The sequence below is a fragment of the Amblyomma americanum genome, chromosome 6 (genome assembly GCF_052857255.1).
Source record: "Amblyomma americanum isolate KBUSLIRL-KWMA chromosome 6, ASM5285725v1, whole genome shotgun sequence".
In the NCBI taxonomy this organism is placed as follows: Eukaryota; Metazoa; Arthropoda; class Arachnida; order Ixodida; family Ixodidae; genus Amblyomma; species Amblyomma americanum.
In genome coordinates this window covers 56,957,880-57,018,827 of record NC_135502.1, presented here as the reverse complement: position 1 = coordinate 57,018,827, position 60,948 = coordinate 56,957,880, and the positions used below count along the sequence as shown (strand labels likewise).

Genomic DNA, 60,948 nt, shown 5'->3' with positions numbered 1-60,948 from the left:
GACGTTAAATCCCGTAAAACCAATCTAAACTCACAAATCTTTCTTTTTTTCTCACAAGCGAAAAAAATCTCCCACGCCGATATTGCAAGGCAACAGACGCACAGCGGTCTTCATGTGCCAGGAGTATTCAGCACTCAAGCCATTACCTCCGCTTTCTTGGAGTGAGAAGTGGCTAGACTACGAATTTTCGCAGGCAGCATACACAGAAACGAGAAGCCCATGGGGCGCGGCCGGAGAATGCGCTAATCACTGCTCTTAAGCATCAAATCTGTGGTGCACGCCAAAGCTCCGCCTGACTCCGGGAAGGTGGTGTTTATTAGCCAAGGAATTACCTCAACGTCATGTCTTTGCCCTGCCCGCTGCCTTCTTTGACTGCATATTCACTGTCACCGCTTTCCTCGTAATCATCCGCGAAGGAATAGTCGGTGCTGGCATCCTCGCCGTCTACATCATCGTGACGCTGTCCAGGTCCGCTGCTGCTGTCCCTCGGTGCGATACCAGCACTGTCGCTTGCTATTCTCGCCTTTAATGGCATACTAGTTCCGTCGGCAGCATGAGTGCCTTCGGCAGTGTTTAACGTGTCGGTGGCTTTGGAGGCCAGCGCGGCATTTGGGGCGCTGATACCTTCTGCGGTGCCATTGGCCACGACGATCTTTGTCAAGCTTGAAGTTGCAATGACTTTCGCGGCCTTCTTTGTGTTCGCGGGCTCGTCTTCGGTAGTACTGGTATCCACGGCAGCATAACCAGACTTGCTTGCGTCCGCAGTTTTCTTGACATCTGTTCCGGCAAGCTGATGTGACTGATGGCGGTTTCCTTCTGTACTTACATCATTTAAATCCGCAACTGTGCTGCCTTCTACTGGAATTTTGTTCTCGGCGTCTGAATGGCCAGTAATCGAAGGAAAATTTGTTTTACCAGTCGCCCAAACATTGGTGGCCATACCTTCGCTTCCAGCATGTTCTGTAGTGTTAAGGAAACTACCGCCCATGTTCCTGCTGGCGCTGTTTGCCAGGACCTGACTTTGTCCTGTAAGCGTTGGAGCATTGTTTGCTCCGAGGAACACCGTGGGGTTGTACTGAAGGGCTGCATGGGGGGTCTTTTCTGGAGTCGCAGATATGTTTATAGAGCGACCAGCCCTAGACATCAGTGATATGTTGCCTTCGTCAACATAAGCACTACTGTTTTCTTTGGTGCCATCGGCATTTTCTCTGGTGTCCATTCTGTGCTCGCCGCCTTGAAGTGTCTCGGGATAACTTTGCGGAGACTCTTTGCTTGGTCCGTCGTCTTTGGCGCGAATTTCTATAGGAGTTTCACTTTCTCTGAACCCTGCACTCGTATTGACAGTTACGTTCGTGGCCACGCCATTGCCTCTGCTGGCAAGAGTGGCATCTCTGCTGTCACTGCGGCTGCTACTCTCGCTTGTACACCCAGCAACGTCCAAGTCCATGCTTACCATAAGAGTCGATCCGTCCAAGTCTGCTTTTGTTCCAGCGATTTCTTTGTGGTGCTGGTCATATTCCCTGTTGTCGGGGCGGTTCACCGCAGCGTCGCTGGTGCGTGAGAGTTTATTGTCTTCAACTTTTCCCATCCCAGATCTCGTGCTGGTGTGGATGCCCCGGTCCTTGAGCCGGCCACTGTAAACCCCGATTTCACCGTAGTCTTCGGATCCATGAATTTCGAGGCTCCCGGACTCCTCCTCGTCCCTGGTTCCGTTTCCTATGCCGCTGAGTGTTCCGTTGCCGTGCATGACTTGGTCATCCAGGATGAACTCCGCGACGTCGCGCTTGAGCCAACGGGTCACCTCGTCGAGGTGAGCATCAACCCAGCGCATGTTCTTCTTGGCTGCCTCTTCGATGCTGTCGAACACTGATGAGTACCGCAACAGAGACCAGCGGTGTCGTCTCAGCAGCATGTTTACCTGGAATTGGAATGCAATGAAGTCAGGTGATTGCGAACGCTTAATCTCCGCGAAGTCATCATTAGTTTAAATGGGGCCGCGTGAATGCACTGTTCTGCAACAAAGACCAAATGCTTCGAAAAAAGCGGATTCCCGAAATTTGCGACTAGATGATGTGGAGACACGTCCTGCTCTGTCCTCTTACGTTTGCTTCCCGGCGATGTGTCCTCCCTAGTTGTCTCAAATAACAGAGGAGGGCGCCTGCGTCGCAGCGACACGAGTGCTACGGACGGCGTGATTGCTGTGCGCGTGGGGGAGACAGCTCTCTCTTCGGGTCGGGAACTCGACGCGTGCTGACGTTTCGACACGGCGCTCCGCTCTCCGCCAGCGAAGCGAGGACTCGTCGGAAAATTTTCCCGCGAGCTCGTCCCGTCCGGCCTCGGAGCTTCTCCCCTGCCTTAGCGTGGGTGAACAGTCGCTCGTAACCTTTCTGGGGAGTCGGACGAACTTGATTCTCTAGCGTAATTTGTTACAAGCTGCCGTTAATGTTGTTGCAGTAATAAATGCAAATTTTGCGTCAGCAAGTGTTCTCCTTTGTTTCCCTCTGAGCAGAGCACGGGGTTGGGGTCCGCCGGTTTGAATTGTCAGCCGCTGTTAAGCGTGGAAAACGTATTTAACCCCCAATTTCAACCCTAGAATGCATAAAGAAAACTAAGCTGGCTTAGCCAGACATCGAGAACATTAGTAGTGAAGTCATAGCTTTCTTCCCTTTGGCCGGACTTACACGATTGATCATCAGAGATTTAGGCACAGCACGGGAGATCAGTGACACCTTGATGTATCGCTTTGAGGCACACACCTGCCAATGCACGACCTCCACCTTAATAGCACTTTAAAAAAGCCAACTCAAGTGGACCGCGCAGAGCTTTTTCAGAGGCGAATGCAAATCACACGGAGTTCGCATAAACACCACACGAAGACCACATGCAGTGTGCTGCTTTTAGTCTCCCTTTTAGTCTCCCTGGATGAGATAGCAGTTTGATCAAGCGCACTGTTACGTACATCTGAAAGCTCGTCATCGCTGGAGATATACTTGAAAACGCAGGTCAAAATATCTTGAAAACGCCGCGGGAACCTGTAGATAAGACAAGAAGCAAGCGGGCAGCTTCGTGTGAGAAAAAATGAAGCACAACTTGCGCTTTAACAAAAAAAAAATATTGATGGCAGTCGCGGTGAAACTGGTGAAATGTGTTTAGGTTGTTTTTCTTGCATAGTTAGCTGAAGCTTCTGGGAAGCCGCGTGCGGCGACAGTACTATAGTGTAGCTTCAAGTGGTAGATTCTGGAAGCTTATTATTCCAGAATACCATTAGTACAGAAATAGCCTGAGCTCCCAGATAGGTTTTAAAATGATTTTTGAAACGCATCGCCGCACGAGTCTAATACACCGCAAGAACCAGGGAGAATCAATAAAATGTGCCCTTTTGAAAAAGGGCATGCAAGAGAAAAGGAGGGAAGCTTGTGCAAAGAGCCCGCTAAATACGCACTTGCACATCCACGTCCCCTCTTGTTGCACAGCAAACATATCTAACTGATTAGAGCACACGATCTTAAGTGGAACCGATGGCTGGCAGAACGTAGTGGTGCGTGCAGCAGCTCATAATGAAGGCGGGCTAAAGGCAGTTAGCAGAAAAAAAATTTACGGGGACACCTAATTCCATTATGTATTGGCAATGCGAAAACATTAGCAGCGGTTAATGCTTTCACCGGAAGTGAAATCGGGTGAAGTCACTTCTCTTCAGCTAATGGGAATGCTCCGAACTGGCGACGTCACTTTTCTCCACCCAATGGGCGAGTTTTATGACCGAAGACTCGTTTAGCATTAAAACATGTTTGTTCCGCACGTCGCATCGACGCCTGAACAAAATGAAGCGTGAGATTCCGAACACCGCGCCTGCACTTCATTTTGATCAGACTGCGCGGAACATGTGGTATGTGCGGCTCAACACAGCATTATAGTAAGAGGGTTGCGAAAATCGCCCAGAGTAGGTGACTGCACGTATCGTATCGCTTTCCTCTTTTTTTTTGTGTGTGTGTGTGGTAGCTGCAGTGTTTAGGTTGTAAGAATCTATCTGGGAGGGAAGGAGCTCCTAACTGCAATGCATACAGTTTATAAGCTAGTTTGTGCAGTCGGAAGGAGTCCCTCACAATTCCTTGATTCTCTCGCATTAAGCACCAATCCGTTTAGTCGATGAACACGCAAAAAAAAAATGGTTTTGAGGAAAGCAAAGGCGCAGTGACTTTCACATACCACCAGAATGCTGTCAGTTAACATCTCAAAGCTACTAAGGGTTGCTCATGAGGCTCTTGAACGTTGGAAACACTGCTGAGGACATGTAGAGGCTGCTGAAATCCTAAGCTCAATTGTACACAGATCACAACGCTTCAACCCGCCGCGGTAGGTCAATGGTTAGGGCGCTCGGCTACTGATCCGGAGTTCCCCGGTTCGAACCCGACCGCGGCGGCTGCGTTTTTATGGAGGAAAAACGCTAAGGCGCCCGTGTGCTGTGCGATGTCAGTGCATGTTAAATATCCCCAGGTGGTCGAAATTATTCCGGAGCCCTCAACTACGGCACCTCTTCCTTTCTTTCTTTTTATTTCTTTCTTATTTCACTTCCTCCTTTATTCTTTCTCTTACGGCGCGGTTCAGGTGTCCGACGATATATGAGACAGATACTGCGCCATTTCCTTTCCCCAAAAACCAAATATTATTACTATTATTCAACTAGAGCGCACAAAATTTAATACGTCTTAAATTTTCCGGGCAGCAGGATGCTTTTAACTACATGCATGTGACTTTCGCATACATACATTTGTGACCATACTTACGTCATCTTGAGTTGCTGCCAGTTGGTCAGAACGTATTCCGCCGCCCTTACCCTCCACAATTTGCCGTGCCTGGCTGCCTCAGCGAATATGAGCGGTACCATGTTGAAGCGAGGCGCAGAAAACTCTTCAAAGTATCTGAAATATATGATCAGAAAGAAGAAGGCCGCTCTAATCCAACAACTCTCCCAGCCGCAGTTAAGCACGGAGATCACGGAGTCTTTTTCGAAATAGACGTCCCAAGTTTGCATCGTGTGTCCGGAAAATTTTAAATGCAATTTTCGCAGCAATACACACATAATTTGCGCCGGGGAAAACATCAACATACCCTGGAAAAGCTGCATAATCGGTTTGTACTAAAAGCAAAAATTGGATGGATATCTCCTTAGTGTACCTTTTACCGTTAGTGAGTAGGAATAACGAGCCTAACATGCCCCTATATTATCAGCGCTTTCCACCAGGGGCGCTGGTCAGTCAAATGATTAGAAGGACTCAGGAGGTAACCTCAATACAACGGCTCCCTGTCAACAGAGTATGTCCTACGACTAGGTATATGAACTCAGAAATCAAAGCGAAATTGCTGAACGTATAGAAAATGCGATAAAGAAAGAGATACACCTAAAATGATCAGATCAAACGAAAACAAAGCAGTAGCTAGGAGCTTACCGGTTCGACAAGGGAGAAATCAGAAAAGGAAATTTCTACTACAATACTCAGGGCAGCATGTTTCTCTTTGCTTTGTGACCCACCAAGGGTGGGAAATATTCGTAGAGAACAGCGCAAATCCCCTAGACCAAAGAGCCGCCGCGGTGGCTGAGTGATTATGGCGCTCGGCTGCTGGCTCGAAGGACGCGGGTTCGATCCCGGCCGCGGCGGTCGAATTTCCATGGAGGCGAAATTCTAGAGGCCCGTGTACTGTGCGATGTCAGTGCACGTTAAAGAACCCCAGGTGGCCGAAATTTCTGGGGTCCTTCACTACGGCGTCTCTCATAGTCTGAGTCGCTTTGGGACGTTAAACCTTCATAAAACCGAAACCAGAACCAGCCCTAGACCAAAGAAGATACACAGAAGGAAACACAGCGCTGACTCCAAACAGTTTATTCAGGGGCAAATCACACTGCTTTTATATGCTCTCAGACCAGCGCAGGCGCAAAACCGTGCAAGTACAGGTACACGTGCTGAAAAATCAGCGCGAAACCCGCAAGAGAAGCATTTTTTCCGCTTTACTCAATGAAATTGAGGCACCGCTAGCACAACATGGCCCAGCATTCTTAATATAGTATGCTTCTATTGTCTCTCGAGTGGTTTGCAACCTGCGTCTGCTCAATATCTTCATTACCTGGAAGTTCGGTGTTCAGCCATTACAAGGTTGGCTAAGAACACCAAGGTTGGCTAAGAACAAAAACCTACAAAATGTGCAGACAGTAGTAAGAAGTGCGTTCAAGTTACGGAAAAGAAGCAGAAAGGATTTGGCGCAGCTTAAGAAAATGCGAAAGAACCAGACCGGTACTCAGTAATAGGAGAGTACGACTTGTTCAAACCCCACAGTGAACGGCGAACAAAACTGGGAATAAGTGAAAGCCAGCAAAAAGAAGGCTGGATTATTGCTCAAGAATAACTCGAGAGACTGTGAGGCGACAGCTTTGGTCACCGTGAGGACACTATAGTGACCGTGGTAAGTAATGAATTTAGAATAATTTGCGTATTTCAACATCATTCTCGGAAAAAGAAGTGACAGAAATGATGCAGCAGAAGGAAATAATTTTAAAACAACAAACGGTGTTAAAGATAAGGTCAATATAAGTTTTTGCTGTTTGCTGTAGTACATACAGCGTAATACACTATTATACGAGCCGGCCATGTTCCAAACCTCTATTTTCTTGTACAACGTAGAATAGAAAAGAACGCTGGCTATACGCCCCTGTTGCCAGCACGGTCTACTCACGTGGCGTACTTGTTAATCGTGAGCCATTTCCGACATGTTGGTTGGTTGGTTTGGTTTGTGGGGTATAACGTCCCAAAGCGACTCAGGCTATGAGGGACGCAGTATGATAGTTCAAGTATTTTAGCTTGATTATATAACGAACTTGATTTTGCCCATGCTCTGCATCAACCCAACTCTACCAGGTCGATTCAAACAGAGGGTTTCGGGTGCAATAGTGTGCCCTGACGTTCAGCTTCATAGTTTAGAACAACGACAAACACGCCATTCTGAACCGCAGGCTCAGTTTTAGGCGCCGCAGTATTATTCCGAAAGGCCGCTATCAGCTGCCAGGCAGAGAAGTTTAACTTCAGGACCACATTTAGAAGTTTTGTGCGCACACTAGAGGTCAACGCATTCCATCTCAAACAAGACAGCGTCCCGTGGCCGAACAATGGCTGTCACCGCCATAAACGGAGATGCTTAGTACCATAGCGTTAACATATCGACACTCGAGCGCTATTGCGGCCGCGCTCCCATGCCCTCCCTCTACACATTCTTGCTAACACCGGTGGCAGCCATTTTGGTAACGCCTCCTGATAGCCAGCCGTGGCTCTGCGGGCCTAATACAGAGAGTGCGGTAGCATAATGGCTGCTACGAACAGCATTTCTGAAATTTTTAGACTTGAGGGCAATAATAAGTAGAAAATTATACCTTTTAAAGAGATTTTAAAGCTTGTCGAAGCAGAGGGACATTGATTTTGCGCATATATCGGTGCAAGCACCCTCGGCAGTGCCATGATGACGTCGCAGAGGGTTAGCACAAACTTCCCTCCGCGCTTTGCTCCCTCGCCTCCTAGGTATACGTTCTCACGAGTGTTTGGTGCCTGGCACACCAAGTAGGGCCGTTCGCCCTCACCTCATGATCGTCTCGTGGCTCTTGGTGCAGCCCAGCGAGAGGATGATGTTCCTGCGCTCGGCGCTGTCTTTGACCCGTGGCAGTCGCAACCGGAGCGCGTCCCACTCGCCCTCGCCACCCTCCTCGACGACGCTGCAGAACACGGTGAACTGGTGCTCCACCAGCATCCTGGAAAGTTCAGCCGAAGCAGCCATGGTTTAGTAAGTTCGAAGTAGAGGGAGCAGATAGCGTCAAAGAAAGGACAGTCAGCTGCTTCTGAGACCAACCGTCCACTACGCCGTGAACGAACAGCTGGCTGGGTGCAGCAAATGAGCTTAACAGGCACGGGGGAAGTCATTATGGGGATAAGGCTAAGTTTCAAGGTGGTAACTGAGTTTTTCTCAAAATTTTCCGAAACCAACAGGCTTGTTGTTGAGCGTACAGGTGGGGCTGTTGAAGCGATTGCACCGGGCGACTTGAAAGCTCCAGAGTGAGGATGGTGAGATCGTTATCTTGCCCTCTACATGCTTGAAGCGCTGGATATTATACACGAGCTATGCTTTAGAAACCTTCAAACCTGTTGGTATGGGGGGCTTTCTAGAGAGACGGTACGTGGAAAATATATCCGCAGGTGGGTCAAAATAATAAAACATTGTGGCCCCAAAAAGTCATAGAAGGTAAACAAACTCGCAGGCACGTACAAGTCAAAATGTGATGAAGATAAGACTGAACAATCGTTCCTCTTGAGAAAGCAGTGAATTTTCCTCGTACAAGTTGTAGTGCCGCTAACGCAAGATTTTATGATCGCCCAACTTAAATGTTTGCCGCAATTCCGCACGCGTGTCCCTTGGGCTTGCTTCTCAAATGCTTGCTTATGTGCGTTGAAGAAACTCGAGTGGAACTGTAGCGCTAGCTTTTGCCCCTCCTGATATATTCAGGGTTTTTCTTTCTCAATGGACACATTTATTAACCACGTATACAGACCAAGCCCGCAACGCTTCTTCGAAGATCAACGAACAGTTTTTCTCCATTTCTTTTCTTAATTCGCGCTAGGTGCATTAACTAGGTCGTTTCCCTGAAGCTTTTCAGGTAGTGTTCACAGATGCAGGAAAGCTGAACATTGGTTCAGTGGCGAACCTCTTCAGCTATGCCGTACCTTCCGAGAACGGATCGCATATAACACTAGTAGTCTAGTGAAAATCATGTTTCATTCGTATCTTATTTTATGCCATCATTTTTTGGCCATTGAGGTAAACCATCATTCAGTACTATAGGGACACTAGGGACAATTCTATACAACTTCAATTCTCGGTAAAAATCGATTCTGTGGGTTTTCCTGGCTATGTTGACATTTGTCTGGTGGAGAAAGACGCATTTATCGCCGTGAAAATTTGATTTAAACATTTCCCCCCCACTCGATTCAAACTCGCGAAGTTAATACTAAAGAGGCCTCCGTGAAAGTGAGTGGACGTTTTTCTTAGCCTCCGGGATTCGCGTCGAAAATTATGTCTCGGCGCACGGCATGTTTGCGAAAACAGTCACACGTGGCGACACCTCTATTTCATTTTTGAACTTATATAAACTCCATTATCAGTGAAAGTAGCGTCTTTGTCATTAGAACGCTGTATTCTTTCGATACGGGTCAGCATTATTCTTCAGTGTGCCTTCAATTGTAGCTCCTGTTTCTTCTCATATTTGATGCAGCAATCACAAAGTAAGATTTTATTACGTCAGTAAATCTGTCAGTAAATACGCACTTTGGTGACATATGTGCGGTACTTGACAGCGATAAAGTAGGAGCACACAGGAGATGATGTAATAAAAATCGACATAAAATAAAGGTAGAAATAATGTAAACAAGTGCGATGTGTGCGAAGCAAAGCGCCTTACGGCTTTGCGGCCGGTTGCGATGACTTGTAGTTCTCGAAGGCATGTCTTGCTTCAATCATGCACGGTGCGTAGCTGTACTTGCAGGCCCACGCGTAGTGTATCGCCCTCAGTTTCCTGCGAGACGATTGCTTTTGTTCACGTTGTTCTTTGGGCGAGATTGGGCGACACCGGCAACTTAGTGGTTAAGGCGTCCTATTACTGAGCACGAGTTTGAGTTCGAATGCCTTCCACAGCGGCCGCATATCGACGCAGGCGAAATGCCTCCATGTTTTATTAAACCACTCGTGCGCCGCAATTACAGTTATTTTCGCACTGTAGTCCGCGACAGGTGTAGTGTTCACTTCGCCTTGAAAACGTTTTTTTTTTTTGTTTACTGGATTGTCCTCAGCTGATAGTCCACAGGGACCCGGCGTACAGACCGGGAATATGTACGAGTGGCAAAACGTAATTAAGTGTTCTTTTGCGCACTCTTTGCTGAGTTTATGTCTCTTATTTTCTGATAACTAGTCTTAGAACCCGTCATTGTCAACACTATCCAGACTGATAGAGCCAATACGGCCTATCATTTTTATATCGACGAAAGTTCGTCTTCGGTGTCTTGTCTCTGATTTTCGTCCTCAGCAGCATACGTCTCTAGAAATGACTGCCATCTTGCTGCCGGCAAGGCAGTCCTATCCCACAGCAGACCATGAGTTGGCGGATTTTGATACTAGCAAAGCTACACGCATGCCTTATAAATCATGCGAATGCTTGTTTGCGAAGCACGCTTTGTTTTCAGTGTGGTTTTTAGAAAGAAGGTAGGTATTCTTCGAAATGAAAACAGCTTATAGCCGCCGCGGTGGCTCAGTGGTTATGACGCTCGGCTGCTGACCCGAAAGACTCGGGTTCGATCCTGACCGCGGCGGTCGCAATTTGATGAAGGCGAAATTCTAGAAGCACGAGTACTGTGCCATGTCAGTGCACGTTAAAGAACTTCCCTGGTGGTCCAAATTTCTGTAACCCTTCACTACGGCGTCTCTCATAACCTGAGTAGCTTTGGGACGTTAAACCCCATGAAACCAAACCGAAAATGCTGCTAGTAGTGACAGTAATCATGTGTAGAACTAGTACACTGCGCGATGGCAAGAAACGTAACCCAAGCGCTAGTGTTACCGTCAACACCTCGTAATAGCAAGAATCGCTTTTGGCATGGCACAGTGTAATAGACCATTTTGAAAACAAAAATACTGTACAGTCCGCTAAGCGTAAAATTTCATTTAAACATGCGTAGTTCGCGGCCTGTATACCAAAAGCCACAATAATCCACAAAACAGTGTGGCGGCGCTGAGTGTTCAAGTGCAGCTTTCACACATAAATATTTCTTAATTATTCTCAAACTTTTAGATTGCACTACACACTCTCGTGACGATCGCACCTTTTCTCTTTGTCCTCTTCGCTGTTGGACCACTTGAAACTGTGGATGTGATGGATCAGTAACCGAATGATGAATAGCTGAAGGAACATAAGACCATACTCGTGAGTGTAAGACGATAATTCACACTTGCAGAGCACAGAAAAAAAAAACGTCTAAATGAACACAATTTAGTATTTCTTCAGGCGCTACTCCATATACAGTAAAACTACCTCATTACTTAGTAAGCAACTATAAGCGCGTTGGATAGGTCACTGTGGTGAACGTGGGAAGCAACTCATCAAGTCGCGCTCATACTGCAGAGAACATCACACCAGCGGGGAACGGCTATATGTTAAGGATCAAGTGAGATGTGAATCCCAGAAGACCAGTCTTTTTTAACTGGACATAAGCTCAGCACTTCATTTCTTTGCCACCGAGAGAACAACTTGAAGTTGGGTGTCGTTTTCCTTTTAGTATTCTTCTATATTCTCCTTAAAAGCCGCAGCGGTGGCTGAGTGGTTACGGTGCTCGGCTGCCGGCCCGAAAGACGCGGGTTCGATCCCGGCCGCGGCGGTCGAATTTCGATGGAGGCTAAATTCTAGAGGCCCGTGTACTGTGCGATGTCAGTGCACGTTAAAGAACCCCAGGTGGTCGAAATTTCCGGAGCCCTTCACTACGGCGTCTCTCATAGCCTGAGTCGCTTTGGGACGTTAAACCCCCATAAACCATAAACCAATATTCTCCTTAAAAGGGACAACAATCGCATTCTTTGCTCCTGCCATGCAGAAAGGATGTGATGCTTGCACTCCTGCGTGAGACACAATCGTGTTGTGTGGTTGTATTGTGTTCCAGGACCATTTCGATCGTTGGATGGGTTTATTACTCGTTTGTAATACGCCGTAAAAAGATATAAGGGTCCTCTTCATGGCTCACCAGATCAAGAAATGATCGCTGGATACTCGTTCATAACGACTCGTTTGTGGTAGCAAACGTTCTCTCGATGACTGGTTGACGTGGAGACTTGTTTGTGGTAACAAAAGAGTCATCAAGAACGTGTCACCAATTTTTGATGACTTATCCCAAAGGAGTCGTACAGTCATCTAACGATAGAAACTGTTCTAGAACACGCTAAAATCGGTATATATTCACTACTCGACGAGTCTTGCGTGGTGGTGCCTTTATGAGCTGTGCATTCTGACTCGTTTGTTTTCGCGAACAAGCCTTCAGGAATGTACGTTGAGGCTCTATCCACACGTGCAAGATGCAAGCAGTGGCTTTGTTCACCGCTGACAGTGCCCGTCATTATTGCTTTTTCGAAGTTTTCTCATGGCTTTTGCAGGCTCAAGTTAGCCGCTGAGGTTAACTTTACAGGCTCACTGTGTTTGCCCTCACTAGCCAGGTCAAGGCGCTTAGAGGCTCACCACACACTCAAAGTGGCGCGTTCGAGGATCAATTTGGCTTACATAAATTATGAAAAGCCATGTTTCCTTGACCAGCCAGGAAGAAACAGAAATAATTTAACAAACGGTTGGAAGTAAGAGCGCATGGCCACCATAACAGCATTCACGCGGCCACAGAGAGATTGGAGCTCCGTGACGTTAACACAAACTGTCCACTTTCTGCGTTCTAGGCGGAACTCTTCGGCTCCCTTCCTTGTATACTGTGAAGAGACCTCTGTGTTTACCTTTTTGTTTTTAACGCAGACCTTTCTTTGCACACACCCTGCACGATAGCACCAAGCTTTCATAATTGCACTTGTCTCTCCTGCATGGCCGCTTTCTCTATGCAGAGTACAGGAAGCCGCATAGCAGTGCTCACCTTCCACTTTTCGAGCACAGTGCCCGTGCCGAGCATGGCCTCGATGTACTCCCACCGCTTGAGCACCGTCGTCCACGGGAGAACCTCCTTCTCCCGGCGCAGGTACTCGGAGGCATGGAGTGCCGTGCCGTACGGGACCAGGTTTATGCTTGGAGACGGCACACCGGAGAGTAAGTCGAGAGGCACGTAAACGACGCGTACCACACAACGCGGTGAGTAGAATTATCGCTATTGGGGAGCGCTGGCATGATCAAGGGTCCCTACTTCCTTAGTCGCACCGTTGCGGAGAAGCTGTCTACAAGACAGCAATAATAAAAGAAAATAAAAGTATCCTGTTATAGTGATTTTCTCTAGTTAAGACCCGTACGAGTAGTAAATGAAGTACCATGACATTAAACAAAGCGTTACACAGAAAGTTGACCCTAAACATCCTCTACGTCAACTTGGCTCTTACTGATGGGAGAACATTGTCACGGTCACTTTTATGATGTCTCTTCGACACCAAAGGGCTTTCGTAATTTCTTCGCTCCGAGATCCCCCTTAATATGAGCCATAGCCATGTAGAGGGAGCCTCAGGATCGGATAACCGTCACATATGAAATTAGGCTGAGGTTAGGCCTAAGTTAAAGCAGTTTTGGCAATGGTGGCTTCAAGACACCGATGCTTTCACATTGGTTTTTCGCTTAGTGGGTACCTCCTGCGTCAGGGAGTGATTCCGAAGAAGATAATTTCTATTAAAAACGGCTGTGCTTCCGAACACGGAAGGGGAATGCGATTGCTACCACACCCGCACTCGTAGAGATTACGCATTATAAGTTAACGTTATAACCTTAAGAGAATACTTAAAGTTCAAATCTTAAATTATAAAAGCAAACCAGGATAAACTGTGGCAACCATTTTCCGTGCGCTGCCTCTAACACACTGTACGACGCGCAAGCAGAATGAGAACAAGCTTGTTCATAAGTCTTACTCGGCCAACTCGAACACGTCATCAATTATCCGGGCCCTGTTGAGCACGTCGATGTTCTGCGCAGAGAGAACAGATGTTGGCTAGGTTTTTGTACTGTGCAATGCTTTCGCACATTCGGTTCGTGATGATCTCAACAAAATCTCAACAAAAATCTCAACAAAAATCTCAACAAAATCTTGTCTAGCTGGTGATCATAAATGAAAACTCTCTTAGTCTCATTCAGTGACTGCGCTTTCACCTTCTTTAGAGAGATTAGTAGGTCGCAAAGCGGGTAAAATGTTATACACATTACTGAACTATGTGCTTTTTCGCTACACAGACAGGCATGACACTGACGACTTCGGGGGGAGTTTCCTATGTCTCGCGTGATATGTCAACATGTTTGGAACTTTGTCTTCGAAATCCAAGCATTTAATCAATAAAAAGCGTGAAGATAAGTTCATAATATGAGCCATTTATCCTCCGACAGCTTTCGTGCTGGTGTATTACACAACACGATTTTTGCGCGAGAATGCAATATACTCAGTTTCAATGTGGGTACGGAAATAAGGAAGGGATCTTTATTACACGCGCGCACGCGCACATGCACACACGCAATATTATATATATATATATATATATATATATATATATATATATATATATATATATATATATATATATATATATATATATATATATATATATATATATATATATATATATATATATATATATGCACACACATACGCAAAAACATTGTAATCACTTATCTGTCAGCTATAAAATAATGACACTATTAATCTGCCACTGATGAACATTACCAATCTAAAAAGAAATTCCCCTACGCATTCTTTGATTTCGTTGACTGTTGGCTTCTTTTATATATCATTTTTAATATCGAAAGTCAAGTGGGCCCGGGGTACACTGATTTCAAAAAAATCTCGCAGCAAGCAAGAGTGAACTTGAAGTTTTACGAATATGGGCGTGTCGGATTTGCTCACATGGCCAGAGACTATTGTGGTAACGGTATCGCGGCGACACAAAGGGGCTGGACTGCTCTCATCAACGGTATTCGCACAGCACGACTATGCTTGAAGTTTTGGCTATCGATCCCTCCTGGCTTTTCCAAGTGCACCCCGATAGGAGCCTTGTTACCGTGTGATATGTGTTGAGCTCCATGGTGACGAGGTTCCAGTTCCGAGGGTCGTAGTTGACTCGGTAGTAGCCAGTCCCGCGCAGATTCGCTATTAGCCAGTCGTCATCCTTGGGCGCACTAGGAAGCTGGGCTGCGACATCAGTAAGAAGCATAACACTACTACGGCGTCCCTCATAGCCCGAGTCGGTTTGGGACGTCAAAGCCCACAAAACCAAAACCATAACTTTTGACGTAGTTTACGTAGTTACACAATAGCATGTGCTGGACGGCAGTGTATTTCTAATTGAAAAGGTCGAATAGCAGTAAATGATTTTTTTCACACATGTGACGGCAAGAGCGCCATAATTGTCTTCCAATATTTAATGACTATTTTAGATATGTGCATATTGTTACAGGTTACAGGCGTAAGCCCGTAACAATACTGAACAACTAAACATTACGGACAAAATTACACGCCTTTCTGATGCACGCGTGTCAGGGCAAGACGGCTAGAAGCTCCACTAGCTGACGAAGTCGTATAAGGTGACATGCCAATCGGAGGGAGAAATGTTCTTTATGTGTAATATATTCAGAATGTGCTACAGGACATCGTAACAGAATGGGTCGAATAATATATTATTAGCTTTGTTGAGTGTGTGGCAAAACGCGACATTTTGCTACTTAGCGCACCCTGACTTTGAGATGAGCTACCGTAATAATTTGGTATTTATGTGCTACGACCCGCCACATGTGCACTAAAATTCAGATAAATGTTGGTCAGATTCAACTCTTGTAAGCAGGGAAAAATGGCCGACGATTTGGCGTGTTTAGGCCATATGCGAATTAGGTGCGTTAGCTCTTCGGTTTCTATTCGGTACTCAGTTTTGAAAGTCAAGCAGGCTTTAGACACAGGTCGGCGAAATCGGACTTAAGCTCCATCAGGTTCCAAGTTCCGAATTTTCGCTCCTCGGATAATTAATATAGAATTATTTTAGCCGCGGGCTATGTAGGGCAAACGCGACGTTGTGACGTTCCGGATGGACTCAGTACAAGTGATGGTTTTATTGCATGCTTTAAACCTCTACATGTGTTTTTCCGCTCGTTATGACAGTCTCTAAGTAGGAAAGGAAAACAATGAATGTGGTGTCCTTCGAAGCGCTTGTGACGTCACATTCGGGCGCTCCGTGTTGTTTTTGGATACACACTGTCGTGCTAATAAACCGTAGTACGTTGGTCGTCACTATGGCACTGCCTCGTCCCTCGCGGCTACAACTATCAATGTCGAGTAGCGCGCAAAAACATGAAGAAAGCTCTGGACAGACGCAAGCAGCGCCAGTGCCATAAAGTGTTTCGTGTTTCCAAAGGCACCCACCTAACAATTGCAAAGAAAGAGAGAAAATATGAAAAGCAGAAACTTTACAAGAATGCTTGCCAATGTCAGCGTCGCGCTCTGTCCAACGGACATGAGCAGCTATTTGTACAACACATTCTGGCAATTCAGCAGGCTCTGTTCGGTCTAACTTAATATCAAATTAAAAACCCGTGTTCACGAGCTGCAAATCGAACCAATCGCATTTTAGTTCAACGCGGCTGAGTGCAACGGCAACAACCCTGACATTAAAAGGAAAAAAAAGTTCCGATGAAGTCAGGAATTTCAGTCACACTGCGTAGTCAGGTAGCACGCAGAGCGCGGAGGTAGAGCTGCTTAGACTGCAGCGGGTCATGGAACAAAACAATGCTGGGTTCGGTTTTAGTAAAGTCTCTGTCAATTGAATAAGCTCGAAAATATTTTCTAAATGCCTGCGGACCCAATTTCGCGTGCATTCACAGCAAGGATGAGTAATATAGTGACTTTGGTGGGACATTTCATTTTGCTCCATGCATCCCCCCTTTTTGTCCCATGAGGTGGGGCAAAATGCGACATTTTCAGGTTTTAAATTTTATTAAATTTTACTGCGTTTACATTCATCTGGTCTTTCTGTATTTGGGAAGCGTAATTATAAGACGGCAGAGATTAATTGGGCAGTATTTATTTTTGTTAGCTCTTAAAAAAAAACATTGACGACGTTTTGTAAATTGGTGTTGCGTTTTGCCTCACTCTGCCCTACTTTCGTTCAACCATACCTTCTTTGGTGTGCAGCCAAAAGATGCTGGCTATGTTGTCGAAGTCCATTTTTGTCCCGTCCGTGTAGGTTATTGGAATGCTCCACAATGTGTTCGACGAACTGCCAGAGGTAACGCGTGAGGAAGATTTAAAAAAAACATGACCAGTAAAGTAAACGGGAGCATAACTGCACACACAAGTGAGTTAAACTAAGCATGTAATGTTTCTTTCTATTCACATCCACTATCAGTGATTTCATACAAAATAAAATGCATTGGTTGGAAAACGAATGCCCTATTAGAAGCATATTAAACTAGCGAATGCTGCTGCGAACTTTACAGTGTCTGCGTCAGTGTTGTCAAGAGTAATTAAGGTAGAGGCATGAAACGCTCAATAATTGTAGGAGCTCACTCAACGTACTGGCTCTGAATTTTTAATAAAAGCGATACGAACAGTGACTGAACATGAATGGCGGGAGCAGAGAACTGACTTAACTACTTTGACTCTTAAGCTTATGAAACAAAGAAAATTCAGTTATTTTACCCATCTTCATGCCCAGCAATTCTTGGTAAAATCATTTTTGAACGGGAAACCATCTATGGACGCAATTGTTTGATGTATTGTAAAATTTCACTATAACAATCAACACATCTGCAGATCATCCAACGGCAGTCTTGGATTTTTTTCTGTTAAAGTTCTTGCTATCGTCAAAAGCGTTCGTTGCCCATTGGTTTTATATGGGAATCCTAACTCTTCAATGCGACCGATGGAAACACTACATAGATTTCCTACACATCAGAAGAATGGACCGTTAATTACCTTCAATATGACCATAAAAAGTCTTACAATTTCCCAATTTTCAAAATTTTTGCCCGAAATTGCTGGACATGTCCTATTCTGGACTTTGCTGCACGTATTAGATTAGAAAAACTAATTAAGAGGGGGAGGAAGTGAAGGCGCACTTGTCTCCGTATCTCTCCTGGCTCACGACCGCGGTCTTCTGGCCGTAGACGCGGCTGATTGTCACCAGCGGGAATCCGGCGCTGTGCGTCCACGCGTGAGCCACGCCGGGTCCCGGAAAGCTCTCGTTGTTGCCCTGCGGGGACAAAGACGAGAGGGCAGCGAGCGTCGAAAGACGGCAGCGAACCTCGGTGGTGCACTCTTGAGAAAGCGAACGCCAACTGTGGACCCATGGTTCGAATAAGAACACCGTTAATTCAATTTCTGGTTTCCGATTGTCTAGTTATTCTTAATTAGAAAAAAAAAACAAGCGCTATAGACGAGGACACAGGAATAGAAGTATGCACAGGACAACTATCGCTGTGTCCTCGTCTTTTCTAGTTAAGAATGTACAACAAACTAGCCCAGCACACAGCTTTGACTCCAGTTATTCGTACGTTATATAATCCGATAAAATCTGTTTAGATGACGTCGCTGTGAAACAGCGTATAGTTCCTCGAAAATCCTACTGTTATCATTGCAGTGTTAGAGCAGACAAGGGAAGGGAATAGAAGAGCTCGTTAAAGACATGCATGACGGAAGCCAGCAGTCACCGAAAGCAAGGAGCATTGGGGATGTCTTTTTCTAAATTTGTGGTTTTCATCAATGGAAGATTTACAGGGCAATTATTTTAAAAATAACTGATTAGAAAGCAGAAGAAACGACACGCCGCCGATGGGATCCGAACCCATGACCTCCAAATTTTGTGTCCGGTGACTGTTGGCTTCCGTCATGCATTGCAATGTTAGGTTGCTTGAGGTCAAAAAAATTTTTATACTTAAGATCTACGCACAGAAACAGTTGGTATTTTTCATAACAAAAGCATTAGGGACGGCTGCATCTACTTACATTAGCCAGTTCCGTCCATAAGTCGTCCTCGGTTATAGTTTGATGCTTTCTTTTTACTAGCAGCTCCTGCAGTAAGCAAGAATAGACGATGTGGCGAAGACTTGGAAGCTAAAAACCTTCTTTTAGATTGCTGTTAAAGGAGCTTGAAAAAAAAAGACATCTCAGATCACCTTCAGAGCGTTTCTTATGCCATCAGGGCCGACAACAGCATCGAACATGTGAAGCAAAAGTTCCCCCTGAAAAGAAGGGGAATAATGTAACACAAAACACAAGAGTACTGAGACACCTGTTCATCCACAAATAATTATGTGTACTTTTTTCAGCTGTCTAGTCTTCTTCCGGGCATCAAGTCTGTCGTTAACGTCCAAGAAGGGGTCCGCATTTGCGAGAGCAGGCATTTCTTCAGACGCCTCCAGACCGAGAGCGTGTTGCATTTTCACTTCCAATTTGTCGTCGTCCTGCAAGCCACGTTTTCGGAAAGTGAACTACACACTAACTAAAGTCGGAAAGACAAATATCTTTCAGCTCAACGCTGCCCTTAAGCCGCACCTCTGACGACTTCGTTTTTTTGATCCTCGCCAGGGCGTAGATTATGTACTCCGTGAGGGCCTTGTCCAACCACAAGTCCTTCCAGGAGCGGAAGCTGATGATGCCGCCAATCCACTGCGCATTTTCATGCAAATGAGAGAGAAAGGCGGCAGAGGTAGTAATTAACAAAGGAAAGGCGCAGCTTTCTTTCACTGTACACGTAGACTGCACTGCGAAAGAAGCGATGAAGGGACGAAAGAAGGGAATAAATGTATTCACGGTCGTCGAGAGACTATGACTCATCTCAAACATATTGCTGCAATGCATAGAGCGTGTTTCACCTAAGACTTTGCATAATTTTTAAAAACAGGCTTTTTGAGTTAGAGGAGCGCTTTTTTCGCTATAGCATTGTCAGTGGTGTAGTACATTAGAATGCAGCTAATGCGTGCTGACTAGAAGGCTGGTTAACTAATATTGAATAGTTAACTTATTAACTATTACCGCTAGGCTCCTTAATTACTGAAAGGCTTGTAGCCCATCGTAAGTAATAATTCATATCTTTTAGAATTTCGAAAACGCAGTCACCCTATCCGCTGTGGCCCAACGAATTTTGGCTACTTCGGCGTGTTACGTGCACTGGAGAGGCTGCTTTGCCTGCAAGCTTCTCGAAAGCTCGTGCATTTTGGCGCTATGTAGCCAAAATTTGTTGGCCTGTCAACGCAACGGTTTGTTCCAAGACCCTTTTCCCAGGCAGTTCAGCCCAGAAAAGCCGAGCACCAAGCCGGGCGAATCTCGTACCCTTTGGAAAACCGGTGGCTACCCACCGCCACTGGGGATCGAACCCAACACCTCCCAAATACGAGGCGGATGCTTTACCACAATATCATCGTAGCCGTGTAGCGGATCACAGATGGCACCCCCTAAGGTATAAATCTGTGTAAGGCAAAGATAACCCGTGTCCTCCCCTTTTCGAACCATTTGGTCTTTTTGGGTGTCATACGGATTTTAGTATACGGCTGAGAAGCGAACTCCATTGCCGGGCTAGTTTGAGCAAAGACAACGCTGCTTTTTATCGTGTAGCGTGTGAAGAAAGTTATGCCGCTTGTCGATCACGACTACATCTGGCGTAAAGATAAAAATTGTGGTTATGATTTAAAAATTGTAACCTTGAAACAATGCCACTTACTTGCTTCAGGAGGTACTTGTACACGTTCGACACAATCTGTTTTCTTGCCTCCAGGGACAACTTGTAAAACGCCACGGATGTGCTCGGTAGAAAGACAATGCCTGCGCTTTCGCAAGGATCTCCTCCAGACGGTGATATTATGACATCTGTAAAAGTCGTCCAACGACTCTTACATAACGGAACGCGCATAAGCAACTTCAAGTTATCCACGTTAAGACCAACGCGCAATAACTATTCCGGTCATTTATTTGCGCAGACTGTTGTGTACGACGTCGCGTTTTTTTTTTTTCAATTATAAATGAAAGAGAAAGCTCTAACGTGAAGTCGTTTCATGAAGGAGCTTCAACCAAACATGCGAAAATGCGTTTTATCTCTAGACAAAAGCATGCATTGACGTCAACCCATGTCGCGTTCACTTTCCCTTCGACACGCCACGGTGGCTCAGTGGCTTTGGCGTTTGGCTGCTGAGCCCAAGGTACCGGGATCGAATCCCTGCTGCGGTGGCTGTATTTCAATGGAGGTGAAATAAAATAGCGCCTGTGCGCTATGCGTGTGATGTTAGCTCACGTTATAGAAGCTAAAATGCAGACCTACTCTACGGCGTCCCACGTGTCGCTTCGGGACGTTAAAACCAACAATTCCTCGATTTCTCCTCTCTCTCCATTTAACATCATGGAGTGTAGCGGCTTTGTACGCACTTTCCTTCTTTCATCGTCCTTCAGTAATAACGCTCCGCGCGCAGCCAATGCGCTTGCGTAAATCGCCTTGACGGCGCCAGATGGCGCAAGACACCCGGCAGCTGCGCGCGCGCCCAGCAGCATCGGGACCAGTCAGCGCGTGCTCAGCCGCTGTGAGCGGGCTCCCGGCACTCCGGTAACGGTAACGGTCACGCGGTACACGGTATGCTATGTGTCTAATGGCTGCGAGCAGCGGTTATCTTTAGTTCAAGTGACGGTGAGGATTAGTACTCGTTACGCCGCCGCCTAAGTGATATGCCTAGAAGCGTAGCCTTTGGTGTGGCCTTGAGGGCGGGAGTGCTTAAGAGGCTCCTCAAGTCAAGAGGAAAGCGCGCGACGGCTTTGTTGCCCGTGAGATTCAACGGCCACTCCTCGCTGCATTCACAATGCAAATAAACTTATTCTGTACAAAGCGCGAGGGAGTGCAAGAGATGGGTATTTCAGTTTTAATCAGTTCGGAAGGACCAGACGATTACTGCCTTAAACTCGAGGCCATACTCTTGTCTGTTGTCAACAAAATTAATGCCGAGGGTCCTATTACGCGCAATTTCAAAATACCGTGGACTTTTTTCTGGTTGCTTTTGGTGGAGTGTTCTTGGTAAGAAGGTGCGAGACTCGACTAGCTGGTGCAGCATCGTGAAGGTAAACAGCGCGCAGCTCTATTCGCCGTCATTGTTCGAGCTTTATTTTCGCTCAGCGGACCTTAACTGGTTTGCCAGAGTGAAGACAGACAGATCTACCGCGCTGTAATCGACAGATACTTCGAAGTCTATTAAACCTCCTGTTTCGTGCAACAGCTAGCTATGAAAGTGAACGAATTTAAAAACTGCGTAGACTATGTGAGCAGCACAATTGGAATTAAAAAAAGAAGAGCTGGCACTGATGTAGCATAGTTAGCGCATTAAGCCGTCCCATGATTGATGGTGCAGCCCCCGTACCGAGCTTAGGAAGCGGGTAGCGGGTCCGGAAGTACTTTTCGTAAAGTTCAAGGGCATTGACGACATTCTGCAGGACAAACTCGGCTCGATGGCTGGAGGACGGCTCGGCCCAGACTTTCACCTGGAAGGGAGACTTGCCTTTGGTTGTTTCTGCAAGCCTATATGCCAAAATTAATGCGCGGTACTGATGTAAAGCAATGGATAAATAATTATAATCACCTGTAATGCCACTGAATGAAACACAGGTTGGAGTCACGTGTTACTGGAAAGCCAGAGCATGGTTTAGCACCCCAAAAGGTGAAGCGATTCTTTCCACCTTGGCCTTCGGCAGCAAACAAAGGCTATATGTGCACTGAATACCCAAGTCCTCGTAAAGGTCGTGGCCCAATGCCAACCAAAAAAAAACATGCATAAACAAAGAGATAAAATTACTGTACAACTACAAGATTTTTGTGCGGCCTTCCTTTGTAAAACTGGTCTATAGACAATCTATAGACTTCTTACAGACTCCATTGCCTTGCTATACATATCATTCACCTAGCAAAAAAGATACATAAACAAAGGGATACAAAAATTACTGCACAACTGCAAGATTTTTATGCGGAGTTCCTTTGTAAAACTCGTCTATAGACAATCTATAGACTTCTTGCAGACTCTATTGCCTTCCTATACATATCATTCACAGTATCTGTCTCTCTATGGGCAAATATCTTCTAAAAGTGCATGGCCATGCATCTGTAGATTGTCTATAGACTGTCTATTAGATTTTTATTGCCTATAGATTATTATGGTTTTCTAAAGACAACTGTCTATGGATCTTATAGACAGAAGTCTATGGACAGTCTATAGACTATCCAAAAAAACTTTTGTAAGGAATTGAGTTACTTCAGATAGCCTAGCAGCGTCGATTTCCTTACGTTTCCGTGTCCAATGTGAGCGAAGTCGGTGACGGCGAATCCAAGCAGATACGTCGGGATTGGCGGGGTCCGAACAAACACGTCGTTCACGTAGTCACCGTGGTTGCTGCCAGGGAGACGACAAAGCCTCCGATTGGAAGTTGCGGTAGCCAGCAAACAGTTAGCACCATCAACAATTATTACATATGAAAAGTCGGTGCGATCACAAGTGCGCTGCCTAACACAAGTAGCATCGCCGACAATAAAGCAGGCTGTTGGAAGCAAACATCAATTCTTTCTCAGCCTGGAAATCAGAAAGCGCTGACGCCGTAATGCAGCTGGACAACGTTTTATTCCTCAAAGCCTTTTGTTTATTGTGGGGGTGAGCTATTGGTTTGAGCATGCGCCTCGTATGCGAGTGGTGGATCCCCGAGCCGCCGGATGCCTGCCGGTCTTTCATAGCCACAAGCTCTTTTTCCTAGTCTGGCGCCTTACATATTCGGACTGAAATGTTTGGAAAAAATGAGTGCTTTGGCTCTCCCTCGTGTAGACCAAATACGTTAGCCACGGCGCTCTGCGGTCAAGCTACCATTGCGCCTTAAAAAAAAAATCATAATCACAGTTTCATTTACTGTTTACTTACTAAACATGTCCGAGAGTATTGTAAAAAACGGGTGTGTATATGTGCATCAGAAGAATAATTTAATGTGTATTTGTCGTGTTCTGGAGAACGTATTTTCTCCCCTTCTTTAACTCGCCTTCTTCCCTTCTTTATTCTTCTTCCTTTTTCTTATTCTTTACTTATTCTTCTTTCTTACTTCCTCTTTCTTTTCCGTGCCGCCGCGGTGGCTCAGTGGTTATGGCATTCGGCTGCTGACCCTAAAGAGGCGAGTTCGATCCCAGCCGCGCCGGTCGAATTTCAATGGAGGCGAAATTCGCGAACACAACCATGAAAGAATTCCACCAAACTTGATCTAAAGACATCAGGAGCTTCTAATGCTATCTCATTGCTAACACTATGTGATGAAGTCTCCCTGTGAGTTTTTATTTTCGCCTAGAACTGCTACATATGGTCCTAATCACTGGTGTTTTGTTTTCGCCTTAACTTCAACACTAAACCAAGGAAAATTACGGTTTCAGTCTCGTTCCGCTTGAATGTAAACTTCGCTTAACCAGTTTTCAGCCGGAGAGGGCTTGTACTACCGCTTCATAGATGAAAAATTAACGATTTGAGATTGTTAAGGTTCTGTATTGATGGAATGCACAGTAGCGAGCGTCACAGTTGTTGCCTTTAGGAGCAGGCAATGCCGCTCTGACGCTTGAACATGACCTTTGTGTCTCGGCAGCGCTTGGAACAAGATAATAAAAGAAGTTTTCTGGCAAAGTTCCCGGCAGTGAGCGGCCACAGTTCACGCTCCGCAGGTCTAGTGCTCATCAAGCATTCTGCCATACGTACCTCATTTCGATCTTGAGTATGGGCATGCTGGAGAGAGAGCCGAAGTCCTTGCGCCTCAAGATCTCCATGTCGAAGGTCGTCCGGTACGAGGGGTCGTCGAAGCAGGGAAAGACGCGGCGAGCGTTCCTTGGCTTCATGTAGCTAAACGCCATCCACCTGCACACAAGCGTTGAGAGTGATGGCTTAGAAACAAACGATTTCTCAGCCTTTCCAGCTACATGGTGACCTCATGCAGGAACTTCCCTTCGTTATACAAATACATTACTTCTGGTTTAGAAACCGAATGCGCTCTCGAGGGTACCAAAGCATACGCTTGGTATCCCTGCTGGACTGCGCTTCATCTCAGGGTAAGTGCCACGGACTGCTGCAGGTTTTCTTTAAAAAAGGGATCAAAATGCATACCTACAACGACACACATAGATCGAACATTTTGCGAGAGTCAATTAATTTTTTTCTGTACCTCTTCCACATAATCAAAGATCCATACAGTTCCAGCAGTTCAAGTGCACCAACCTGAGCCAATCGGCGCGGCATGCTCGGCGGAGACAAGTGAAGGAGATGGGACGAATTAAGAGGACTACACTGCTAACAGCTCGTGATTTGACATCACACTGGTAACTATACTGGTAACACACAAAAGTCACCGCTTCTTTGTTCTACTGGTTTAGACTTCGCCTTCATTTTACAGTGAAAGCTTTTATAGCTTTGGTTTACCCACATAGCCTTGCATTCTACTGTGGAATCAACAGCGTCAGTCTAAGACCTTAATTACCTAGCGAGTTAATTGATTTCAATTAATCAATGGTATTTAATTGAATTTGATTGTCACTGTCACTTATGGCAGGTGGAAAAGTGGAGATGGGGAAATGTCCCCTCTATACACTTAGGGGAGAGGGGGAGGGGCCAAGTGTGAAAGCGGAGAGAGAGGGTGGGAGGTGACGGGTGGCCAGATGAGATTTCGCTGCTTCGCATGAGCACAGCTTGACTTTCTTTTACAGCTGATGATGTACATTCTAAGGCCATGTGCAGGGCTAAATAGCTAAACCAAAGCTGTAACAGCTCTCTATAAGTGATGCGGAAAGCCTTACTAAGCTTAGCTGTAAGAATTTATTATTATTGTTACTTTTATTTTTTGTTGTGCGAAGGCTGCGTAAGGAGACCACAATTCGCGGCACCTTCAATAAGGAACGCATCTGCTTCACGCAATAAATCTATAGAAGGGCTACTAGCAAGGGTTCCACCACTTTTTGTGTTCTTGAACAGAAGGAGCGCCATGCTGCCGTTTGCATACATTACCCAGATGTAAGCTAGCTTTTGACTAACATCAGATCAGATAGTAGAGTGAGACCTCCGAAGAAGTGGCATCTTCCCCCATTAATATCAGCCACAAGATTTTAAATTTTAAATAACTTAACGCTGGATATTCAGAAGGTGCGGGAGTTGCTCACATTTGCTTTTCTGTGATGCTCGCAGTCCCTTCGTTGTGTGAGACAGCTCGGTAGCACGGGCAGGAACCGGGTATATAGCAACCATCGCCTCAAAGCATTCTTTTTTTGGCGTCGCACGTGGCGAGCGTAGCACGTGACGGACCAGTGGACCACTGACGGGGTACAACGAAAATGTATTTTCGTCGCTCACGCTATGCATGTATGGTACACCATCGTAACGGGTCAGTGACTTCTAGAAACACAAGGCATTCCTCCTGTGACGTCACCGCACTTGGCCCAGTTGACCATGCCACGCCATGAATTGAAACCACGAGACTGATAAGAGCGTCGGCTGTTAAGATGGGTGACGTCGCAGGATGGGGGCAGATTCCTTTTGCATGTATTAGGCACTGGCCGTGTCGCCAGAATGCGTCGATGGTACGCGAAGTCAGGCTCGCCCGTGTTCTTGTCAAACTTGTCAAACTGAGATAACACAATGAGATAACAAAAAGAAAGTTGTGGCGATGACGAATAAAAGGCACAGCTCTGGGACTTCTCCATGCGTTGCACTGAGATGGCGGTCCGCGTATTTTATCTAAGCATTAGTGACGGAAGCTCAAGGAAAAGGCATATTGCTGGCACCGGTGAAGTTGTTTGGTTTATGGGGTTTAACGTCGCAAAGCGAGTCAGGTTATCAGGTGCGCCGTAGTGGAGGACTCTGGATGATTTCCACCACTTGGGGTTATTGAACGTTCGCTTACATCGCACAGTGCACGGGCCACCATCATTTCGCCTCTTGGCGCTCGGCTGCTGACCCGAAAGACACGGGTTCGATCCCGGCTACGGTGGTAGAATTTCGATGGAGGCGAAATTCTAGAGGGCCGTGTACTGTGCGATGTCAGTGCACGTTAAAGAAGCCCAGGTGGTCGAAATTTCCAGAGCCCTTCACTACGGCGTCCTTCATAGCCTGAGTCGATTTGGGAAGTTAAACCCTCATAAATCAAAATCATTTCGCCTCTATCGAAATGCGACCGCCGCGGCCGGGATCGAACCCCCGTCTATCGGGTCAGCGGCCGAGCACAATAATCAGTGAGCCAACTCAAGCTCACCGTTGCGAGCCACTTCGCAGAGTGTACGGGGTCTTGTAGAGTCCCTTGGGCAAGCTGTTCACAGTTCCCACGTAGCTGATGGAAATGTCGTAAGTCATCTGTGCGTGCAGCGAGCTTGACAGGTGAAGAGTCACCTGCTCCGCAGTACTGTTCATGTCCACGCTGCGGACAGGCACCTCGTGCAAGGCGCTCCTGTTGGCCGCCTTAGCGTTGAAGGTCACCTTGGCATTGTTCACCTGCAAGGAAGTGCGCAGTCAGTAACGTAGGCGTGCGCCCGGTGTAATAATCAAATGTCGCAAACACAACAAACGACCAAAGCAACACCAACGGCAGTGTGGGCGTATTTAACCCAGGGAATTAAGACTAACTTGATTGATTGATTGATTTTCAACTACACAGGGACCTGTTTTCAGGCAATCAAAGCAGCGGATTGTTCCGATGGAGGATAAGTAGAATCTACCATCACTACGGGCTCCCAGGCCCTTAGCATTCGCATAGCGGTAAAAGAGAGTTCTGCGCATGCGTTGAGGATTCAAATCCCTGTGGGACTGCCGTATCAGAACTTAATATCGGTTGTACTGAAGCCGGTCGCATAGACGCATCGCGCATTGGTGCAGAGTTTAGTAGAATGAAGCGGTGGTTCTTTTGTTCTTTTTGCTTTTCCACCGGAAGAATCCAAGGTTGTATATATGCTATATCGAAGCGCACTCAGTCTTAACGGCTTATGGGTACACTGGCAGAATAATTGATTAAACTATCTCTACGAGTGCTGAAGAGTAGTAGAGAGTGTGCGGCGATGTGCACTGTTCCTTTAGGCCAGGTTATTTTATTTCACGAGCAGCAGTCTCCAAGGGGATCGTAAGTCTATAGCTCTCTGGTGGCTACGCGAATCAGATAAGCGTGTGTCGGATTAACGCGTTCTGTACAGCACTGCTATTATATACATTTTATAACATGCGTGATTCTTTCCTACTGCCCTTTCGTTCGCGCCTCAGTATCGTCGGTACGCCTTCGATATTCCTGAGATTCATCTTTGTCTCCAGCAAACTTCGACTGTGATCAAACCTATAGGGCTCAACTTTCGTTTCATTCGGCCCTCGATTCAATTAGTGAATTTTTTTCATTTTCTTTTTTTAGAGGAGGCGGCAGAACTGAACGCCGCGCATCTCATTCAACGTAAGTCAACCTGTGTGTCCACTCTGGAGAGCTTGTATTCCCCTCCTATCCCTGCTGCGCGCTGCCTCTGGCTGTCTACAAATCACGTTGGCTGTGGACGGTCATGGCCTACACAGCTGACTCGCCGTGAACGCACTCAAAAGATTGAACGGACCTGTCACAGCAAGGAACGCTACCTAGGCCGCCGACAGCACCCGTACGGAATGAATAAACCATCGTCGCAGAGCAAGACTACTGTCGACGCCCCCCCCCCCCCCCCCCCCCCCGAAAAAAAAATTGCAGTGGTTTAACTCTTCTAAACCAAGACAGAGCGGAAGCTCCATTGCACTTGGCTACGCTTGGTTAGACGCTCGGAACGCCTCGCAGGCAGACGTCTGGCGAAGCAGCGGTCGGCGCACCGCGGTTTGAGCAGTGGCGCGGCTGCTGCAGCTGCGGCGAGTCATATGCTATGACGTCACCGCCACACCTCCGGCGTTCCTCCTGCTGAAGTCAAGCTGCAACACCCGATAACGTTGGCGAAACACGACGTAGTAGAACTCTCGCTCAAAAAAAAAAAAAAAGGAAATGGTATGCGGAGTGCTATAGCTCTGTTTCATGCACGGAACCTTACGCGGGTTCGTACAAGTGTGCAGCACTGACCTGAATCCCGGCGGAGTGCAGCACGATCTCGCGGGTGCTCTCGACGCACTTGACGTTGATCTTCACCATCCCGGTGAAGACGAAGTGCGAGCCGTCGTTGTGCGGGTGCAGCAGGACGCTGTAGTGGTGCGGAACCAGCTGCGTCGGCAGCGGTAGCGACGCCAAGCTCCCCTCGGCTTCGCCACCGTTCGCGGGCGTCGGAGACGGCGTGCGCTTCCGCGTTGTCGTCGTCGTCGACGTCTCCGCCCGCTCAGAAAACGGCGCGGACGTTGCGTCCCTTTCGGTCGTCGTCGTCGTGGTCCTGTAGCGGCGACGAGGACGGCTGGTGGCCCTGCGGCGCGCGAATAACTTCTTCTGTGGCGCATGACCCGGCGAGTGTTGCTGTCCGTGCCCGGCACGGTTGGCGGCCTGGGGCGGGTGGCGCCTTGTAGACGAAGTCCTCCGGTGGCCTCGAGGCGACGCGGGGGTGGCTGTGGGCGCAGATGGTGGCGGCGGCCGCGGTCGGGCCCGGGCGCGCACTGTCATGGCCTCGACGACCGAGGTCGCCGTGGTCTCGTCGTCGCCGATGGGCGGCTCGTAGGCGCCGCGTGGCGAGCTGTGCACGTAGGCGAAGACACTGGCGACGGCGACGATGGCGGCGACGAACCCGACGAGCGCGATGGTGACGTTACGGTTCCCGACGCAGGGGTTGCTGCTAAAGGCGCCGCAGCGGCTCCTGTCCTCCCAGGTCGGCGTGTCGATGGTGTAGCTGCTGCGGGGACGGTCCCTCAGCAGCAGCAGCATCTTGTCCGCCGACCGGGACGGGTGCATTTTGATGCTTTTTTGTTACGTGAGAGGCGTGATGCCTGCAGAAGAAGAAAAAAGACTGACTGCGAGCAGTCGCCGTGTCTTCATAGATCGAGCCTTTTTTTTTTCTCACAAATTACATAGTGTGTCCTGATAAAGTGTATTGCTGTCAGATGGTAACGGAGGGCTCAAAAATATCAGACAAATTCGCCGAGAGGTCCCCGTAACGTTCGAATACGACGCTAGAAATCATAAGCAATACCGTCCAAATGGAGATGCATCATGTATGAGCCTGAGAACTCCTAAAACACTGACCCAGTCATTCAGATCGCTCAGCAGCATAGCAGGATGCAAGACCTGCGTGCGCATCTCTTAATACGGAGTTTAAAGCTTCATAACACCTCCTCTCTATCTATCGGTATAAAACGCTAACTACTTAACTAATTGGCTAAATGATATACTAATTAATAAATAAGTAAATCCGTGAGAAGGAAGAGTGAACAAATGCTGCTACGCGTGTGTGCGGAGGGGAATATGGCAGCGTTTGTTGGGTAACGACGTAGCTCCGATTCATTACCCGCAGCCTCAGTTTAGGCACATCGCCATGCAGTCGTCTTTTACGACTGCGCTTACGATGCAAAACGAATCGGTGCAATTGCTGCCGCACTGTTTGCCGCCTCTTTGTAACTTTGTGTCTGTTTCTGATGACGCAGAGTGGCTGAATACAAAATGCATGGCGACATGCGCTCCCTACAGGACACATCCGTTGCTTTATTTTTCTTTTTTCAGCAAAATAAGGCAGTAATCAGCTGTTGCATGCTCACGCAATCCGTTATCGTTTCGAATTTTGTTTTAACAATTCAAAGTGAGCAGTTAGAACGTCAAGGCAACCTTCAGGGTGACATTCAAGCAGAATACTGTTATCTCATCAATGGGTTTCAATATTTATTTTTCTTATATTTATGCAAGAAAACTTAATAAACACCAATAGTCGGATCTAATATATTTCATGAGCTGTTCATAGCTGGCACCAAATAATAAAAACCAAACGAAAATGGCGTTTTCGTTGTTTTTCCTTAGTTGAGAATTTTTTATACGTCACTACATTTTGAGCATCTGTGCATTTGTCGTAATCCCATCAGGTTTCTGAACATGCATGAAAAGAGAATCTGATCTTTCAGGATCTGTATTTAAGGTCAGTCACGCATATGAATGAGCAGAAATTACTGGGCAGAACATTCACTGGTTGTGAGCACTTGTCTAGCTGTGTAAATATCTACAAACATGGCATCATTTTAGTTCACACTCGAGGGAATCATCGCGTTTTAAGCCCAGTGAAGAACTTTGTAAGCAGACTACCCACATTTCACAGTAGACCATACCAAGATGGCGACGCTCTCGCTGGAGAAATTGTGGAGGTACGGGCAAGGGCAAGAGGTGTGGGCGAGAAGCACGAAACGCAGTTTTACAGACTAAGCAAAAAAGAACAAAAAAAACGCGCGCACTCTAGATTTGTGATCAGTCAAACCTCATCGTCGTCAGCCATCTTGTTTGGGTGAAGTAAAATCCTAACTGCGAAATTTCGCACATTTCCGGAAGGCGACGCGTCTTGCTACATCAACAAGGGTTAACATTATGTTGCCAAAATAAGCCGAAACGAAAGCTTCTACGAACAGTTGTAGCCAGCAGACTTCATTTAGCATCAATATGTACAGATGTTGCATGCGCGTGTTGTAGTAGTGAGCGTTCTCGAACTGCATAGGCGCATAAATCAAGCAACACAGAGCGCAGGGTGTTTACGCTGAATATGCTAAAATCAGATTCACGTGTATAAGGCTTCTTATTCAGCAAGAAAACATGCACTACTCAGGTCGCCGTGGTAAAGACATTTCGCGCATAATTTTCTCCACACACGTTAATTATTTATGTCTCTAGCTTCAAATACTCTCTCTCTCTCTCTGTTGTTGCCAGGAAGAAAGAAAAGGAAAATGCACAGGCCTGCTCGCTGGCTCAAGCCGAGCCACAATCGCTACCACGTACAGATAGTAGGAGAGTTGAAAGATGGGATAGAAATACAGGATAGTAAAGACGCGCTAAAGACAAGGCCGATCCCGGAGGTAGTAGTGCAATACCGGGCCAACCGGTGGCGGGAGTGAAGCATCCTTCAAACTCTCCGCCACATTTCCAAAAATAAGTTTAACTTGGACCCGTAACAGATACTCTACTGGGTCCGGACATTCGCATCTTCAAATACGCGAGTGCACTCTGCTACGCTGTCCCAAAGCGTTCCTGCGTTGCACCGAAATAAACCAACTTCGTGTTAATAACTTGGTGGTTCAGACACTGTTCTCTGAAACCATTTAGCGTTCTTATCAACGAACTATTGCAGCCACCTCAGCTTAAAATTTTATCGAAGCAGACGTCGCAAAAGTGCGTTATCGTGTCATGCACATAGCAAAGCACATTATTCTGGCAATTTACAGAAGTGCTGCAAACCTCCGGTCCCTGGCTTTCCCCAAAGGCACCTAAGTTCACTAGCTCAAAAAAATTGCTATACTGAGGCTTCCCAGGCAAAAAAAAATCGCAAAAATTCAAAAAGATTACTCACGGCCCTCAGCGACTGCTGCGCTACGCACCGCTCTCTCTTCTTCTTCTGCTGCCAGCGTGCGCGTGCGCGCAGTAAAAAAAAGTATATATATATTACGCCGAGGGCTGGACGTAGTTCAGCGTAACAACAACTTTGACTCTACATTCTTCATGAACAACGCTAGTCATTCTGATCGAAACGAAAAACAGCGATTTATATTCTGCCGAAGACGCTGCACCACTTTGAGTTTCGGTAGATGTGTGTTTCAGCGATGAGACGCAGAAGACGCTTGACCCTTTAAGCTATATTGCCTTCGAAGGGTGCAAGGGGAGAAAAAAGAAGAAGAATAAATGGGGCAGCTTGAAGTTTTCTAATTTCTAGCTTCATCATGAAGATCCACTGATGCATCGAAACAGCAATAAATGCACGTTTAGTTAGTGATAGTTTTTGCTCAAGGTACTCACTTTTCGTGCACTTGTTTGCAAAGTGTGGTTGCAGTGAACTAGAAGGTCTCTTTCTAGAACCTTTTAGAACACTAGTACTGCGCAGGCCCTAGTGACCGCTTACCAGATTCCCAGTAAACGCTAAAGCGCGGAGTGATAGGCTCGCTCGATGGTGCAATATGCACTGAGGGTGCAATGCTTTACAAGTTCGATGATGCCATTGGATTAAACTGCGACACAGCGGTACGAGCCTACGTCGCTGCCGTAACCTTACAAGGCTACTTCACTAAACAATCCAAACCAGCCTTGGAGGAGACCGCTGAATGTCCGAGAATCCAGCGAAGGAAAAAGAAATGATACCCTGCATCTACTTTTGCACTCAATTTATTTCTATGACACACCAAAAATATACAGCATACTTTTAGCGAAACAGGAGTGCTGCACAATCGCTCAATTGAGGAGGACCACACATCGGAGCAATGTACTGTACGGATACGGCGGGCCAACAAATACAAAGCCCTGAACTGCGCGTCGCACACCTGTCGGAGTCCATGCACATCTCTCCTTCCTAGTCTTCTCGCTGGTGCTGAGAAGAATGATTGTCATCGCATGGGAAGGGTGGGAGCCCCCATCGCGGGCTCCGAAGGCAGCCTGCTGAGGTTCAACTACGACGCCGCTTGCAAGCACACTTAGCTTAAACATCAGATAACTTCTTACGTCACGGCGCAGAGTATTGTTCGAGTTGGTTGAGAAGAAAGCTAATGCCTATTAAAATTAAAAGAAACACACATACACACATGCCATCACGAGTTCTTGAAATAAACAGTACACAACATGAGGAGGATAAAAGAAAAGCAAGAGCATAGAAAAATACGCACACTGGGAAAAAATATACAACGGCGATAGTAGCATTCTTACTCTTCGTAATGAAACATGTCACTTTGCGCGAAGGAGCCAAATTAGCTCGAAACGTCATTTCAAGCATTAGGTTAAAGATATTGAAGCGTTTTGCGTTTTAAAGCAAGTGGCACCCATTCCTTCACGAAATGCTACTGAACACACGACAGAAGTTCGCCATTAAAACATATAATAAAACACACCCGGTAACAAATGTGCGCGTTTCTTCACCTCGTTTCAGCTCGGTGAATGCTGACCGACAACATACGTTCTGCATGCGTTTCACAAAGCTCTACATGACCTAGATGAATGGCACAACATCTAATAGAGAAAGTTATCCATGACTACTTGTGGTTAACGACGAAACGTCGTGTCCCTGACAGGTCAGTTATGAGCTTAGTAATGCCCACGCTGGCAGCACAATAACATCATAAACAGTCATACTTCGCAACCTAGATGGCTTGAACTGAAAGCGAAGTTTAATGAGAACTCGCGGTATCACGCTATATTTATAAGCCTACGTCACAGTTTTGCTTCTTGTTTCTTTGTTTTGATATGTTAGACGAACTTTTTTTTTCAAGTGAGATATGTCAAACAACACGACAAAATAATTGGAAAAATAAAGGCATCCAACTGCACTTTACTCATCCTACTCGAACATTGGGCTTAGGAACAATTATTGTTGCTTATTTTATGACCCTCTTCACTTCTTCTTCTTCTTCTTCTTCTTCTTCTTCTTCTTCTTCTTCTTCTTCTTCTTCTTCTTCTTCTTCTTCTTCTTCTTCTTCTTCTTCTTCTTCTTCTTCTTCTTCTTCTTCTTCTTCTTCTTCTTCTTCTTCTTCTTCTTCTTCTTCTTCTTCTTCTTCTTCTTCTTCTTCTTCTTCTTCTTCTTCTTCTTCTTCTTCTTCTTCTTCTTCTTCTTCTTCTTCTTCTTCTTCTTTCTCTTCTTCTTCTACTACTTCTTCTTCCTCCTCTTCATTTGCGGCATTCTCTTTCACCTTTTCATAGGCAATAAATGAAGCGCCGAATAGCGTCGCACACAAGAAACTCTTTCACAGACATAACTTGAACAGGAACAAACAACCACGTTCGCTTCGTGTATTAGCAGTGTAAACAAAAGCAAAAAATTACAAAATTACACTCGTTTAACAACTGCCACACATCATAAAATTACATAATTTTATCTTCTTCCGGGTACTGCAGGCAAACTTCATGTACGCTGCTTTGTTTGCACCAGCGAGGAATTCAGGTTCCTCACTTAAGCAAGACTGCACAGGTCGCTCAGAGCGAAGCTGAAGCAAAGATCACTCATAGCAAGAGCTTTCAATTTGCACCACACACGCGCGCACACACACATAAATTCTATATCTACGGGCAAGAACTATACGAGCCTCACTGGATAACAGTCGCGAGTATATTGCATGAGTTGCAGCATGAAACAACAACCGCGAACGGCAGTCTTTGAAGTCAGTCGCTCTAATATTCACAGGTAGTCAGGTTACAATGCTACGGCAACAACGAAATACTGTGCTGGATGCTTTGAGCTATCTACAACTCTTCGTTCAGACCATGAGCTACTCTTGAAAACACCGACTTGACTCACGCGTGCGTAATTGCGACAAGAGAACAGCGTCATGTCAACCAGGCGCTCGAGCAACCCACCCAAAAAACAACGCCAAGACCTGATATCAGCGCTAACGAGCTTGCCTGTTAACAAACAACAAGTGACAAACAGTCTAAAACGATATGCGCACATATGTGATGTCGTAGATATGTATAAGTTATTTGAGAAGCAGTACTTATAGGTAAGCGATATGTTGCCCCTGGTTACTCGTTATGGCAGCGCCATCACATATCGGTAAATTTTTTCAAAAGTGTGAATAAGGAAGTTGACTCTCCATCATATACACAGACACAGACCGTGAAGAAATGAAACTGGTGCGAAACCGTACGTAGGGGCGCTCGTGGCCTCTACATCAATTGTAGCGTGAAAGCTTTCCGGAAGGCTGCCAAAGCCCACAAGCATGATCGACATTTGTGCTTAATTGAAGCCATTATCATTGCATATATATAGGAAAAACAAACAGAAAATAAGTAACTCCTCAACTCAACAAAACAAAAAGAGCTTTAAGCCGAAAATGCACGAAGAAACGGCATAAAATTTGGTCTTCAACACAGCAGCAATTCTCAGCAGCTATTTGAGACATGGCGGCTTGTCTTACAGCTTCTCTGGAAATATGTGTCGCAGTCCAGCTTGCTCTAAAACCCTCTGAAGAAATATGACTCTGATGAGACCTAAATATTACTCTCTGGTCATATTCTTAGGACACCTCAATGTCCTGTTTTAATGTTTACTACGTTATATCTTGCGTAGCTGCAAAGTTATTTTGGCGCGAAATGTCCCGCTTTAAAGTGAGCGTCACAACATGAGAATATTGGTACGAATGCAGGTTTGTAGTTCAAGATATGTGCAAGAGCGCAATTAATGCCGAGTACTTGTCGAATACGAGCGTTCCCACATCTTGGGCAGTAAGTACATTACATTAGTACCGGAGACAGTACACCACGACTTCGATGTTCCAGACAGTAGACCAGCATGTCTACGCACTGGGCGTAATATCCTGAATCACATGTTAATATAATAGCTGCTCATTTGCCCTTCATAAAGTGCTTGATATGTTGATTACCTATTGTAAATTTTACTCGATAAAACAAACTTGGCAGTAAGTACATCTTTGGCCTCACTTAACCAAGTTACAACCACTTTGCAGTATTAACAGAGCAAAGTGTTTCAACACTTTCCACTATTAATTTTTGGCAATTTAAGTTTTTCAAAACAAATTTAAAGAATCTAAGGACTCGCACAAAACGCATCGGCGACTGTACTTTATCCTTCAAACCAATTTTACACTCATAAAGCGTAACAAAAACAACGACAGACAAGAAAATACTCAAATATCGCAGAAGTTAAGAGAAAGATCTAGCAAACTGATGAAAACAGCTGGCGAGTGATGAACAGGATGTTTTTTTTTTTGTGCTGTACAACTCAAAAGAAAGCGGCTTCCACTGCGCGAATCCCATTTTCAAAGTTACGTTCCTTTGCCTGGCGGACACTAAACTCACCGTACCTTCTATAAAAATACAATTAATCGGCTAAAATGCTCCTAGGTTGCATATAACATGCAACGATTTCGTTTCGCAAAGTTATGGTTAGTCGCATTCAAGACTTTCAACTTGCATAACTCTGACAACGGAGATGAGAAGTGCGCAGTCATCGAATTCGCCTAGCGCAGACAAAAGCACGAGGCTTTTCTGCGAAGTTAGTCTTACAGTAGCTATTTCTCTATAACTGAAAAAAAAGACAAATACTAGACAACCTGACCTATTAGAGACGAGCTACAACTCGTTTTGATGGTCATGTGAACCAGCAGCTACGATTCTTCATAGCTTTCTGTTATGCGCCTGCAGATAAACTGTCGTCACCTCAAGCACGCTGTGGCGCATAAAACATTGTTCGTGGCCATATGCGCCTCGCTCTGAGACCTTTGCTTTCGTTTCGTTGCTTATGATCTGTCTGGATGAGCAAGTAAGAAAAACGTACTACAAAATTTGACCGCGAAAGCACCGAACTTGACTCTGGACCAGAGAACTTCGCAAGTTGTGTTATACTGTTCCGGACATACAGGCCTAACTTTTTTATCAAGACATGCACTTTCACGCCCACTGAATTTGGTTGAATATATTTAGCTATGCGATATGCACTTAATGACCGCCTGGCCCAGTAACGCAGCTGCAGAGGTAGAATTCGCGCAGCGGACATATCATTGCTCTTTTACACTTTGTATAGATTAGGTAAAGCACCCTGTATATACTGTACGAAGTCTGCGTTGTCTCAAAATGTGGAAGAATGGCCGTTTCTATTCCAATTCAGTTTGCAACGTTCGTTAGTTCCTGACTTCCGTATTCCACACTCTGACACGGCGCAATGTAGGAAAAAAGAATTAAATATTCAGTTGCACACTGAACGGCAACATTCACATGGGTCATCACCATGCATGCGACGAGGTTTCTATTGCGGACGCTGACGCGGCGTCTACCATGCGTAGGCGTCAGAGGTGTGCCTCCGAGTCGGCTGAGGAGCGAAGGGAGACGTTTTGACCAAGGAGGAAGCGAACGGGTTCGTTCCCTTCACCGCATCCTGATCGGGGTCGCTCAGGGCCGTGATGTCCTTGTATGCCTTGAGAACGATAAGAAACAAAGCAAGCGTAAGCTTTTCGCATTCCCCGTTGCGCTAATGTGCTGCTTAACTAAAGTAGCTGGATGTTCTCGCTGCGTCTACCTTTACTTTTTAATCTCTCACAACATGTGTAAGAAAGTTTTGTGCCTGAAGTTCAAACAGCACTTATATGTACAAATAGTAATGCTAAGCAGGCACGGCATACCCATATAGTTTAGTAATCAGATTTTTATGGGACAGACACGGCTCATGCGGGTAATTCAGACCTTTTGTGCACATTCAGTGATGCTTACGTGTGAGTTAACGTTAACACGTATGAAAGCAGCTGTATTGATATAAAAACATGAAATAACCTGAAAGTATCAATGAACGAAGACTAAACACCTATGCAGGAAATTTACGCGTAGAGGAAGGTTCTTGAACAATATCACCACGCTGTATAGCCCCGCGGCTGCAGCGCTCAATATAGCCCGCAAATCTGGGGCTTTGGTGCTAGAAGCCGTAGACGTTTTGAACATTTAATCTCAGTCTTTATTGAAATAAGTTATCTTCGTCTCTAAACGCAGCTACGTTATAACGCGTGATAACCTAGCAGTAGCGTCACTATTAGTGGCGTTTCAGTAACGTGAGTGGCCGATGTTAGAAGACAGCCGTAACCAACCTCGAAGTCCTTCCGGATGTGATCGAGTTGATAGGCGCTGTCGGGGCTGACAGCTTGGGCCATGATTCCCTTTGGGTTGAAGGCCGCCGCAAGGGACGTCCGGCCATAACTTCTTCCCACTTCATCCGGCGAGTAGCCCCGGTTTAAAACGTTCGTTCTGTATCCCCATTGGTCTGAAAGAACAGTGAGATAAGTATTGACTGGTTTATGCCGCACAAAAGTTTGCCGTTGCAAGGAAGTCTGGAAAGATAGCAAGAGTTTTTTATCCTCCTGTGGCCGGTGTCGTGAATAAACATTTTTCTTTAATGCTGAAAAAATAAGTTTTGTCTCGTCGTCCGGCATGTGTCTAATACTAAACGAAATTATGATGCTGTGAAGATATTTTCTCGCTTCACACAACGCTTTCATCCCAAAGTAGAGGAATTCCTAGTGTCTCAACAATATTTTTTCCCCCTTTCCTTGCTTTTGGTGCTTACCTAAGAGGTTTGAGCCTTGATCATGTGTACTGCTAATAATTACGCCCCAAATCTCACGACAGTATAAGTCTGAAAGCGAGCAAACCATCTCCTTGCAATCCCGACAAAATACTCACGGGCTTCTCTTTTAAACTATAAATAAGCACAAAATACGAATGAACCATGCGATTAACCTCGCTCGAAAATTGAGCCAAGCCTCTGAAACCGAGGAAATTTTTTCGTTCATTTTAATTACCACCAACGTAACGTACTGCCACGCCAAGCCCCTAAAAAGATGCTGAGAAATAATAATAAAAAAGTTGCGATGTCAAATCGCCAATTAGTTTCAAATCGTTTCCAGACGCCGTAGAACATCCTGCGGTGTTCGCTCGCCAGTGATATGAGCCAGTACTAACGCCATGACAGTCACAACTGTTTCATTGCTATTTTATCCAAGCAGTAAACTGAATGAAAGCAATGATCTATCCAAAAAAATGAGAACAACAAACTCAACACGGGCGCTCAGACAGATCTGTAGTACGGACCAGTCCACGTAATCTCCCGCCAGAAGCATAACAATAGACGTCTTACCCGTCGTAGCCATCGAGAGGCTCTTACACGGCCTTCTACGGCTATCTGGCCTTATCGCTTAATTTTTCCAGCTTTATTATTAAGTAACAAATCCTTACAAGCCATAAAAATTCTGTGACTATGAAGCACACTCTAGCGTAGGGTTCCGGAATAATTCCAAACACATGAGTTATCTAATGTTCAGCAAAGTCTCAGAACACGGATAGTTTTGAATTTCGCCCTGAAAAAGCGGGATCAAACCTGACAACTCGTACACGGTAGCCAAAAACCATAGCCCGTCAGAAACCTCGACATCCATGCCACGAATGTGCGGGTACACTCCAAACATGAATACGCCTACATGGGACTAAAAAGAGAAGGAGAGTAAGCTGTCTTCCAGCGCACTCCCGTTCATAACAAATACATGCAGTTTAGTTCAGCTAAGTGTGCTTTAGCGAAATCGTCCCGACGACGTAGACGGCTCCGGCCGACTCGCTTCCTGCACAGCGAGAACTGCAATGCGAATGCCGCGAGAGCGGCGCCGGCTCCTTTTTCCAGCAAACGGCGAGTCACGTGGTCAGTCACGTGGCCACAGCTGCGAAGGCGGCGGTCGGCGCAGCGGTCGGTCGGACGGCGGCAGCGGCGCGCGGTTGCAGCTGCGGCGAGTGACGTGGTACGTCACGTGGCTGCCACACCTCCACCACTCCTCCACTTGAAGGTCAAATTGCGGCGCCGATGACCGTGGCTTTACTAGGCCAGCAGAGCTTTCGCTTTAAGAGGAGCGCGCTAGAGGACAACTTGCTCCTTTTTTTGTTCCTTTCTGTCCAGAGTGCATGCACAGCACGTGCTTACCAGGCTGTCCACTGTTTCGCGGTCCCTGGTTTTCTGTTCCTCCTGCTCCTCCCCCTGGAACTCCGAGGAAGCCCCCCGGCCCTTGCGTCACGCCGGCGTCGGGCTGCTGGCCGGCGGCCCCTTGCTGCTGGCCGTCGCCCAGATTCTGCTTGGAGAGAGAGCGCGCCATTGGGTTGGCCGGCACCCCGTGGGGCGCCAGGTGCGACGTCTCCTCCACCACGAGGTGCGGTTCATCTTCGTCCTCCCGGAAGGCCACGAAGCCCCGGTCTTTGCGGTAGTAGTTGACGAAAACGAACCCGATCAGCACCAGGAGGCACGCGAAGCCATAGCCACGGAACGTGATTTGGGTGCCTGCGGAGAGCGGAGCATCGCGCCAGAGAGTGCAAATCGCGACTCCTTCACCACCGAGGGACAGCACTGGCTGATGCAAAGACGTCTCTGAGAACGTGTAGTGACGTGTTCGACTGTTTTGAATTGCAAAAATGTACTGAATTCTGAGTGAAGGCGCGTGGGCTAAAATAACTGCGGGTATAAGTTGTGTATAACCTGTAAGATGTGCAGAAACGTGAGGCTCCAGCCTCTTCATTTTCATAACAAAGAGCAGACTATGAAAGGAGGTTAAAAAAACTGAGTATTTGACGATACCTTAACGTTAATATTGCATGCACGTGCAACTGACGTCAATTACATGACAATCATCACGTACTCGAGGAGTGCAAAAAAATGAAAAGTAAAGAAGGCTGGAAATTGAGATGGTCGTGCACAAACTAAAAAACTTTTTTTCTATCTCTGTACTTGTCACAGCCCACAATTTAGGAAAAAATGAGCAAAACAATGACCGCTTGCCTTTCTGCGTACAATTTATTGCTAGCCAACGTTATCACCCGCATAGTCCTTTTGGGTCTGTCCTAGGCAGCTATGCGCTTGAGCGGGAACACACTGACGAAAATGCAAAAGAAAATGCGCACCGAAGTAGTTAACAAAGATCCCGCCGATGACTGCCCCGCAGCCACGGCCCAGGCCATGATGAAGCCCCTGCAGGACGCCCTGTGCCGACGACCTGAGGTTAGCGGGCGTTGCCTGAGTGATGTAGGAGCAGCAAGCTGCCCACACAGCCGCATGCGTTACACCTGCAAGAACGAATAGAAGTGCGACATTACTCTCGTCTGCGTAAAAATAAAAAAAAAGGACCAGTCAAAATTTTAGGGCTCTATGTACGCAACTGTGTCCTCCATATCAAGCTCGAACCTTTATCTGAGAGTGTGCTGCTCCTAGCAATGGTTACTTCGTTTCAGTCGCATTTAACATCCTTCGTATCGCAAGTACAATGGTTTAGTACGCCAAATGCAAAAGGAGTAAATAATATTTCTCTATGAACGTCTTCCGAAATTTGGCCGTAGAATGCTTTTGCCATTAGTAATAATATAATTTTTTTCCTGAACTTCTAACATCAGTGCATCTCCGAAAAAGAGAGAGCTTCCGCTATTGATCCATTTTTTTATTTGACGAATCCTGGTATTTCGATGTTTACAACTTCCAACAATTGTGACAGCTTGCAAGAAATCGCGTACGTTCCTGTCAAATGTAACCGCTGTAGTTTTCAGAAGAAAACCTAAGCCTAAGTATTTGGCTTTAGTGAGGACTGGATCTGCTATTCAATAAGAAGAATATTGGTTTTTAATTCGAAATAATCAGTGGCGCGTGAAATTGCCGACTCCTGATGCTATAGGCCATAGGTGCGAGACAGGCGACCATACGTGAAAGGTGGGAAATGAGCTTGGGGAAGGTCGCATGGAGAGCTTGGGCTAGCTCGGTGGTAACTTCACTTTTCAGAAAAGGATAATTATTGCTATTGCATTCACCTGAGCGAAGCTACACGGCTACAAAGAAAACTGTACAGGTATCTTGACGTTCGCAGCTGACTAAACATTGGTCCCGGGCAGGACAGCCGCTCTACTAAGCTAACCGAAACGGCTGGCAGATGGCAGGGCAACGAGGGAGAGGAATGACAGCGCTTAGTGAGGAGGGTTGGAAAGATCTGATTTTTCACCCTTCGCAGCCTTATGGTTAGTTGTGACCAAGAAACAAATATAGAAGAATTATTTGCTACCGTCCTGTTATCCCGCTCACTGGAAACGAAACGCCCAGCTAAAGCGTCGCGCTGTAATATTTTATGATATTAAGACGTTCGGAATGTCGCATTTTGCCCTAATTCCTTGGAAGAAATTCAAGAATGTAGATAGCCTTGCAATGAATGCACAATAAGTTGATTCCATGGACATCGACTCTATCATTGTGAGCATATCGGCTTGAGAAACACTGGATCCGTACCGAACCCGGCACTGTCTCGTTTCATGACCTGCGGCAGACTATGCAGTTCCACACCCAGGCATTGCGTGTAGCCTGCCTAGGCGACCTTAATGAACTGCCTGCCTTCTTCGCAACCTTTGTTTTGGTGTCGCGATCGTTACTCTTCCGCCTCGTCTCTGTCGAATGGACATGCGGTTTGGTTCGATTTGCAGTGATGGACGTGAATACCGAAGAAGGCTTGTTCTATTGTCAATGTGCTGTACAAGTAGCCGTTCTTGCTGGCCGGAAAATGTGCGGCACTTACATTCTAAAGAAAGGGTGCATTCTTTTCCGCTCATATTTGCTCACACTAATGAACGCACACACAGAGAGACTAAATCGCTTTGTGGCATCAGCGCTACATTATGATCTACAGCGCTTCCTACGTGTCCTCGTCGCGCTATTGGGCAATCAGTTTTCCCTTTATGTGTTCAGGCCATCCTAGGAAGAGTTAAAACATGGGCAGAGCTTTTAATAGAACGGTTACCATTACTTCATGTCCTAAAGAACGCCACAATGTCGCGTTCTGCCTCACGTGTAGCTTGCTGCTAAAATAATTACCTCGTAAGAACACGAAGCGCAGACATTCTTAAACTTTGCACGAGTTAAGACCAATACCTAACTGTAATAAACAAATAATTGCGTTATACCAAGACGCTTGGTCAGTTGAACTGCACAGTGTCGAAAAATGTGTCGTACAAAAATCCGCGCCTATTTTTTTTATCGCTTTCTCGTTCACCAATGCACATTTCGCAATTTTTTCCTGTGCTTAGGAATAACCAATATTGTCAGCCTTAAGAGCAATTGCAGTGGACATGTGGCAGGTCTTGCCAGCTGAATATCCGGTTAAAATGGTAACAAAATAAAAAGTTAGGGGAGCAAAGTAAAAAAAATATCGTGTTTTTTTCCCGCTTTCCACTGAGTCTTAATGGTAATCATTCCCCTTGGTAATCACTCCACCTTGGGGCATTGCCCTAAACCACTGGACAAACCTCAGCCTTGGCTGACAAAATGGCGCTGCCGACATAAATGGTCTCCTCTCTTTCTTTGCGTTGCTGTTTTGGTTCTTAGCCGACTAAAAGCAACTCCGCAGCATCTGCGAGGAGGAAGCGCAGAGGCTGGTAGTAATCATCACGCCATAAAGACGTCCGCGTCTTCACCGCACACGCGACAGCTCGGTGTCGTAAACCGGAAGGAGCATTAGGCGTTGCTTGGCTCGGTGGGAAGTCATGTGATCCTTCTTTCGGGGCCTCCGCTCCATTGAGGCACTAAGATCGACCATCAGAGTAATCTGGGATTGAAGAGAAAAGGCCGGATCCCCTGTGCACAGCACACCGGCTATACCTTTGTCCTGAGGCATGAGGCGCCGGTCATCGCTTTTCCTCCTTCACCCCCCCCCTCCTCACACCGCCTCCCCCTTTACGGTGCGCGCGCATTTAGTTTTGTTTGTATGCTTCTTCTCCCCGAAGGTCAGACGGCGGACTCTGTGGAAAAGTGCTTCCAGCGTTGCCTGGCAACCGAAGGGCGGAAGAAAAAAAAAAAATAAACGAACAGAGAGCCGCGAGTGTCTTTGCGCCCTTCTGCTCTTCTCTATCCCGACTGTATTTGATTTCTTGTTTTTTTTTTCTAGTTGCCTAGCAGGGTTCTCGGTCGAAGTCCTCCTTTCATCGGCGCGTCCTACCCATTCATGGGCCTATTTTTCAAAGCCCGGTAGCGCGATTATGAGAGTGGGGAAGCAGATAAGGCGGGAATGATGCGATGAGAACGAGCTTCAAGAAAAAAAAAAAGGAAGTGGAATAAACCCGCTTTGCACGTTAAACAAAAATCCATCGCCTTGAAACACAGAGGCGCCATTCAGCAGGAGGCAGCTAGAGTGGCACCATTTGCCTGCTTGTGCCCGACAGACCTTGAACTACTTTGTCAGTTTTTGACAGTTCTTGGTTTACGTAAGGCATCATTAGAGCTACAGCGCGCTTTTCATTATTTCCTTTTAATTTTTCCCGAATATTCGATTACTGTCATGCATAAAAAGACCATTTATTCTTGGTATCTTTGAGAGGGACTTTTAGGCTTTTCATTTAGGCTTTTCATCACCACTGCCGCCTTGTTTTCATATTGTCCCAGGCAATCTACTGTCTTCACTGTTAGGGTATTTGTACAGGTATATTTGTAAGCCGAAAGTTTCGTTCAGTTTTTCACAGCGTGGAACATATTCAATCTGCGAGAACTTTTGTCTTCAAGACTCCACGAACAAATTTCAGTACGATGAACCAAGCGCCAAAATTCTTTTTTTATCATCAATCGAAGTGAGCAAAAAAGAGCGAATAGAGAGAGAACCGTTTTTTGGATCAGCGGGAAGGAATGGAATCTGGAAAACCAATACTCTCAGCAAGCGGCCTGTCCATGGAACTTGAAAGTGGCAAAAAGCAGCAAAGCTCACAGGTTGACACCAACGCTAAAGCTGCGTCTTCCCCGTTTGGAGCAGGATTTGTCACCGGCCACTGCTGGAAACTCCAAATCCTACGTCAGCTTGATGTTTTTCGTCTTTTAATCAGCGACTACAGGCCTGCCGCGGAAATAAAGCTGATGTGTCTCGTTCTCTCTCTATAGACTGTCTATAGACTTCTTATAGACTGTATTGCCTTCTACAGATATTTATTTTTGTCTATTTATAGTCTATATATAAAATGTCTATAGAGAAAAGTCTACAGAAAGTATATGGGCATCTACAGATTATGTATAGACTGCATATAGGATTTTCATTGCCTTTATACACGTCTATAGGATTTGTCTATAGAAAGTCTGTAGACTTTTTAGACAAAAGTGTATGAACAGTCTAAGACTGTCTAAAGAGCTTCATTGAAGGCAAATGCTGCTTAAATATTCTTGAAAAAAAAATAACGTGATAAGAATATAGAATAACGTGCAAACGCGGCATAGAAGGAAGAACAAACTTGTGTTGATGGTGCTTGAATCGGCACAGAACAACTCGACACAGGCTACACCTGTATTTAGTTTTTTTATTTTTATACCCTATAAAGGCTCAATTTTCTAGGAGATTGGTCTCTTTGTCGCTCTAAACATACATATTTCAACGACTACTGTAGCCTCATTGTTTTGTGGACCAGTGTGCGTGCGTTTACCGCTACTGCTGTTGGTGCGGATTGCACACTCGAGCGGAGTTAGAAGAGAACAAACCGAAAAACATGCACCAAAGCCACAAGACACTCAAGTCACAAGGAGGTAGAGGGACCCTCATTCATCGCTTTTGTACAAGCACAGAAATATATTGGGGGGGGGGGGGGGATGAAAGTGAGAGCAGTGCGAGATGAACCAATAAAAAGCTGTCCCCAGCTTTTCTGAGCCCGTTCAACACGCATAAAACAGACCACCTGAAAGGAGAATTGAGAGCACTGACGGATTCCACGATAAGCGATCGTATTTCGGTGGCAATGAACGCTGTCGGCAGCGCAAGTGAGCGAGGAACGGCCCTTGGAACGTGCTTGTAGTAGAGTTTACGGTTCCCTTTCAACGACTTCAACTGCAACGGATTTTTAGACGCAAAAATAGTATAAACGAGAAAAATGAGCCCCGGATAAGTATTTTTCGACCTTAACTCGAAAAACACTAAAATGAACTCTGTACTCAAGCTCTGCATTAAAAATGAACATCAAAAAATATGGCACGTTAATGCCAAACAGAGCGTTGGGCAAGCAAGGTGAGGATTCCCTTACACTTTTCTTTTGTTCATTGCTGACCAGAGTCGTCAATAAATTGAAATTTCATTCACTTGTGGAACAGGATGAGAAACAAGACACGTGTGCTTTTTACGAAAGGTCTTCCAGTGTCTTCGTTCCCAAAATACTTTTCCCTGTAACGAAGCGTGAGAGAGAATATCGATCCTAAACTGTCTCCGTGCCTCGACCTTCCTTTCGAGGCTCGTGCGATGCAGACGTCCAAAAATATAATAAGCCGCATGAGATCACTCCGCTCCTCTTCCATAACGAATTCTGAATACATACAAAAAACAACGCGCATTCACCTCTGAGCGAAGACCGCCCGGGCGAGTAAAGGAGATAAAATATAAGGGGGAATACGAAGTGGGCCTGGCGTCAGGCCTGGTCGTTTCCTTGGTTACGGTGAAGGCCTCGTTGCTGAGAGGAAAGCCCGCGTGCGCGCGCAGAGTTGCTCGTTTTTTGTTCTTTTTATTTTAAAAGCGGTGTAGAACAAAATTCTTTGGAAACGAGGCTGGGCGACAGGAAAAGCTTGAAGCGGCGTTTTAATATCTGAAGAAGTGATCAAGCTGGGAAGTGCCAAGGTTATGCTAAGAGAACTGTCAATGGCTTGCCGCAGTCTCTTCGTTTCTTTACACAGTGGTTGAATTGGCGAAATAAGAAAGAAAGGAGGAAAGAAAGAAAGAAAGAAAGAAAGAAGGAAATAAAGAAAAAGAAAGAAAAGAAATAAAGCAATAAAAAAAGAAAGAAGTAATGACAGCAGAGCTGCATTTAAGGAGGGGGAGGAGACGGCCGTGATTGCCAAGTCGCCGTCACAGCAGTGCACCAGTAATATTTTTTTTTCTCAATGCGCTTAGCGAAGTTGGTTTTCGTGTAGCGCTATAGCGCAGGAAGCTGAAACATTAGGGTGAGAGCCCGCACACTGCAGAATCAAGAACAGAAAACAAAAAGGAGTTTGTATTTTTTTCTTCTCTTAACGTGGTTATGACTGGTGTAAATCGAATGAAGAGGTCAAGAGAAAGCAGGAAAAATTAGGTCCAGTGCTACAGCGCGGAAATACAGCGTCCTGATACAAATTTTTGTATACTGGACATGATCATGACGTGCTAGTCGAACAATAAAGTAGTTAATAAAAAAGATTTCATGGGCCTAGCTTATCGTGCTTGTTTATTATGTTCATGGCCGCGAGAGCATGGACAGAATGTGTCTGCTGACCATAAGTATTACTACTTTCTTCAAGGGGCACTGAAAGCAAGCTGAACTTCGTGTGTATCGATATACGACTGCGTTTTAATGAAAAAATAAAAATAAACCCTAATCTCATTGAAAACAGAGCTTTATAAGCTATAAAAGCTAAAAAAAGATCAATACAGGTGTCACCCCCACCGGCCATTTTCGCCAACAAACTGCGGTGCGTCGAGACCGTTTATTTTTGTGCCTGGATCCTTGAGTCTAGGCTATACTGGCATTCACTTCAAAACGATGATCACGGAGTCCTTTCCAGTCTTGACGTAACGAGTTTGAATCAAGTGGCTGAAAATTTTTAAATACAATTTTCTCGCCCATAAATGCGTCTTTTGCTTCTTGACATACGTCAACGTAGCCAGAAAGAGACACAGAATTCATTTTCACTACAAATATTTCCCAGTTACTGAAGCAGGCCAGCGCTTCTTTTATCTCAATAGAACATAGAGGGGCAAGGAAATTAACTCTCGGCTCTGACTAATTTACAGTAAATGAATTTGTTGGGAGGAAGAAGAGTGACTAAAAGGAATGTGCCTTCACAAACAAGTTGAAGGCCACTCTCTCTGCGGGCTGCATCGGCGGCTACAATAGCTGCAAACGGCAGCGTGGACGCTGGTAATATTGTAGATAAGCAGTGTAAATCTACGAGCGCGTGGCGACACCAGCTGCAGACACGAAAACAGGAACAAAAATTACACCATTAACGGCTGTGAAGCCAGAAAAGCCATTTCGCGCATGCTGAGGCAAGCATGGCTGCTGGCTTCCGTATGAAGGTTTTTATTTATTTTTGGTTTTGTTCATCGACTTTTTTTCCTGGCGAATTTATTTGAAGGCGACGGAAGGATGTAGGGGAAAATTATTTCAAAGCTTTAAGTCTTAAAAAGAAATCTAATAATCGGGGTGCAAGGACGCACAAAAACAAATGGTGGCACAAGAAACGAAACTTTATGACGCTTTCTTTGCGCGAAACTGAGAAGGTCACGGGTTCCCGTTATACATTTAACGCTTGCATACACCAGTGCGACCTCCCTTGTCACCGAATCAGTGATTATTAGAAATGTGGCCACCAGTTAATTATGTTCTTAAAAATTAAGACACTTTCACACGAATGCGATAAGAACCTACTAGGGCCTTTTAACAGTTGCAAAGAACTTATTTAAATTGCAACGGCGTTGACTTTTAAAATAAGTATTACTGCTTACTTTCGCCAAGACAACGAAAGAACCGGTCAGCATTAATTGTACAAAGAATTTTCTAAGTAAGCGCGAAATAAATTAATACACAAATAAACAAATAAAAAATAGGTAACTAAATGTAAAAATGTGCAAATTCTTAAAGTGCAGCATCAAAAACGCTGTTTCACCTTGCCCGTGTGTTCTATACTTTCACATTACTTCTTTTGAGTCGTTAGCAATTAGCGATGTGACTCTAGTAACGAGAAAAGCTCACTGAGGCGCGTTAAGCGACACTGGCAGTTTTAAGTGGAACGTTAGAAATACGTCTCATCTACTTTTCTGAAAACTGGCGCCGTAATGTAGCATTGGTCAGCATGCCTTGTTAGTTTTCTCGTTGAGACAAAAATGAAATGTTAGCGCAAGAACACTCGTTATATTTTAACGCAGGCAATGATTATTGGCTCAGGTTTAGTTCCTCGCTGCGGTGCCTGTGGCGGATGCACATCCTCCTCAAGCGACATCTGTGGGAGTTGTTTTGCTCTGGCACAAATTTTCACTTCATTGCGTTATTTATACACTACAAGGACCACTAATAACTCACCTTGGATAAATTCGAAAGGCAGCACCCACCACGGGTTCTTCAGCCAAGAGATGTACAGAAATCGGCAGACGTTGCCAATAAGACCCACGCACAACACCTGCAGGCAATGAGACGAAGTAACGCTTGTGTATTGGCCTTGCCGGACATCCAGCCTTTCTAATCATTTCCACCATTCATATAGATTTACAAACCACAACACAGCACATACACAAAAGATAGAAATAAAAATTCACATAAAAAAGGCCGTTGTGCAAGTGCCGTTTAAGTAAAATTCGAAATTTATTAGCCTACTTGGAGCGATCTAGAAATAGATGACAAAAAGCGGAAAAGAAGTGGACCTCTTATTGGAGCCCGCAGTGTAAACTCAAGTGAGGAGAGCTCATGGGTGAACACACATGTCTTGAAGCCGTCGCCTCTAGCAGGTAATTTTTACTCCACTGTGTTTGTTACGGCCTTGCTAATGTGCAGTGGCATGATACAAATCAGCAGGAATGTCACGAAAGCAAACGTTTGGAGCAGGCCAACGAAATCAGTGTAGAATCACTGAGAACCACGAAAACGAAACAGAAACAGTTTATGGAAGCACAGTCATAGCTACCACTGCTTCTTATGTGCATATAGGTCAGAGGAAAGGACACACTTGCACTGCAGTAGTAGAAGCGCTAATTAGCCGGCAATAATTTGGGTGACAACATACGTGCGGAATGAACTACACTCGTGGGCAGCACAAACCTCACTGTCATTTTGAGCAAGGAGGAAGAAAACTTGAATCATTCGCAGCGCCTAGTGCTCTGGCAGCTGCGACTGGGTGCAACGCGCACAGCGGAGACAAAGTGCAACCCGCCTGCTCCACATGAGATCAAATGGAGGTGAAATCGTTGGAAGGATTACTTTCAAGGGGAAGAGCGATAAGTTCTAATTTTTCCCGAAATATCGCACCCAAACATGCGCCCTTAGAACATTATCTATGCGGATTACGTGGCCTACCTTCACGTGGCCGATCTGTCGGATGAACCTGAAGCTGAAGAAATAGGCGAATATCTCCGACACGTGGTTGATGACGGAGGCGACACCGAACAGGGTGGGCGTGCCGCCCAAATCCTGCAGGTGCCAGAAGAGGAAGGTGAACACGAGACCGATGCCGAAGCCCATGAACCACGTGACGACCAGGAAGGCACCGTAGCGCAGCGTGGCGAACGACCGCAGCACGGCGAACCATTCCGGCAGCTTGCGCGTGGTCTGAGCGAACACTGTGCTCTGCGAAGGTGGGGCGTGGTCAGGAAAGGGAAAAGAGAGAGAGAGAGAGGAAACGAACACGTTGGCAGCGTTTACGTCATTGCTGCAGCATTTTGGCTGCCATTTTGAACCTCAGCACGTCACGTACCGTATTTGCCTCTAAGGCGCCCGTATGCTGTGCGATGTCAGTGCACGTTAAAGATCCCCAGGTGGTCGAAATTATTCAGGAGCCCTCCACTACGGCACCTCTTTCTTCCTTTCTTCTTTCACTCCCTCCTTTATCCTTTCCATTACGGTGCGGTTCAGGTGTCCAACGATATATGAGACAGATACTGCGCCATTTCCTTTCCCCCAAAAACCAATTATATGATATGATATATTTGCCTAAAGTAATCAGGCTGCATGGTTTGCTCCACCCTTGCACAAATTTCTTCAGACAGTCTATAGACTATCCACAGACTTTTGCATGCAGTCTATAGACCTCCTATAGACAAATCCTATAGACTAGTTTACAGGCAATCCAAATCCTACAGTCTACGCATAATATATAGATTTATGGCCATGCACTTTTAGTAGATTTTTTTATATAGACAGTCTACAGACTATGAATATACAAAAGATAATATCTACAGGAAAGCATTAGAGACTATAGAAAGTCTATATATACAGTCTACATAGATAGTTATGGATAGTCTGTATAGGCAGTCTATATAAACCGTCTATAAACCACTTATATAAGGGCTCAGCCATACAGTTAAGCAGTTATGCCACCATTCAAGCTCGAAATCTATGCAAGGTAAGGAGAACCTTTGTCCCGAATTTCCAGGACCTCTTGATATTTAGGAAAACCGTAAGGGCTCCACCATACGAGCGAGAAGCAAAGCATGAAGCCTGGTTACTTTTGGCAGAGGCCGTAACCCTGCTAGATCAGAATGAGAATAGGAAATGGGAGTCTAATTGGCAGGGTAAACCAACCATATTTGTTTGTTGGGCGCATGCGTCAAGGTAGCCACAAAAATATTTTAAATGCTAGCCATGCAGGGTCAAGGCACTCCTATATCATGTATCCACGAAAAAAATTTAAAAAGTTTGAGCCTAATGCTTAAACTTTCAGATCTCAAGCTTCATCAATCTGTGTTGGAATGGATACGTCCAACACACGTCCAGCACACTTCCTCGTCCTCCCGTCGCCCGTACCAATATTATAAGCCCACCCTACCACCATTCCCGCAATACTCACTCCGACTTAGTCTGACCACACCGCTTTCTGCAAGTTTGTTTAGGCGAAAAAAATAATAAGGATGACGTGAATTTATAAGTGCACAGAGTAGCTATATTTCGAAACCTTTATAGCCCATTGATTTTCAAAAATTGTTCTGGCTGAGATACGTTGGAGTAGCGCCTGTTTATGAAACACCTGCTTATGATACATTGATGTCATGACAAGACGATTCCCCTAAATGAAAACCTACGTCGTTGTCCAACGTCCACGTTAATTTTTTTCACGTAGAAGGCAATCTAGCACCCAGCAACAAGCACTTCCATAATCGCCCACCTTTGTCGTCTCCGGCTCTTTTTCCTCTTGCTTCGGCGGCCGGGCCTGCGGTATGCCCGGCGCGATGTCTTCGATGGTGATAGGCTTGCTCGCATCGCTGTTCATCACGACCGGCTTCATAACGATGTTGTCCGGCTGGTCCGGCTCGTACTCGAACTTGAGCTGCGTGGCCGATATAAAGGCGCAGCCCATGAGCACCGAAAAGGTGGCGAAGCAGATGGTGTAGTTGCGCTCCTTCTCGTAAGGGCCGCACGGGTGGTTCGGGAACGACGTCGAGTGGTCGAGCGCGATGCCCACGAAGAACATGGCCACGCCCCACCCGAGCGAGCCGAACATGCGCTGCCGGCCGTAGTTGTCCATGTTCTCGCCCAGATGGGACAGCGTCGCCGAGTCGGCCAGGGTGATGGCCGGCGCGCTGAAGTACTCGCCGAGCACGATAAGCAGCAGGAGCAGGAAGAAGACCTCCTGCACGTCTTCGTACTTGTACACGATCGAGCTGAAGGGAGGCGAGATGTACGATGTGTGGCGCTCCTGGTTGTAGTTGAGCGTGTACTCGACCGTGTTGGGAGACTTGCCGACCACGTAGTTTGGCGGCAGCTGCTTGGCCTTGGCTCGCCCTCTCTGCACCTGCGGCAGCGACGGCGCTTCGGTGCTGTCGGCGCGCTTCTGCAGCCCCGGGGAGTGCAGCATCTGCTCCTCGGCGGCCACGTCCATCCAGAGGTCGTCCTGGATGCTTCGCCGGGAGCGTTCGCTGCCGGTGTCCGGCGAGTACAGGACGTGGTGCGTGTCGTTGTAGTCGATGCACGAGGCGGCGGGCGGTTGCACGAACGCCAGCGAGAGAGTGAATATGATCCAGCAAGCGAGGGAGCAAAGCAGGATGGTCTTGCCCTTCTTGAAGCGGTCCGCCACTCCCCCCCACATGGGGGCACTGATGAACTCTACGAGCGGCCGGATGCCAATCAGCAGGCCACTCTGAGTGGCGTTCATGCCCATCTGCTTGAAGTAGACCGCCAGAAGCGGGAAGAGCGAGCCGAACGCGGAGAAGAAGAAGAAGTAGAACGTCTTTGAGACCAGCAGGTCCTGGTTGATGCTCGCGAGGAAGCCTTCGACGAAGTTCTGTGGCGGCAGGAACTGCTGGGGCTGCCGCGGCTGTTCCGAAGCAGGGTCCTGGCGCTGATAACTTTGGCTCTGAGCGTTGAGCACAGTCCTATCGGGATTCGTGGGCGCACCCGACGGGCCCCTCGGACCCCCGACGCCGCCGTCTTCGTCGTCAAAACTTTTCATCCGAACCATTGTGGCACAAGGTTATGGAACGTCACTTGCGCTGGAGACCGTATCACGTCGAACACTGGGGATAGTTACTGTATTGCACGTAACCTCATAGTTGCGTTATGAGCACGGAAGACGGGTGACATTCTGCGCTTACTCCGATCGTCCTGAAAAGAAAAGAGTGTTTTGGCGAGGGGGGGGGGGGGGGGCATTATATGAGGGGTGTTACCGGCATGGCAACGGCGACAAGTGAAATGTCAATGTCCTGCTCTCAAGCTTGCCCAGGTTATCGTCTAACCAGCCTCAAGAATGGAACTTGAAATTGGTAGCACGAAAACATGACGCGTAGTTTTTGCTTCGGCGACCTTAACTAACCGATGTGATCCCATTCTTATAAAACGCCGTGCATATTTATAAAGGTTATACCTAGCAGGATCTCCTAGCAGCCTTATATTCCCGCGTAACTGCTGGCGTCATAGGTCGGTTCTGTACCACTTTATGGCAAGCGACATCCGACAAAAATCGGGGCCTCTCAACACAAAGCAGTTTTTCGGGCAATGTCGCGGCGACGCGCGAGCAGGCGTGCTCATGCCGCTGCCCCAGTTCTCAGGAGAGGAGGCGAAGCGGAGGAGAGGCGGCAATGGCGCTCGCTGGAGAGGGCGAAGGCGCCCCACAGAGCTCGCGATCGAACCCTCGGTCGTCAATTATTTATCAGGCAATGAGCATGTGGACCAACTTGGGCATCCACAGCGCCTCTGCACAGTTTGCCTACTCAGCGTTCGGTAGGCCCCAAACGAGTAAACATCAGGACGCGCTCGGCTAAGCCGGCGAGCGAAGCGGAGGGTGCTGCCAGTCATGAAAAAAGAAAAATTGATGGGGTAGAGCACACTCGGCAAATGGCGAACGCACGTAAGTCTTCTTCGGATAATGGGATAGAAGTGGTATTAAGGTCGAGATTAGAGAATACGGCTTATAAAACGCAGACACCGTCGCGGTCGTGACCAAGAATTGCAACTGAGAAAGGTTATTTTAAATGTATGACGACGGCCGGTGCCTTAGTTTGCTCCCAGACGTTAGGACCATCTTTGCCCATCTCTATTTTCGCACAGTATAAAAAATAGGGAAGTTTAAACGCTCGAATTATAAAACACTCGCGGAAATTTAATTAGAAGCACTCGTGGTGTCATAGCATTTTTTTTTTGCTAATTGGCAAGCCCTGCAAGAGCTTCTTTAAATGCGCAGATTAACGCCAATTGTCCCATGCTCATCCTGTGCTTTTGCAACTGCTCTCTGAGCGGACTCTTTGTACAGCCATTACAGCTGATTAGCAGCTTTAATGTATTTTCACAACATATCGTAATTGTTTTCCCCATAGGCATTCCTTTAGCTCCCGAATTATTATCCTCATTATTTCTCGCAAAGCACCGTTTCCCATTTGCGTGACCATTCTTATCTTATTCGCTCAGGTTTCTCTAAGCAACAGTTATGAAGAATGACTATTGCGCTCTCATAAGCGACTGCGTAATGAGTTGCATGTCTGCTAATATATAAAAATAAAGGTGATGCAAAAACACCGCTTTTTGGACTACTGGACGCGTGATAGGATCAAACGGACATCTTAGCTACCACCTCGTTGGGATTAACCCCGTCGCCCAGTTATTACCAACAACAACAAAAAACATTAGAAACGGAATCGTTCGCTCAGGTGAGATAGGAGCGCCGTCTCCACAACAAGTAACAAGAAACGGCCAAAAAATAAAAACAGAGCGGCTGCCGTATATGCGCCCTGCAAGAAGGACCCGCAACAACAAACTCCTACCTTCAGTAACATTGAAGAAATACCTCACCCCGTACACGACGGTGCACGTCGCGCCCCAGTCGCGATTCGACGTCGTAAGATCCGGATCTCGCCAAGTGCAGAGGCAGCAGCGGCGAGCGAACCGGTGGCGGGGCTGGCGGCTGTCTCGGGCGCTCCGGCCGCAACCCCGGAGGAGCGAGGACGCCTCCGCGCATGCGCCGGCTCTACTTTTTCCGCGGTGGGGCATCGCGTTCGACTGCGTGGCGCGGTCGAAGTGCGCCGCTCGGCCAGCGTCGGCGGCCCGGTGTGGGCTGCCGAGGCCATTCCGTGAGAACGGACGGCTGTGCCGTTGTTGCCCCCAGGGTGATGGCGGGGCTGCGTGCGGTGTCGGGTACCGTACTGAACTTGACGGCTGAAGGAGCTTCGGGTAGTGAACAGTTCGCGCCGGGACAGCGAACGGCCGCTCGAGTCCGCACGCAAGACGGGTTGTACCCGAAAGGGCGTGAGGTGGCGTCGGAGGGAGGCAACCTTTGAGAACGGCCGCTGCCGACCTTCGGGAACGGGCAGCTGCTAACTGTTGGAAATGGAGAATGGCGTGGTATTACTGCTGGCTTCACTAAATCTTTGCAGTTGTCCCCATTCATAGCGTTCTCGTGGTGCAGGTAGAGTATCGCTGCCGTATTCCAGGGTTGAAGATGAGCTATTACTGCAATGAAATAAACTACAGACAGAAAAAGACGTCTACGCTGTAAAGTGAGGGGAGTGAACGTTTCGGAGAGCGTCATGGCAAACCGTGGTGTCTCATCGGCACATGAATTTTGGGCCCATTGTCCTTCACAGTGTATATTATTGATATCACTACTATTCCTGACTCACCGATACTTTTTCATTGACTATTCTTTGGCGAAACTAGAAACAAGGGTCAGTTATTATTTAAATAGCTTAGACGAATGGTTGATGGCAAATAAACTTAGCCTGAATCTTTCTAAGACCACTTATATAATAGTTAAGCCCATAAATACTACTAAACAATGCAGTATAGTTGTTAAATATAAAAATAGTGTTCTAAAACAAGTTGTCAATCACAGGTTTCTGGGTGTTTGGTTGAATGAAAACCCTTCATGGGTTTTCCTCCCTTTCCTCCTCCTTCATGGAATGTGCATGTTTTAAATTTTGTAAAACATCTGAGTAAAACTGTACGATGTCTTTAAAAACCACTGACTCAATGCTTGTTTGGCTCAAGATATCAATGTATTATGCTCTTTTTTATTCTAAACTATTATCTTGTATTCTTGTATGGGGAAGCACTATATCTGGGAACTTCAATAGGTTGCTTGCTCTCCAAAAAAAAAGTAATTATAGCCACTGAAGGCTATTATGGCAGACCACGAGATTGGCCCACCGAACACTTATTTAAAAACATGCTATTCTACCCGCACATCATTTATAACTTTCGGTTGCTACTATATGTTCACCATAAGAGATTATACGCCACTCAACCTAACACACCTGCCGTGATATACCAGTTGAGAACACAAAGAAAGCTTGTACCTCTTAGTCAAATTAATCATGGGAAACAAATTAGCTTTTCACGTACCATTTGTCATGAACCAAGCTTCACTACATGAGGATTTCCCGGCGTCTACAAAGGTGTTTAAAAAGAAGATAAAAACATATTTGAATGAATTTCCTGTATAGTTGCATCGAGTGTACTCGAATTTCAATTTTTTTTACTTTCTCGGAATATACGATCTTGTCTCTGTTTAAAAGTCCTGTACCATGAAATGTTTGTTATTGATGCTTATGTATTGTTATTTTCTGTGAAAAACCAATCTAGGTGTTGCTACTTTCTTTTAGGCATGTATCGGCATGCATCGATATCAGATGATATATTTAATTTATGCATTTGTTGCATATACAGAGGAGGTAGGTGCTGCTGTCTGTAAAAGGAAGCCAAGGTCCAGTCAGGATTTTTTAAAGAAATTAACACCAAGTCCTGAACAACGCATTTTAAGTAATATGCCGGTTACACGAGATTGCACCACAGCCAGCCCTTGCTACACCTCATGCGATTCAGGTAGTCTTTGAAATCGCAGATTCCTTTGCTGCGGCCTCGAACGATCTTGATGCATTTGGTTATCATATGAAATGAAGGATGACATGACAGCTTTGCCCGGTCCACCCAAAAGCCCTGCCACCTAAAATTATGTGCAGCATAGTTGGTAGGCGAGGTGCTGCGCTTCGTTCCGCACCCAAGATTAAACATAGACAGTGGGTTTCTTCTGTCTGCATTTCATTCACAAAGTGCACTTAAGCTTGCAGTTGGTGCAAGTGGTTGTCCTCTGAGGATGTAACTCAAAAGTCGGCGGGAAAGTGTGAAGGAATAGACATTGCAGACGGGCTGAAACCTCGGCGTAACATGGTGCGCGTACATATTTGCATATAGTACATGTTTTAACGCGATAGCGTTAAAGGCCCCGTTATAGAGAAAACTCGGTGTCGGCGTTGTTGGCGTCGGCGCTGTGAGCGAAAAATCACGGGCATGGCTCTGGCAGGTGGTCCCCAGAGAGCAACTTAGGTGAGTCACCTATGTCACGTGATTTTGCGGCGTCATCACAACCTGACCACCGGAGAGTGAGCAAAACTGCCCTCCGTGTCAGGTGACTGTTAAAGACTGGTCGCTCGGGAGGAGCAACCTGTGCCGCAAAAAGGCCCACCGCTGGGAGTAGCTGCCATCGCGTGGCAGTGACGCACCGCTGAAACGCTGAATCACCGCGCCAGGAGGGGTATGAGGACTACCAGGGATTTATGAATGTAAAGTAGAGAATGACCTTCTGCATATATGGGAATTGACGCATTACGCTATCGCGTCATACCGTTAAGGCGGAGGTTAAGTGTCCCCTGCAATTTATTTAGTCCGCTACTGACGTCGCCCAAAATAAAACATTGATGTCTAGGATATTGGCGTTGCTTACAACATTGCAGCTTTGATTATACAGACGCAAACACGCACTTGACCGATGGCTAAGCAGCCGGACGTTGCTCCGTGTGCCGGATTAGCAGCCCACGGGAAGATGAGGACGATGGGGTGTCGCTCAAAGACTAAGACATTTTGAGCTCAGGCCGCAGTGAAGCCACTGAAAGGCAGAAAAAAGAAAAAAAAGAAAGGTACCTGTTATCACGTACTTGGATAGGAATTCACACGACTTCAAAAGGGTGGGTTCATGGGTCACATGATAAACTCTTGCAGCACAAGCAAGAGTTTACCAACGCGTAAACACCGCCTCAATAGCTTTTGTAACGTAAAGAACTACGATTACTTAAACAATTTTCATCTTAGATCGTTCGCCACAGTATTTAAGCAGCGGCAAACCCCGAGTAACGATATGTTGTAAGTTCAGCGCCGTGTCTGTGTACTCGTCTCTCCTGGTCTTTGGCGCTGTAATGATAATGACATGTATAGGATTGTCTGCAGTGGCAGTGCTCGGCTTTCTTGTTTGCGTCCTATGGCCGCTTGATGACATCACCCTTTTTTTGCCATCGCTGGGATTTTCTGCACCATCTGCGAGTATACTCGCCGTGTAAAAGCCAGCAGCGCGCACGTGCGTGTGCGTGCGTGCGTGCGTGCGTGCGTGTGTGTGTGTGTGTGTGTGTGTGTGTGTGTGTGTGTGTGTGTGTGTGTGTGTGTGTGTGTGTGTGTGTGTGTGTGTGTGTGTGTGTGTGCGTGCGCGCGCGCGTGTGTGTGCGTGTGTGCGTGCGTGTGTGTGCGCGTGTGTGTGTGTGCGTGCGCGTGTGTGTGTGCCCGTGTGTGTGTGTGCGCGCGTGTGTGTGTGTGCGTGCCTGTGTGCGTACGTGTGTGCGTGTGTGTGTGTGTGTGTGCGCGCGCGCGCGTATACACGCACACACAGACGCGCCACCGGATTTTCGCGTAATGGGGTAAGTAATGCTTTCACATTAAAAAATTGAGGGACACATAAGCTCCTCCTTTAAGGGTATGATACATCAATGTCACGTGACGCAAGCTTGCAGTCGTTCGCGTAGACTCACAGATATTCATTTTGCTACTCACCTAATCACTATTCCCCTAATTAACGCCTCTCTAATCACACACATACTCATTAGCATGAAGTCGTATGTTACCACATTATGTGAAAGACCACATGACATGGATATAAAACCCCGCTTCAATCAGTGTGAATGAAGAGTGTCCTTGAAGCTTGGCATTTAACAGCGCAGTTTTGTGACGTCTGTGGCGAAGCTCTAAATTTGAAAAAATCTAAAGGATTCTGATTAGTTTATTGGGGTACGAAAGCTAATCATTTTGGTGGAATAAGAACGGACTATGATCCCCTACAGTATCTTGGGGTTGCCTTTCATCAGGTACAGAATAATCGGTCTTATTGGGACTCGCAAATTCTCTCTGTGAGGCGCCAAACGCAGGCGTGGATGGGTCGTCGTCATCATCATCATCATCAGTCTGACTACACCCACTGCAGGGCAAAGACCTCTCCGATGTCTCTCCAATTTCTCTTTTTGCAGCTGCGCCCAACCTAAGTCTGCCAACTTCTTAATCTCATCCGCCCACCTAACCTTCTGCCGCCCCCTGCTATGCTTGCCTTCTCTTGGAATCCACCCCGTTACCCTTAAACACCAGCGGTCGCCTTGCCTTCGCATTACACCCCCTGCCCAAGCCCATTTCTTCTTCTTGATATCGACTAGGATGTCATTAACCAACGTTTGTTCCCTCACCCACTCTGCCCGCTTCCGGTCTCTTAATGTTTCCCCTATCATTTTTCTTTCCATGGCTTAAGTTAAGGACAACGCATCCCTATGTAAGGTGCGTTTCATTAACTGGTCTATTGCATTACTGAATACGGAATAGTACACGTGCATGTAAAGCATATGGTAGCCCAACGGGATTGAGTACCATGCAATAAAGATAAAAGTGCCTGTCTGACTTGCAATTCAAGGTTCAAGGGTTCGATTCCGCAGTAACTGACCCTATTTCTTTGTGAGCGGAATCAATTTACTTCATATACTTACATGTAATTACTTTTGAGTCATGTTGCTACCTTGTAATCACAATTTATGGAATGCTTTAATCAGGGTTAAATTCCGCCGCTCCACGTGCGATGTCAAACCTTTTCGACCAATCCGGAGCTTCTCGACTCAACAACACCGGTCGCCGAAGGGGCGAGGCAACCTTTTCCGCTGAATGGGAACCTTACCCGTTTACGCTTCCTCTTGCGACTTGCTCAGCTTAGGCGTAATCAATTATTATTTGTGTTGTCGGCATTATTGCACAAGGTGTCTCGATGTCTCCACATTGAATGATCCACGATGAACTCGGATGCCGAGGCTGACAGTGTGGAATCCCATCCGGGCCGCGGGGGACCGAATTTCGGTGGAAGCAAAATGCTAACGACAGCTGCATGCTGTGCAATGTCAACGCACGTTTCAGACCCGCAGGTGGCGGAGATAAATCCGGTGGCCTGCACTCCGGCGCCTCTTTCTCTCTTCGTTCACTCCCTTATTCGTTCCTTCCCTCGCGGGACGGTTGAGGTGTCTACCTGGCAAGGAGATGGTTACTCCGTCTTTACTTTCCACAGAACTAATTTTCCACACGGCATCTGAGCCCGGCCGCGGTGGCCGCGTTGCGATGGAGG

The 60,948-nt window shown here is 46.4% G+C and overlaps 2 protein-coding genes and 1 pseudogene across 4 annotated transcripts; all 3 read right to left on the bottom strand.

The window, feature by feature from the left end:
• Positions 1–311: 311 nt before the first annotated feature.
• Positions 312–29,650, bottom strand: LOC144095281 (endoplasmic reticulum aminopeptidase 2-like). The gene is made up of 21 exons (XM_077629059.1): positions 28,833–29,650; positions 27,018–27,253; positions 24,482–24,637; positions 23,047–23,152; positions 22,130–22,250; positions 20,455–20,600; positions 19,290–19,403; positions 19,055–19,198; positions 18,911–18,976; positions 18,741–18,806; positions 17,855–17,988; positions 16,913–17,013; positions 14,809–14,939; positions 13,672–13,727; positions 12,702–12,849; positions 10,905–10,981; positions 9,491–9,604; positions 7,622–7,789; positions 4,785–4,919; positions 2,960–3,032; positions 312–1,918 (listed from the first exon to the last, which is right to left on the bottom strand). Exons 1-21 carry the CDS (start codon positions 29,640–29,642, stop codon positions 329–331), a joined length of 4,692 nt encoding a protein of 1,563 aa, XP_077485185.1. The 5' UTR covers positions 29,643–29,650; the 3' UTR covers positions 312–328.
• Positions 29,651–31,713: 2,063 nt separating this feature from the next.
• On the bottom strand, positions 31,714–31,856 carry LOC144095760 (U2 spliceosomal RNA; annotated as a pseudogene).
• Positions 31,857–33,018: 1,162 nt separating this feature from the next.
• Positions 33,019–55,560, bottom strand: jef (major facilitator superfamily domain-containing protein 6 jef). Of its 3 annotated transcripts, none has more exons than XR_013306293.1 (9): positions 55,332–55,560; positions 52,216–53,651; positions 50,412–50,681; positions 49,425–49,521; positions 41,289–41,450; positions 40,321–40,671; positions 38,444–38,616; positions 34,502–37,782; positions 33,019–34,284 (listed from the first exon to the last, which is right to left on the bottom strand). XR_013306293.1 is itself a non-coding variant. In XM_077627000.1 (8 exons), exons 2-8 carry the CDS (start codon positions 53,506–53,508, stop codon positions 37,639–37,641), a joined length of 2,490 nt encoding a protein of 829 aa, XP_077483126.1. In that variant the 5' UTR covers positions 53,509–53,651; positions 55,304–55,456; the 3' UTR covers positions 34,422–37,638. The 3 variants fall into 3 exon arrangements, 1 of the variants encoding a protein (XP_077483126.1); XR_013306294.1 differs by having other exon boundaries at positions 55,304–55,456; XM_077627000.1 differs by lacking the exon at positions 33,019–34,284 and having other exon boundaries at positions 34,422–37,782; positions 55,304–55,456.
• Between the last annotated feature and the right edge of the window lie 5,388 nt (positions 55,561–60,948).

Coding starts and splice junctions, on each gene's coding strand:
- LOC144095281 (XM_077629059.1), bottom strand. CDS start 29,642: ATGCACCCGTCCCGGTCGGCGGACAAGATGCTGCTGCTGCTGAGGGAC. Junction 23,153..24,481: donor ATACTCAAGATCGAAATGAG/GTACGTATGGCA, acceptor TCTCCCTGGCAG/CAACCACGGTGACTACGTGA. Junction 14,940..16,912: donor TTGGCTGCACACCAAAGAAG/GTATGGTTGAAC, acceptor CTGATGTCGCAG/CCCAGCTTCCTAGTGCGCCC.
- jef (XM_077627000.1), bottom strand. CDS start 53,508: ATGGTTCGGATGAAAAGTTTTGACGACGAAGACGGCGGCGTCGGGGGT. Junction 40,672..41,288: donor GATCTTTGTTAACTACTTCG/GTGCGCATTTTC, acceptor CGCTCTCCGCAG/GCACCCAAATCACGTTCCGT. Junction 37,783..38,443: donor ACATCCGGAAGGACTTCGAG/GTTGGTTACGGC, acceptor ATCGTTCTCAAG/GCATACAAGGACATCACGGC.